Source organism: Mytilus trossulus, chromosome 1, assembly GCF_036588685.1.
Source record: "Mytilus trossulus isolate FHL-02 chromosome 1, PNRI_Mtr1.1.1.hap1, whole genome shotgun sequence".
Classification (NCBI taxonomy): Eukaryota; Metazoa; Mollusca; class Bivalvia; order Mytilida; family Mytilidae; genus Mytilus; species Mytilus trossulus.
Window position 1 is genome coordinate 36252266 of NC_086373.1, and position 72089 is coordinate 36324354.

At 33.1% G+C, this 72089-nt stretch overlaps 3 protein-coding genes and 1 long non-coding RNA gene across 5 annotated transcripts; 1 reads left to right on the forward strand and 3 right to left on the reverse strand.

Annotated features, from left to right (window-relative positions):
* Positions 1 to 3779: 3779 nt before the first annotated feature.
* On the forward strand, positions 3780 to 5408 carry LOC134707651 (uncharacterized). 2 transcript variants are annotated; one of them, XR_010105747.1, is made up of 3 exons: positions 3780 to 3848; positions 4346 to 4464; positions 4982 to 5408. It is a non-coding gene; the product is annotated as an uncharacterized LOC134707651 (long non-coding RNA). The 2 variants fall into 2 exon arrangements; XR_010105746.1 differs by lacking the exon at positions 3780 to 3848 and adding an exon at positions 3859 to 4008.
* Positions 5409 to 7168: 1760 nt separating this feature from the next.
* On the reverse strand, positions 7169 to 34213 carry LOC134723112 (uncharacterized). The gene is made up of 3 exons (XM_063586756.1): positions 33726 to 34213; positions 20174 to 20283; positions 7169 to 9083 (listed from the first exon to the last, which is right to left on the reverse strand). Exons 1-3 carry the CDS (start codon positions 34203 to 34205, stop codon positions 7352 to 7354), a joined length of 2322 nt encoding a protein of 773 aa, XP_063442826.1. The 5' UTR covers positions 34206 to 34213; the 3' UTR covers positions 7169 to 7351.
* Positions 34214 to 48407: 14194 nt separating this feature from the next.
* On the reverse strand, positions 48408 to 53335 carry LOC134714814 (uncharacterized). Its single transcript, XM_063576442.1, has 3 exons — positions 52759 to 53335; positions 51092 to 51201; positions 48408 to 50127 (listed from the first exon to the last, which is right to left on the reverse strand). The coding sequence occupies exons 1-3, from the start codon at positions 53221 to 53223 to the stop codon at positions 48408 to 48410; spliced, it is 2295 nt and encodes a 764-aa protein (XP_063432512.1). The 5' UTR covers positions 53224 to 53335.
* A 4872-nt stretch (positions 53336 to 58207) lies between these two features.
* Positions 58208 to 67845, reverse strand: LOC134714877 (uncharacterized). The gene is made up of 4 exons (XM_063576578.1): positions 67777 to 67845; positions 63612 to 63995; positions 61916 to 62025; positions 58208 to 60009 (listed from the first exon to the last, which is right to left on the reverse strand). Exons 1-4 carry the CDS (start codon positions 67843 to 67845, stop codon positions 58227 to 58229), a joined length of 2346 nt encoding a protein of 781 aa, XP_063432648.1. The 3' UTR covers positions 58208 to 58226.
* Positions 67846 to 72089: the final 4244 nt, after the last annotated feature.

The following is a 72089-nucleotide window of genomic DNA, read 5'->3' on the forward strand; positions in this document are numbered from 1 at the left end:
AAAATAACTAAATTAAACTTACAGCAGAAGAGAGATAATGAACACCTCCTTTATAGTCTACTAAAGATCGAAGTCACTGGTCTTTTTTTTAAAAATGATGTAAACTTATAAAGGAAACAACAAACAAAATAGTTCGAATATTTATATTCATTTGGAAAAAGTAACGATGTGTAAATTATAACAATTATCTTATTTCAATTGAAAATCAAACTGTTGAATTTTTCCGCTGCGAGCAAATTTTTACTTTTGGTCGTATTTGAAATTCAATATTAATCTTGTATTCTTGTTGGAAGTTGCACTGTGTAGTTTATACTCTTGTATTTTTTGATGCCACACAAATCCAACACAGACAAAAAAATGGTAGGTTTAAGAAATAATTGATACAAGCTATACTTTATTGTAGTTTTAACATGGGTAGGCATTATATTCATGGTTATTTTTGCCCGAGCGATATCGAAAAACTATTACATTTTTGTATAAAAAGTGTACTAGTTCAGTGAAAATGTACGCCGTACTTTACTCCTAAACAAATAAATGAACAAAAATTAATAAACATACAAGACTTCCAAAGGCCAGAGGCTCCTTACTTCGGACAGGAGGAACAAATGCGTCCTGTATGATTTTGTAAATAAATTCATCTTTTAAAAATAGTCGAAAACAAAATTGTCTGTCCAAATGAAAGGTGCATTATAGAAACATAGATTAGAAGCTGGTTGCAAAAGTTGACGACAAGATCTATTTACAATTTGAGTATGGCCTTATACTATTAACCTGAAATAAATATATTTATAGCAATTCCCTTGATACGAATACATGTTGTCTTGGACTTGTTTTGCTCTTTGGTTGGGTTGTTGTCTCTATGACAATTCAATTCTCATTCTTATCATAGATTTAACTGCATGTAAAAAAAAAGAATGTGTGGTGTGATAGACAATCATACAAATTCTTTCCAGGGACCAACAGGTGTTAGCAAACTATAGGCCCCCGTATGGCCTTCAACTATTAGCAAAATACACACTTTATAAAATGAAAGCTCCAAGAGGTCTTGGCATGTAAATACGAACACGAAAGTTGAGCGAGAGAAAAACAATAAGGATACCGCATGAAAATTGGAAATGGTCCGCAATATTAATTTAGTCAACTCACTAAGTTGAAATTAAAGACCTGGAAAATTTTAGCCTTTTCAATGGATGTGATGTATGTTTAAAAAAATCATGGTTTGTTTAGACATTTAATTCAAGTCTTGGTTTTAAATTATTTGCAAGTAAGTTTAAAGTATTTAAAACAAATAATAACTCACAGAAAGACGTCAAATCCATCAACAAAAGAAAGAAAAAAATGAATAGACGACCTATAACGCACAGAATATCATGTATGTGTTCGGGCCGTATAAGTATTTGGACCATACGCGAATGGTCGGGAACATATTTTATTTGCGATCACAAAATGAAGAAGTCGTCCATTTCTATGTAAATTGGGTCGATTTGAATACAAATAAGATGAATGCGTTTCTGTTGCCAAGTGTTTTACACAAAGTAGTAGCAGTATAGCAGAACATTCTACCAATACAATACCGTAAATGCATGCAAATTTCACAAGGTTTAATCCAAATAGCTTTCTTACTATCCAATAACTTTCAAGTACGAAAAAGACAGGGCAGAAGTATATTTTGTTTATATGTTATGTATTTGCACAACTTTTGAAAGTGGATTATGCATTCGTTCTAAAATAAATGTTTAGACCAGTTAAAAAAGTTTAAAAGATGACATAATTCGACAATCGCAATTTTTAAATAGATTTGACGTCCGAATAAGATAATCAATCAACACATGCATTGCAATTTTTTAAACCAGTAAGTCATTCTTTTTTTTCAAATCACAAATTCCTGATTAGTAATTCGAATTATTTTATTTAGGCGTTGAGAACCTTTGGTGACCCCACAGTTTAAATGTCTATACTAAGGACGTCGTGAGCAATGGGCGTTGTAGACGAACGTTCACCTAATCTGACCCAGTCAATGGGAAATTAAAGTGCGCCAATCAATGTCCACAACCACACTGTTATTAATTCGATTCTAAAAACTTACAACAGCAAAATTCGGGTGCAGCATGTGAAACAAAAACCGCTTACGCTTCCGGAGCACATGATATGCCCCTAAGTTTTTGGTGTTTTTATTTAACCTTGTCTTTAGTTTTAGTGTTTTGCGTACTACAGTTTGTTTGTTAAGTTATTTTCTTTCTATGCCATGACATTGTCAGTGTTTTTTCGGCTAAAGAGTTTGAATGTCCGTCTGGTATATTTCACCTCCCTTTAATACTTGACCTAATGGAAGAAATATAATACGAAATCATAGATTCAGATGAATATTGTGTAACAAACATCAGACACACGTGTAATACTTTCAAGTCACACCAGCGACTAGTCAGCGTGAAACCTCATCGAGAATCAACTGTTCGTCACACTGTCTTCCCAAAATCCGCCCTTACATACTAGTCAGTATTTATGGAAATGAGTATAGTATTACATTCACCAGTAGTCAAAATCAATTATTCATTGCTTACATGAAGAAAAAAAATAGACACAGGCAAAGACATTACAACTTTTCACAATATACCGAGTACGTTGTTTTTCATTATAAGGACAACATTGGAGAAAAAAACTAAACAAACTCAAAATACGAAAACTAAGCACAAGGACATGTACACTTATCCTTGAATATTCTGCAGCTATATACACGCACCAGCACATTGTTCGAACGTGTCTAAATTAGAAACATGTATGAATATTGTAAATCGGAAAATATGTATTTCAAATGATTTGTGCAATAGCGTATAATTTAGTAATAGTATAAACGAATGTCACTTGATTTGTTTTGCCGCAATTCAAATCACTTAAAGGACGCCATAAAAAAAACTGTGTGCTAGATGCCCATTCAACAGAATATAAACCATGACGAATCGTGCAAAAGGAAAAAGAAACTCCCCTCAGCCGAAATATGCATTCATGCACTTTTTTAAACTGTCTTATGTGATCAGACCACGTATGTAGAGATACATTAGTACTTTATGATGATGGAGCACAGATCTAGAGATCATCACTAACAGCTTTTAGCAAGAAAAATAATTTTACGTCATGTAACTAAACCTGTACAATTTTCGTCATGAATTATCGGAGACAAAACATTCTGGTCGTATCTATGATTGCTATATCATTAGATGACAATATTTGACACACTGCAAATATTGCGGACGCCTGACGCGTCTAGACGCGTTCCATTTTTAAACACAATATGTTCAGTTATTAACATTCGTGTTCCACATTAAACGCTAGCGTTAAAGAATATAACACATTGTGTTCAGTCTTTGAACGCACATGTTCAAGACAAGTGTTCTAAATTGAACACTAGAAATGTTCTAATATTGTAATGGGGAGTGAAAAAATATTTCATCGCTTCAGAGTCAAACAGACGATGAATAAGGGTTATTCGCACTATAGTTTGACGATAAATGTATTTTAGCTGTATCAACATAAGCAAATTATAGTTTGGTAAAAAAAAAAAATGAAAGAGCGTATTTATATAAGCGTGCAAATGATTGATTTTTAGTATAAATCTTCTTTCTAAAGGACTTAAGTTCTTTGGGTATATTTTTTTAAAATGTATAAATGTGTAAATGCTCATGAAAACGTTGCTATTGTAAAAGCGTTCTGGCGTCGAACATGATGCGTTCAAATTTACCATTTCCCCCCGAACGCCATGTGTTCCAAACATGCCCGCGTACAAGTTTGTTTTTTGATCGTGATTGAAGAAGCTTCACTGAAGAAAATTACAGCAAAACTTGATTTAATAGGTATGTTTAATCATCTATATTTATCACACATTTTTTTTTTAGTATTAAATCAACAAATTTCTACTTTCACAGGACACACTGAAGTATAAATGGAAGTAGAACATTTTGTGTCAACACATAACGGTGCTGTTATGCCATAATTCGATTTAAAAAGTAGGAGGTTCGTTGAGAGAATATATTTAGATGATTATGCTATAAAAAAAAATAACCAATGTAAATTTATACGTAAATGTTAAGTGATATCGTTGCTATTGTAAATGTGTTCTAGTCTCGAACATGAAACGTTCCAGCTAATCGTTTTCTCTGAACACCATGTGTTCCAATGTCAAGACAGAAGTTTGTAAAAAGGCATACTGCAACACTAATTTTAAATTTCTTATGTATATGTTATATTAATAGCTTTCTCATTCTTAAATACTTAAATCTTAGTATTTCATTTTAGCAAATGTCCACCGTTCATACATGTATTGTTATGTATTCTTATGTTACTTTTATAGGGTACAAACACAACTACAGTACTGAGGGGTAATTGTTCGTGCATACCTCGCCGAGAATGAAGAGAAAATGTCGCAGTTCAAGAGATGACTACTTATCCTGCACCATAAAAGTACTTTATGTAAGTTTAAGAATTTTAGGAGTGCCCATTGACTTCTTACAAGTTTTGTTATTGCAGATTTATCAATAAAATGTGCACCATTCACTGGAGTACATTATAATCCGAAAACTATTTGAGCTAAATTCGATATAATAACATCAATTTAAATTGGAATTATCGTATACAGATCATAAGTGAAATTACTACATATCTTAAAAAAAAAGAGGCAAAAGGTAGTTAGTTTCTAGAAATGTGAGCAGTTAGTTTAGTGACAAGTCTAACGACAAAGTTTTGCCTAAAACACCTATGAGCATTTGCTGGACACTTCCTACGATCTTTTTTTAAAAGCTATAGAACACGAGAGCCCATATACTTGAAAATGCATGTATACCACTCTTTAACAAATGTATCTTATCTAATAATGCTGAAAAGTATAATGGAATTACAAAAACGAAATAAGAGTTTAATTCTAATTCTTAAGGAATATCGACATGATCCATAATTTGTTTACTCATACACTTTATATGTTATATTTTAGAACTCACAGTTGATGGATAACAAGGTTAAAGAGTAGTTATAACCCAAGGAGACGAATGTTCTAAAAAATGGAAGTTCAAAAGACGAATGTTCTAAAAAATGGCAGCTCAAAATCAGTTGTAGACGACTAAAATCATGTTAAAAAGTACCTTAAGGTAGCAGTGTTACATGAACACCGACTCGACTAGCTAGTAGCAGCATATACACAGGGTATTTTATGTTTGATATTGACTATCTGAGTGCTATGAAAGCTGTGGATCATCGAAAATATTGGTGATAAACGAGTCATTGACATAAGTATTTTGTAATTCAGGACAGTGCTTGACTTGAGAAGTTGCAAACGATGAGTTAAACTGTGTTCATAAGTCACTAAACTTTGTTGTTACATACTAATTTTAAATATGACGAACATTTTGTTTATGGTTAAATGTTTGGACACATTAATTTTTGCAAATTACAAATGTTATATTTTTAACTTGTCTAACTTGTCATTTTAAAGTTGCTTCAATATTTCACATTGTATTGTACTTTTTTTTTTTTTAATTTTGCCTCTTTTAATCAATTAAAGATGTTTTTAATCAATTTAATTATTTGTTTTACAAGACCACAATAATGTTTCAGAGAATAAAACACTTTTTTCTGGAACATGTAAAATTGTGTTCCAGTAATATACACTATGTGTTCTGGATATTAACACATACTTCTGGAACACAGTCCGAGCGTTCCAGAAGTGTTACAAGGCTTGGAACGCGTAACGGCATACAAATTTGCTCACAAGGTCATGTTCCAGATTCAAACAATAGGCGTTCAAGGAGTACACACTATCCGATCAAGAATAACACACATAGCGTTCGAAGGATGCACACATGATGTTAAAAACTGGAACACCAAAGCTAATATTTAGAACACTGTTACGCGTTCCAGATTCAAACACTCGGCGTTCAAGGAGTACACACTATCCGTTCAAGAATAACACACATAGCGTTCGAAAGATGCACACATACTATTAAAAACTGGAACACCAATGTTAATATTTAGAACACTGTTACGCGTTCCAGAAGTGTTACAAAAGGGTGTTCAAAAAGTGTTCAGATTCTTAACACTTTTATTTACAGTGCAATTAATTAGAATACTCAACTATTCAAGGGAACTACATATACCCAATACGGTTACACAGGAAGAGTCGTTTGAAATATCATTAATGCTTGGAACATACTTATTTTGGGATATACTAGTAGTCGAGGATGAAGTACTATAAGGAAATAGTCTATAGTCTGAATAAGGTTTCTTACTGTCCGGTATAATAAGGGAAAGAGAAAAAACGCGATATGTGCTTATATATATATATATTTGATAGTTTAGATTGCACAAATCAGAGGAATACGATATTGAAATGTCTAAAAAATATAAAGACCTAACGCACAGACGTTCTCGACCGACTAGAATAGCAAGTTCCAAGGTCCGGAAGAAGATACGGAAGTAGATTGTCATTGTAGATGAATATGGTAAACAAGATTAATAATTTGAAAAAAGTATTCAAGATAAGTTGAAATTGTTCTTTTATGTTAATAGAAACTTTGTTAATTTTATTCAACTTAGTACATTCCTTGAGAAAGAAATGTTTAAATTGTATTTATTTTAAAAATGGACAGCAAATGTGTAACATGTGAACATTTCCATTTTTTGCGACGCCCAGTATGGCGGGATTATCCCTGGATAACGATATTCTTTAGTTTGTACTTAACCATTGTCGACGTTTTCGACTCAAGTGACTCACAATGGGTGCTTATTTGTTTTTCTTAAAACGGATGTCTGAAACATGTGTTTTATGCGTAAATTACAACATTTTTAATTTCTTCAAACGTTACGGAAAATGTTTCAGTCTGGTTATGAACCATATTTAGTTATTAGTGAAGATACACAGCGTACTTACAGCATAACGTTTTGCAGCTCAGCTATCAACGTCTCAAGGTTGATGATAAAAAAGAAAATGAAGGCATAAGTAGTTTATTTTGGGATGCGAGGAGAGTCACCGAGTCATACAAATTCTGATCCCTTTAGATGAAGACAGATACTTTTTCTAAAACGCTTTATTGATAAGATGAAAAGATACTTCATACTTTGTAAAAGTTGACTAAACGTTTTTATCTGTCATATGTCAAGTTTGCTTTTTTTTAAACAAATACTATAAACTACGAATATTTATTTTATTAACGAACATTCCAAACATTTGCCAAATCTTATCTTTCTTTAGAAGAGAATTCTAATGAGAAGAAGTATAATATTGAGTAAGGAATGAGCTCTCAACAGTGATTAACATGGGAAACAGTTTTAAAAGAGTGACATGAGAAAAGTTTCCATTTCCTTTCTCTCACGACCATGGATTTTTCTTTCTATAGTCACAAACAAAAACAATCGGAATCTGGTTTTCATCTTGTTGAGGAACAGAAAATTTGGCTGAACTCCAGACCAAGGACTCAGCACCTCTATATGTATTACTGTAATATTGTTTACCCTTTGCTGTTATTTCAATAGCTCCTGGACTTTTTCTGTATCGAAAGAAACGACGCTTTTGACGACCTGGAATCAAAATCATCGGTTGGCAAGCAATTCCACATTCATCTACCGCAGTAATAAAAACTTTCGTCGCGTTTTGTTCCGGATTTTTGATACCGATATACGAAATTTCTGTTGAAACTGAGCGTTTGTTGTCCAAAAAGACTGTGTCTTCATATATTCCATAGTAATTTAATCCATATGATGATACTCTAACTTTAAACAAACCAGATTTATCGTATATGCATGACTTCTTTTTGGAACGTGCTTTAGAATGCAAATTTGAAGCAAATGCTAATGGTTGTCCATCAGAAAACAAATCAGAATCATTCAGTGTACGCCCTTCAAGGTTTACTGGATATGACGGGTAAACTGTATCACCATGTCGTAGATTGACAACTTTGACTGGAACAAATACCCACAAACGTTTTCCTACTCCGCAATCTAATCTAAACGTGTTCTGTATTGGATTCCCAGCGCATGGTTTTTGGAATTTTGGTATTTTAAGTTCGTCAATAGAAGGCATTTGTTGAGAACTATGTGGAGTTTTAATACTAGAGGAAATACCAGGACTTCCAGGATTTCCAGGTGCCCCTGGTTGGTTTCTAAAAATTGGTGTATTGGAGATAGAAATAGACTGCTTTTTCAATGTTTTCAATGCAGAGAAAAATTCCTCAGCTGTTATTTTTCGACCAGATACACCTGTAGACACACCTGTAGGTCCTGGCCGACCACTTGCGCCTGATTGAAAATTCAACTTTCTGCCTTGAGGCAATGGCAATTTTCTATTGAATCCGTTATTGACAGAAGAGGTTGGAAACCTTCTGTTGTGTATTTCAAAAACGTCTCCTGGAGTAACGCGAGGTAAGGCAGCTGCTGATCCTTTAGAAACACATTTTCCTTCAAAAATGTCACAATCAAGCCACTTTGATCCACATTTTGATTGCTGGGCGCTACACGATGGTTGAGGTGCACAAGTATAATAAGTCTCCATCCAGAAATTCTTATAACCATCAGCATTCGTAAGATTAACATTGTTAAATGGTGGCAGATTTGCCATTAAGGTTGATGATTGATGCGCCAGACTGTGCAAAATATCGTCTGGGTAGTTTTCCGGATTTTGTCCCTCTTGCTTCTGACGATCTCTATAAATCTCCCACATACAATCAATAAAAGCATGATGCATGTAGAAAATAGGATCGAAAGGAGATATGTCTAAATTGTTCATGTCGCCACCAACCCAACCATGAACACGGTTATGCAAAATTTCAAATCTTTCCAAGAATTTACTGTAGCTTATACGGTCATTAAATAGCGTTGTCAATTCTGTTCTTTTAAATAGAGTAGCCGGACCACTGCCCACTCGTCTCATTATTTTTCTTATCCATCCTTGGAAAGGCACTGATACAGATCCGTGTGGGTTTCCAAGAAACTTTTCGGTAAAAATAACAGTGTCACTCGATTTAACACCCATCGCCTCATCCAATGTCGAATCCCAGTACGGCAGCATGACATTTGGGTTCTTTTCTTGCAATGCAAGTTCATACCTAAATATGGAACAGAAAGAACAATTGATATAATAGATTTCAGAGTATTTGAAGATAAACAGAAAAAAGAAGATGTGGTATGATTGCCAATTAGACAAATCTCAACAAGAGACAAAAATGAAACAGAAATTAACAATTATAGGTTACCGTTCGGCCTTCAACAATGAACAAAGCCCATACCACACAGTCATATTAAAAGGCCCTGACATGACAATGTAAAACCATCTAAACGGGAAAACTAACGGTCTAATTGATGTACAAAAAAATAACGAAAAACAAATATACATCACATTGATTGAACAAACGACAACCACTGAATTACAGACTTCTTCTGGTTTTGCCAAAAAAAAGTAAAATAACAAAAATACTGAACTCCTAGGAAAATTCAAAATGAAAGTCCCTAGTAGCCATGTTCACCATAAGCCGATACCGAAACCGAAACCAAAACCGATACCAACAACAATAAACAGCTGCGCCATGAGCGCATGATACGCCCGACGTCTTATGTGGAAGTTATATGCAATAATCAGAAACAGTTTTTGAGAAAGTTTTAAGCAAAATCATATATAGTTTTTGAGACACGATGGGAAACCCCCCTCCCTGTTTTTTTTTTTTTTTACAAAAAACTAAATATCACTAAAATAAAATTTTGAATCAAAACTAAAAAGTATACAGATCTTTAGAAGTTTAAAGCAATAATCATAGATTATTTTTGAGATACGGCGCGACATGTAAAAAAAAAACTCCCCTGTTTAACAAAATACTCAATAACAAAATTTTGAATCATCATCAAAAAGTATACAGATCTTTAGATTAATATAACAAAAAAGTGTGTAAATTTTTAAGCAATAATCATAAATTGTTATAGAGATACGGCACAACATGTAAAAAAAACCTCCCCCTTTTTTACAAAATACTCAATCACTCAAAAATGAAATTTTGAATCATCATAAAAAAGTATACAGATCTTGAGATTAATATAACAAAGACATATGTATAGTTTGTAGCAATAATCATAAATCGATTTTGAGATATGGCGCGACATGTAAAAAAAACCCTCCCCCTTTTTTACAAAATACTCAATAACTCAAAAATGAAATTTTGAATCATCACCAAAAAATATACAGATATAAAGATTAATATAACTAAGAAGTGTTTAAAGTTTTAAACCATAATCAAAAATCGTTTTTGAGATACAGTGCGACATGTGGAAAAAAAAACACAACCCTGTTTTAGTTACAAAGTGCTGTAAATCAAAAAGTTTAAATCTAATTTTCACCAAAAACTATACAGATCATTTGACCATCAAAAGAAACAACTTTATCAAGTTTCGTGAAATTTGGATAAGTCGTTCTCAAGTTACGGTGCGACATGTTTACGCCGGACAGACGGACAGACGGACAGACAGACGGACATACAGACGGACGGACGGACACCGGAAAATTTTGACGGGCGTATAAAAATAGTAGTGAGGTAAATGTTAAATGTTCATGTTATGTCAATTCGCTCAAATCTTTCACTCCATTATATTGTTTGCAATTGGAATCAAATCACATAAATCAATTGAAAAGCTGAGTTCAAATCAATCATTATAAAATACACTTATGGAAATTATAGACAATTTATGTATCATACAATTGAGAATGGAAATGGGGAATGTGTCAAAGAGACAACAACCCGACCATAGAAAAAAAAACAGCAGAAGGTCACCAACAGGTCTTCAATGTAGCGAGAAATTCCCTCACCCGGAGGCGTCCTTCAGCTGGCCCCTATATATACTAGTTCATTCATAATGAACGCCATAGTAATTTCCAAATTGTACACAAGAAACTAAAATTACAAGACTTTCAAAGGCCAGAGGATAATGTCAATCAATATAATAGAGTAAAAAGGATTAGGTTAATTAAGGTAAATGGAGTGTCTAAATTATAATGTACATTTATCATTTAGCAGGTTTCGTCGTAAGTAAAGGGCTACATATAGTTCTACAATAACTGCAATATCGTTTCGACTATGCAGATGAAAAGAACCTATTATTTCATAAATATTCGTACGTCCTACGGAATGTTCTACATAAACTATTCTTGCACGAATCTTTTCGTGTTGTTTATTCTTTAGTTTTCTATGTTGTGTCATGTGTACTCTTGTTTTTCTGTTTGCCTTTTTCATTTTTAACCATGGCGTTGTCAGTTTGTTTTAGATTTATGAGTTTGACTGTCCCTTTGGTATCTTTCGTCCCTCTTTTCATTAACAATTATGCGTTGATCGCGGTTTATTGCATTTTGATTGCGTAATTGCCTTACAGTATATGGTGTTGCAATATGATGTTCTGATGAGTATATGGTATCACCAATTAAGTAACAATCATGAAAATGGTAATATCTCGTTTGGACCGGTCGCAACTATAATCTGTAAGTCATCGCGTCATTATTATGACATAGGAAGAATTGATTGAACTTATTTTCTTTCCTGTCTATATGAACATATTCACTATAAAGCAATGCCTGGTTTTCGGTTGGGCGAATAATTCTATGGGAGATGCCATCAATATATCCAACTGATTCTTCCAACTCTGGCCAATCACCCTTCATAGATTTCAATTCCTCAGATGAATGCCATGTTAGCATTAATCTGATAGCTTGATGAAGACTTGGCCCAATTTCATGGAAAACTTTGTGAACTAAAGTATTGCTGAAACCAAACATCAAAGCCATTTGTTCAAATGTAGTTTAATAAATCAAAACCATAAAAAGTTTATTTTGTCAGCTTATACATGTAATAATATAGGGTTATTGCATGAATATTAGGGAATATTGTCCCGAGTAGAATTTTATATTGCACGAGCTTGCGAGTGCAATATATGTTCTACGCGGGACAATATTCCCCATTATTCCATATTGCTAAAACTTTAGTTTGCTTTTCTATATGAATGGGATTTTGAATAAATAAGCATATTTACCTGCGGAAAAGGATATTCACCGCTCAAAACGTCGTGTGCTTTTACGTGTATGATTTTGGAAAAAAAGGTTTGATGTACAATTGATTTTAGTAGATATTTTCCATAACATACATTTCTCTCGGAATATGGAATAAAACAATTACTGTCTTTTGTTTCGGTAAATATGTGGTTTTATTGACTTTTGAAAAACTGATATTCACTTCGGCCGTTGGCCTCAGTGAATATCATTTTTTCAAAAGTCAATAAAACCACACATTTACCTCATCAAAAGACAGTAATTGTATAATATTCATGCAATAACCCTTTTATTGAATAGCAATATAATATTTGAAAGTAAAAATTGGTTTAAACTAAGACTTTGTCGTTGATGACGTCATAAATTTTGAGGATTTATTGCACTAGCGCAATACTAGAATTTATTGCAGGCTGACTTCAGGTTACTTTCTGTGGGAAATATTTGATTGCTATGCAATAAGTAGCACTTCTGTATTCCTTTGAACTTTCTGCTTAGCACTCTCATAAATATCAAATATATACTTCATTTAAATTATGTACTGTTGATGGATAAATGGGCTCAAGAAGCAACTGGAATGTTCAGAATTTCGTTTATTTATACTGACATAAAATTGTTTGCCTTTATAACATGTATTAGTATTTGTTTTGGTTCATCTATAAATTTAAGGCTCTCTTTTTGTTTTACATATATTTGGTACGATATGACACATATTGAAGAGCTATGTACAGTTCATTCTATTCGACGAAACTTATTTCATGATTAATGTACATCATGAATAAATGTTTATCCAAATTTTTATTGTAATTATGTAGTTTGCATTAGTGTTTTAATACTTGTTGAATTTAACGAAATTTTTGGCTACATAAATATAAATTTTTAAAATGAAGTTATACTCCATCTATTGTATGCAAATGTCAATCAATAGAGTAAAAAGGGTTAGATAAATTAAGGTTAATGGTGTGTCTAAATTATAATCCATAGATTGTTTTAATTATTTTCCAAAATGTAGTTTATGTCATACTTTTCGAAAAATAATAATAACGGAATAGGCCACGGGGCTTATTTTTACGCTACACAGTGTTCAAAGCTGACAGATTTTGTATAGATTATGCATGGAAAACCCAATAACCTGCAATAAAGCGTAAACTACACCATAGAAAAATATATTAGAAGATAGCTTTAATTTTTTGCTTTCAGCTAAGAAAAAGAAAAATGGGGACACCGGACTCGTTTTCTCGCAACATAATAAAATAGGTAAATTCCTTACACATTCTATTGTAAAATTACATTTATATGAATTATCTGTCCTTGCATTTGAATTGCTTCCCCATATGTGACAAAATTTGAAAAAAAATTAATCAAACAAACGTTTTCTATTTGTTGTAAAATTCAACCATAGATATGATAAATCATGTCATTTTCTATATTGAAATGAAAGTTCTTACATTTGAATTTCCTACTACTCTCAAATTTGCACATTCTATTAAAGATCTAGAACTTGTTTTCTTGTAATTCTAAATCCAAGATGGAGGAAGACACCCTATCTACCTTACACATTTTATATTTTCAACATTTACCCCACTGTGTTGTTTGGTTTCAGTGTCGGTATCGGTATCGGCTTTTGGTGATTATGTCTTATCAAATGATAAAACTCACCAAACAAATGGACAACTGTCATATTCCTGACTTGGTACAGGCATTTTCAAATGAAGTAACTGGTGTATTGAACCTGGTTTTATAGCACCAAACCTCTCACTTGCATGACAGTCGCCTCAAATTCAAATAAAATTACAACGATGCATGAACAGAACAGACTTGATAGGTGAAATTGTCAAAATTGGGATACAAAAATCATCACTGTGTCACAATCTCAATCAGAACAAAAACAAAAAAACATTTAACAAAAAAACACAAAAAGCATCTATCAATTTTAACAAACCAAATTCATTGCTAATTATATATGTATTCAAAATCAACCCATAAAGGATTGCAATATTTGAAGTTTTCTGAATGTATTTATATCAACTCTAGTGAAAAGTCGCGTGGTTGAAATCAGAATACTAACGTCAAACAGAAAAAATATAAAATAGTTTTGTCGTTCAAAGTAGTTTCAAAATATAATTTTACATGGGGAATGGTGGTATACAGGACTAAATATTCAAAAGTTTTGTTCGCACTTATTGCTAAAAGATCAAGATTTGAAATTAAACAGAAGTTCTTTAGAATTTTAATAATCCACATATGGTTTGTACCACTACGCGAGTAAAATAATTTTGTCGTTCAAAAAATTTTTAAATTATTTTTGGATTCTTATAAATTATATATATATAACTTTTGGACTAGTTTAAATCTCGGTCTATTTCTGAAATTTATTCTTACATACTTTTGATTTTTTAACCCTGTATGCTAACATTGCCTATTTAAAATTCTAAAATTGTTTGTATGCACATTAAACGACAAAGTTATGTGACGTATAAATATTTCTGACGTCAGACACTCTAATCAATCAATGTATTCATAGACAGAAGATGTGTTTGTGTTCTGTTAAACTGTTTCTTTTGAAATTGTAATACGATGATGACTGATGCACCCATGTTTTGAATATTTTGTTTAACGCGTCAATTTAAATAAACGGAATTTGATGAGACTGTCATTAAAGTGAGAGGGTTAGCGCTATAGAACCAGGTTTAATCCACCATTTTCTACATTTGAAAATCCCTGTACCAAGTCAGGAATATGACAGTTCTCGTCCATTCGTTTTTGATGCGTTTTGTTATTTTATTTTACCATGTGATTATGGAATCTTCAAATTGATTTTCATTTAAGTTCAGTATTTTTGTAATTTTACTTTTTACATAATGGCGGGATCTTTAAAAGTACAGAGCCACGTCACATGTATCAAAGAAACACCAAAAATCACACGGACATAAAACGAAAGATAATACATGTACGATCAACACATTGACGGAATGTATATGTACTGAGTCACGTCAAACGGATATCACAGAAAATAGACCAAACAGTAAAAGTTATATTAATAATAGAACAAAGACAAATAAAATAATAATATAACACGTTAATAAGATGATAAACAACGTCGAATCTATACATCAAGACTGGCACATCCAAAGAGAATGTGGCGGGGTTAAACATATTCGCGTGGTCCCAACCCTATCCTAATATGGGACAGTTGTGTAACAGTACAACAAATGAACGATTTATAAAAATCAATTGAAAAAAGCTTAACTCATCAGATGAATAAAAATATAAATACTACAAAAACAAGTTGACGTGGACGGGTACTTGTACATTCCAATAACAAAAAGACACTAAGTATATTTCTGAGAGTACTCGCAGTTACTGACAGCTTGAACAAAGCCACTAATAACTGATAAAAAAACCGTGAATCTAAGACTAAATGCACACATTGACAAATTCAGCGGAATAGATGTTCGAACATTGCAATTATCGATACACCTTATATACACATAGCATTATGTTAATTCATGACCATTATCCATTTGCAGTTTACGGTGCGTTAGCAATCTAATGATACAAACTTTTATAGATGATTTGGTACACGATAACTAATTCAAAGTGTTCACCTGCAGTTGATTGGAGATTAGTTAAATCGACGTGTCCTCTTTTGTAGTAAATGGGTTTCAGAACTACTCTCTTTCATAACTTAGTTTTCTTTATGATACAATCTGCCGAAGTAAAAGAAACCGTGAAATGTCTTAACGAGAAATATATATATGCATAACCATTTTTAAATTTTTAAATCATACGATCTCTGTCTCCATGACCTGATTATGTGTATTTTCAAAAGAACGCAGTTCCTCAAGGAAAATAAAATAATTGAAATATTAATCATATGGTTTGCATAGCGGCCATTTTGCCTTATCATGACGGCAGCCATTACAATATGATTATATAAGCACCTTAAATAAAGGTGCCAATATGCCAATACCCATGTCAAATGAACAATTTTTTCGCATATAGGTGAATTGTGCATGTTTGAAGGCCTCTGTCAGTGAACAAATGAACATTGTCTACTCTGAAACTCTTGGCCTTTTTAGTTCAAAAATCGGAAGCATAGTCTTAGTATACTTGCTATATAAGATCATATTAAATGATGGAAATCGTAAAATAGCAAGATTAAAGACAGAAATACATATGCAAAAAGATATTTTTCATAATTTGTTTGCATATAGGGAAACACCTTGTAGGTTGCATTATAAAGTTAAATAACTTCTAACTTACCTGCTTTCTTAAGTTTTCGGCCAAATTCTTTTATAAACATGATGATTTAAACCTTCCCATTTCGTGAAAAATGAAGTTTTAAACATTTTCCCTTATATTTCATAACATTTTTTTGAAAATATCCGCCAAGGAAGTTTTTACAGATACATTCGTCTTAGATACATGAAGGAAAAGGACTGGATTATCCGCAAATGTAAAATATATTATATTTTCAATTCTAAGCTAAGGGAGGTAATTTGATCAAAAGGGACAAAGTCACGTGGTGTAAATCAATTGAATAAAGTATCCTTGAGTTTACCATATATCACCATTCTTTTTTTCTAAAACTACAAATAGAAATTCTGTATTCTACAGATTGTCTGTTACAATCACTGTGAAATAGTCCTATCCTGAGTATTCCCCAAAATACTCAGAATACACCTAAAACATTTGACCTAGTCCCGACCAATTTCAAGGTGTCACAAATGTCTATACACATTTATTGAAATACCACTGAACATCATTTTATGCATTATGTTTTAATCATTCAATCGTATATACTTTTTTAAGTGTCTTCAGTAATGGATTAAATTTCATTGTTCGGTTTTCTGAATATCTTTATATGTATACTTGAACAAAAATTTGATTATTTCATTTGTCAATTTCTGATTAGATACATAATATAATTTGTACATAGAAAAGAACTAAAAATGTGAGAAAATAATTCCGATGAAAAAAAAACAATTGTCCCAAAGTTTATATCTTTAGACCAATTGCCTTAACAATACATAAAAACTTAAAATTGATTTTATCATAACTCATGAATACTAATCCAAACAATTTCTAAAATTCGTCAATTAATAGAAATAAGAGGTTATAATATGTTTCTTCGTTTATACCTACATTATATAGACCGTCATTCTTCTGTTTACATTTACACAATAAGTGTTTTGTTGGTAATATGAATTGTAAAAGTTTCAATCTATATATTTCTAACTTATTCTCTAGTGGTAAAACTAGTGTTTTTATAATAATAAAGTTGAGAAAGGAAATGGGGAATGTGTCAAAGGGACAACAACCCGGCCATAAAGCAGACAACAGCCGCAGGCCACCAATGGGTCTTCAATGTAATAATAAGTATTTTCCCGATAAAAGTTAAATTACGTATCCCCATAAATGAAAAAAAATATTAATTTTCTCTACAATTCTCTTTTCATTATTTCATTTATGGGGGAGCGTTATTTATTCTCCAAGTAATTTCACATTCTTTAATCCCGACTATCGTATCTTTACTATTTTTCAGTTTTCCTATCAATATATCTTTTTTTTCAATTTATTTAAGGAATGACTGTAATATTTTTTTTGTCTATGAAGTAATAACATAAAAAATGTGGTGGACACTGAATAACCCGCGTAGCGTGTTATTTTTAAGTGTGCACAACATTAATTTTATGTTATTTCGAATAAACAGAAAAAATATTGCAGTTATTTCTTATAATTTAATTCCTAATTCTACTTTAAACCGGAGTAAACCATGAAAAAACGTTGATGACGTCACGGTCACATGACATAATTATGTCTATGGGCTGATAATCAAAACGACGTCAGCGAATCAGAAGACGCGTTACATCCAGAAAATGATCCAACAATTTCATTGCAGATTTTTTTCTCTCTTATAACTGAGAGAAAAGTGATTCATTAGCTAATTGATATATGGTCATGCTATGCTTTATATTATCTAGTTTAACTACGAACCCTTTGATATCTCTGTTTTTTCGAAGTCTTAAAGCCATGATCTTCACAGATAAGACAAAAAGAAGAGCAGATAAGGGACACCATTGCCTTATTCCTCTCGAGTTTTTAAATATTTCTTAAATCCATATGCATTTATTCTTAAAAACACAAGTTTGTATCCTAGTATATAATGTTTAACCAAGTTTATGAATGATTCTTTAAATTAAAACTGTTTCAAAGGGATTATCATAAAATCCTACTCCGATGAATCAAAAGCTTTTGTAAAATCTACCAAAAATATTGCTCCTTCAATCGAATATGCGTCCGCATAGTCAATAACATCTTGAATTTATATCTAATTAAAATTAATACATCTGTTTTTAATATACCCTGTGTATGATTTTCTTTAAAAAAATATATTAGTATTTCTTTAAACGTTGTGCTAGAACAAAAGGATGTATTTCTAAATTTACATTTAAGGGCATACGATACAGTTACAGGGAAGGTACTGACGTTGCTAACGTAATTTTTTATTTTAGCGACGTCAAATTGTGACATATCGGGACGAGATGCATTTTTCGACTGATTTTTATCATTCAAACTGATTTAATTTAAAAACGAGTTCATGGACCCCTATTTTTCAAAACGGCTATTTGTTTCATTTTACAGGGAGAGTATGTGACCCAAATTTGATAAAACTGTAAATAGATTTTTTTTTTAAATTTTGATAAACATGCAATAAAAAATTACGTTTTTTCCTCAATTCATGAACATTTGATAAATATGAGTTATTTCTGAATAAAAAAAATGCATATTTTTTTAGGATACTTATAAAATACAGAAATTACCGATTATTTAACAAAAAACAATTTGTGTTTATCTTTTATAACAAAAAAGTTATGTCTTTCTTTCGAAAAAGAAATTACGGCCACAAATCTGAATTTTGAGCAAATATACAAAATTTCGACCTTATTTTACTCAAAAAGTAGCACATGAAGGTATATTTTTTATTGCATATTTGATTTAATCAGGTAAAAAATAGCCTATATGCAAATTTTCATGAACTTGTAAATACAGAATCAAAACTGTATCGTATGCCCTTAATCAAGAAATAGGCCTATAACTATCCAACAATAAATAATCCCGCTTTTGGAACAATAATGTGGAAATACTAGTACGTTGTGAGTGCGATAAACTTCTTTTTTCATTACCAGTATTTAAAATATTTTATTTTTTGTCAGCTAATAAAATTCAACTCCAAGACCATCTAACCCTAGTGCTTTATTTTAGGGAGTTAGCTTGTCAAGCTTTGTAATTTTGTAATATTTTCGAAATTCTCTAGTTTTGTCCATTTGAATGCCTTAAATTGTTTTGCTCATCTTCTTTCTTTTTTTATATAAATCTCTGACATGTATAATTATAAGCCATCCGTCAAGGTTTTTTAAAATCTTTGTTATCTTTTAATAGTTTTGTGAACTTAAACCGGACAACGGTAAAGCTATAAAATTCAAGAGAGAAAAATTTTCCCGCCAAATTTCAATGGCTTATATCTAGAAAACAAGCACATTGACCTACATTTTTTTTCTTTTTTGGTTACCTGATTAATCCTTATCAATATACTAGTGCTATGAGAAGATTGCTGTAATGTTGATAGAAATGAAAACAACAAAACATGAAATTGTTTTTTTATAATCGGTGTCAATTTATTCTAGGATATCAACTATGGAGATGTGGAAAGCTTGACAATGAGACCAATGATGTGTTTATTTGTTTTTCCTCCAGTATGATTTTACAATCTTTAAATTGATTGGTAGTTTTTGGCGAGACAATAATAGAACCTTGATATGAATGGTCTCCTGTCTATGTTAATTGTCGACTCCATTTATGTGTTTGGTTGTCTTATAACGTGAACTCAATACTATTTGTGATTATAGTAGTTATATGCTTTCATGCTGTTTGTCGAATAAAACTGAAGCATTGAATTATTCAGTGACATAATGTTGTTAACTAAAATTTTGATGACTATTTTAAAACGTCCAGGAAGTATCTATGAGTTATCAAAAATCACATTACTACCGTTTAAGCCTATATTTTGTTTTGAGTTTTCAAATTTAATCAATAGCTAGAAAATATACTTACATAACTAGGAAATACCTATGCCAACCAACAAAACCTACTCCATTATGAGCATTATATCTTGTATTTTGGTGATATTCAGCAAAAGCATCATACTTATTTGGCCGAACACTCTGAAAAATTATTTATATACTTTTATCAAAACTTTTCATCAGCAGTCTGTCAGATAAATGTAGAAATATAAAAACGTCTAAAACTAGTCTATATGACTACACATTGTATTTATAATATATATAAGTGAAAACCATAAGGTGATTACTGTATAGCAATTTCTTGAAAGACCCTTAGATATTAACTGAAAACTTCAAAAGAATAATTATAAAAAAACCGGCTTGACCTAGGAAATGTGATTTAATGGACAATGACTATGTCATTATGCAAACATCGACAACCTCTTGATTAACGGCTTCCGGTTATGGATATATTCCTAGATATAGACCGTAGTTAAACAAGATTCTTATATGACGTGCTTCTTTGGCTTTGTGAATAAACTCGTGTCCCATATCCACTAAAAAATGTTTGCACATGCGTATATTGACTACAGTAACTACAGAATAATGAATTCTATCAAATTGTCATGCATTTCATATACTAGTACTTCATTGACTTCCAAACTCGTAAATGATGCACTTGTTATTACAAATTCCTTTATTTTGTCCACAATTTGTTGCAATTTGAAATTGACATATTTGACCTAGATACGACAACCGTTCATGCTGGCTGTTCAAAACTCTTCCCTCGAAATAAGAGCCTATACACAATAGTGCTACACTTATAAACATCGGACTTAGAAATTACCTTAATTGTCCTGATTATAACCGAAATAATTGATGCAAGCTATACTTCATTGTATTTTTAACATGGATAGGTATTATATTCGTGTTATTTTAACCCTTATTATCGATCGGGCAAAAATAATTACGAATGATTACCAATACAGCATTTAAAACTGTAATGTAACCATCGAATTATGCTTAATATTGAGTAATAGTAAAGATCAATGACTTCTAAGACGTAAGAAGAAAGGACGTACTATGACTATTATGACGAAATGCATTGATTTGAAATTTGTGTCCAATACTGATGAAATTCAGGTAAGCTGATATATTGATATAGGAAGATGTGGTGTGAGTGCCAATGAGACAACTCTCCATCCAAATAACAATTTAAAAATTAAACCATTATAGGTTAAAGTACGGCTTTCAACACGGAGCCTTGGCTCGCACCGAACAACAAGCTATAAAGGGCCCCAAAATTACTAGTGTAAAACCATTCAAACGGGAACACCAACGGTCTAATCTATATAAACAAAACGAGAAACGAGAAACACGTATATATTACATAAACAAACGACAACTACTGTACATCAGATTCCTGAATTAGGACAGGTGCAAACATTTGCAGCGGGATTAAACGTTTTAATGGGCCCAAACCTTCTCCCTTTTTCTGAAACAATAGCATAACATCACAACATATAAAAACATACAATAAAATATCAATTGGCAGACGTAACTCAATCAAAAAACGTATGATTACACAATGAACGAATAAATTTGATCTGCGATATCTGAATACAAATGCACAGTTAATTAGATATTAGAGACAAACATTCATGACCAAAAGGCTAACAAACAAATTCAAACACACTGAGAAATATTTAACCAATCAATGTTCACTTTAGAAAAAAAACGGTTTTTTATAATCTTGAAGTTTATACAAATGTTGTAAGAATAAGTGAAAAATTGAAGATATTACAAATAATCAAAGCTGGTATACAGCCAAGATCCATATAAATAAAAAATGTCAAAAAAGCATTATAAACAGTATCAACAGGTCGAATTAACAAGAAAATACGATTTGAGAGTACTCGCAGTTACTGACAGCTAGTTAAAAGCCAAAACTAATTAATAGTAAAAAATCATGCATCAGAGACTAAAATCGACTAAAACACATCACAGGGATTTAGTATTTTAACGTCATTAATAGTCAAAGAAGACATGACTTGTGCAATGCCAAAAATAAATGTATCAACAGGTAGTAGTATAGTGAAGAGCGACTTCTATAGAAATAAAAGTTAACGTAGCTGTGTCCCCTATACATCTCGCCTCAAAAGATAATGAAATTTAGGTATGTTTTAATTTGCTAATGACAAAATCAATATTAGTGCCAATGTGACTTATATTCAGAGATCTAATTACAATATTGGTACGATAACCCTTACTTATAAGTTTGTTTAAAGGTTCGATGAGTTTACAAGGATCACATAGTGATTTCCTCGCTTTAAGTACAATATTACCATAAAATTTAGGATGAGAAATACCATTTTTAATAAGCTTTCTACAGGTATAGCCAAATTTACTAATCAAATCTTTGTATCTATGAAAGAATTTAGTAAAAGTTTTAAGTAATTTATGGTATCGAAATCCCTGACACAACAATTTACCAGTGATGCATTGATTACGTTCGTTAAAATATATGACATCAGAACACACACGGGCAAACCGAACGAGTTGCGATATATAAACACCGTATGATGGAGCCAAAGGCACATCGCCGTCTAAAAAAAGGAAAATTAACAATAGGAAATGAAAAATCGTCTCTTTTGTCGTAAATTTTAGTGTGAAGTTTCCCGTTTGAAATTGAAATGTCTAAATCTAGAAAAGGACAACTGCTGCTGTTTATGTTAGATTTAGTTAAAGTAAGTTCGTTTGGGTAAATTTCTGAGGTATATTTAGAGAAATCTGGATTATTCAACGAAAAAATATCATCCAGATAACGGTAGGTATTTTTGAATGTATCGTATGTTTACAGACGAAAACAATTATTTTTCAATCCGATAATTTTACGGATATCTTCACAAGTTAGTTGACCGTTATTGAAAATAAGTTTCAAATAAAACATATAGTGTATGATCTGCTTCCCCTACTGTACAATCTGAGATCAAACCGGGTATTTTGTGGGATTTCGTTTTGCTGATCCTTTTATTTTCTTTGTAGTGTTTTGTATATTGTTGTTTATGTTTAAGCATTTAGTTTACAGGGAAGCTCATCTTAGATACCAGGGTTACAATTGTGAACTAGACACGCGTTTCCTCAACAAAAATTGTTTCAATGACTATTGAAGTAAAAAATAAAGTTAAAAAGGCGAAATAAGATAAGAAGATGAAGAGCAATGTGGACCAACAATTTTCAAATTGTAAGCCACGCACAGATACAGTTAAAGTAATCTGTTCGTGGGCTAGGCCATCCTTAAAATTTTGAAAAAAAACACGTTTTGATGTTAGTTTAGATCACTCCAGTTTTTGATGGGGTTCATGTTGCTTATTTTTAGTTGTCTATGTTGTGTCATGCTTGCTATTGTTTGTCTGTTTGTCTCTTTTGTTTTCAGCCATGGCGTTGTCAGTTTATTTTCGATATATGAGTTTGACTGTCCCTCTGGTATCTTTTGTTCCTCTTTTATTTATTAATGCAACACAAACGTGCTGATGACTGGACTAATGATACCATCGGGGAGTTAACGTCCCCCAGCAATGACATCAACACAGTGGTTGTAAAAAACGCATCAAGAGATACCTGTTATAGAATTTTGTACGTCAGACGCGCGTTTCATTTACAAAAGACTTATCAGTGACTCTCGAATTCTCGATCCAAAAAGGTAAAAAGGCTAAGTTTAGTACGTACGAAATCGAAGACTATTACAACTCAAAGTTCCAAAAGCTTAAGGCAAGCAAACCATCTAAGGAAATTATTTTCTAAGGTAGTAGACAATCCTTAGAGTTTCGTAAAATGTAAAGTTTTGTTAACAGCTGATGCATAATAATCAATAATCATATCAATGAAAGTTCATGTCAGCAATGACTAATGGATTGGTGATACCTTCCCGGAAGTAATCTCCTTATCAGTGACATCGACCCAGTTGTTGTAAATAAACTCGTCATAGATACCAATTAATAATTCAATTGTATACGCCAGAGGAGAGTTGTCTCTTTAACAATCATACCACATCTTCATTTTATATTATAAAAAAGAACATCTTCAATTAACGACAGCTGAACACATCATCAAACTCATAAAAAATATTTTAACAATACTAGTCCAAAAGATTATCATGAATATATAGTTATCAAAGGTACCAGGATTATAATTTAATACGCCATACGAGCTGTTCGTCTACATAAGATTCATCAGTAATGCTCAGATCAAAATAGTTGTAAAGCCAAACAATTATAAAGTTAAAGATCAATGATGATCCAAAATTCCAAGGAGTTGTGCCAAATACGGCTAAGGAAATCTATTTTCCTTTCATAAGAAAGTCCTAGGTTTTTCGAAATAAAAAAAATGAAGTTTTGTTACAGGAAATTTATAAAATGACAATTTAATTCATGTCAACACCGAAGTGCTGAATACTTGGCTGGTGATTATGACAAAATTGAACAACGGCTATTCGCATTCAAAAAAATGAAAACAACACGTTTAATAATTGCTTGCTTCCGATGCGCTTTTCTGCACCAGAAACGCTCAAAGCCAAACATTTGAAATATGAAGATGGATAAGAAAAGAAACTGTTGAAGAGCTATATGTAAAAATACCTAAAATGAATAGCCATATTAATCTAACGCTAACTTTGCCTGAGGGAGTTAAAACCTTAGTTTCTTAATCATTTCAAAAATTTATAAAAGGACAATTTTAGGAAAGTTTGTTAGATCAAGTCAATACCGAAATGATCACTACTGAGCTGATGATACCCTCGGGGACTGATTAAATGCTGGGACAACGTCATAATGATATGGACTATCACAATACTCTACTAGTGGAAAATAGAACTTAACTTGACTGGATTGACAAGTTATAGATATGATGAATGTACCGATTAGACATAATTCCCACTCGGAAATACAGTCATATTTGGGAATAAGTCAAGTGCAGTACCTACCAGACATACGACACAGATGTTAACCTATAATCTTAGAAGTGGTAATTAGTTATCAAAAGTACCAGGATTATAATTTTATACGCCAGACGCGCAAAAAATGTCATTAGTTCTTTTGGACTCAGACACATCGTAAAGATCACCCAATTCGTGCTGTTGTCCATAAAATCAACGGACGTCATTTTTAACATTTCCTCCTTATTACTCTGTTGGATCAGTTTATTCGTTAACAACGCGTAGCATATTAACATTGTTTGGTTACATGGTTACTTATGTATTCTTGTTCCACATCATCGGACCATTTCATGCTATATTTATTTAATCGTTAATGGTAGTGGGTATGTCAAAGAAACTGAATAATATAAGCTATATACAGCTAGCTTGTTTCCGAATCCTATTTTGTCTATGTATTTTGTATGATGATAGATTTGTAATGATGACGAATAAATATGTTTGAAAAGGATGACCAACTTTACATCAGGGGAAACTATATCAATTGTTTTCTTCTTTTTTTAAATGAAGCATTAATGATGCTTACAATGTCATTGTATTGTCACACTCCGGAAATTTACGGATCTGTTCCGTCATTATGTTGATTTTTATGATGATGTCTGCCAATCGGCAACAGCGGCAAAGCCAAACAAACTTTTTTTATGGTATTCAACCCTCCACAGGGTGAGTTTTCTGATAAACTGTAGTTTATAACCTTTATTTGTATGTCCGATTAACGTATTTAAAGTCTAAGGTCAGTCCTTTTGATTTAAATTGTGATTTCAAACGATTCTCAGGAGTCATATCTCACGTCACACTTATTTTGTATTTTACATGTTAAATTAAGCATTCCGATGTTTATTTGATGGTTATATATATTCCTGCATTTATTAGACACAATTCTCAGTCAATTTAAGCTTCTTAATTTGCGATTTTTGATTTTACTCCGTCGGTTTGTCAAAATATTTTTTGTATGGAACGCCATTAGAGCCATATATTTTGGCGTACGTTTTTCCCTAAAACAGTATGTGTATGGAACGCTTTTCGTGTTATAATTTTGTTATTTAAAATGTAATTTTATGGCATTTTTTAGATCATTTTTTGTTGTTTCATAAGATAAACATATTTTTCAATGTATGGAGAGCATTGTTAATACTAATTGTACTATTATTTTGTGAAAATTGTCCATTGTGAACATTGTGCTTATTAGATTCATTTTTGTATATTTTCAGTTTTTTACCCTCTCTGGAGGTCTGCAATAAAAGATAGTAACAACTCAGGTTCAGCTTATCTTTGACATTACAGTAAAAAACCTCGGTATCGGGAAGAATAACCATGGATTCAGAAAGAACTTTTCGTGAGGCAAGGAGACTTACTCCAGAAGGACAATTGATGTTCGAGGAGAATGTAAGACAGTTTACTTCAAAACTACGAATTCAACACAGATATATAGACATGATTTTTGGAGATATACATGAGCACACCCATATGACTAAACCATTAGCTTGTACTTATAAACAAGAACTAATGAAACATTTTAAGGAATATGAAGAAATTTCTCGCAAATATGACGACTATTTAATTTCTCAACGGTGTGATGAAAGTTCTCGTGAAAGATCTTCGCATAATTTGATTGCTAGTTCGTTACAACAGCAAGTCTCTAAAGCAATAGATAAGCTAGAAGCAATGTTGCAAACCTTTGATATGGAAGAACTAAATAAAATTAAAAGTGAACAATTAACAGAAATCATTCAACCACCCGACGCATTTAGAGAACCATCAAATACTGGTGTAGATAGAAAATCTAATTGTTCAAGAGGAAGTTCTCATCTTTCTCGACAGAGAGCCAAAGTTGAAGTCGCAAAGACCAGAGCAAAATTTGCACAAGAAGAAGTTGAACTTATGCGTAAACAAACAGCCATACAAGCAGACATGAAACTTCTAAGTGTGAAACGCGATATAGAGGAAGCGGAATGTGAACTCAGAGTCTTGAATGAGAATTTTGATGAAGATTGTGCTATTTCAGAGCCAAACAAAGTAGACGTCAAAAGACGTACTGCAGAATTCATACTAAAACAAACTGATCAAAATGCCAATATGCCTTTAACTCAAAATTTAAATGTTGATGCACCTACATTTAAACCAGCAGTAGTAAATCAAATGCCTACTGCCACATTTACTCAGACAGACGCCTGTAGAGAGTTTACACAATTCATTGTTAAAAAGGACTTGTTGTTATCACGGCTCTGTAAATATGATGACACACCTGGTTATTTCTTAGCTTGGAAAGCAAGTTTTACAAATGTAATGCGTGAATTAAACGTTACTCCGTCTGAAGAATTAGACTTATTGGTAAAATGGTTGGGACCCGAAAGTTGCAAACAAGCATTGAGCATTCGAGCAGCTAATGCAGGAAACGCATCTCAAGGTGTAGCCAGAATTTGGGCTAGACTTCAAGACAGATTTGGAAGTCCCGAAATTGTAGAAAGTGCTTTACGTAAGAAACTTAATAACTTTGCCAAAATCGGCAATAAAGACAATAAACGTTTATTTGAGCTTTTTGACATAGTTTCAGAAATAGAAGCAGTTAAAGAGAATGACATGTATAGAAGTATTTTTAGTGTTTATGACTCATCGGCTGGTGTAAACATTATAATAGCAAAACTGCCATATAATATCCAAGAAAAATGGACAACAGAGGCCACCAGATATAAGACTCAAAACCACATGGTATATCCACCATTTACAGTATTTACCCAGTTTTTGCAAAGGATTGCAAAAATGAAAAATGACCCAAGTTTTTTCTTTGAGGATTGTCGAGAAGCCAAAGTACAGAATACTACAAATACAACAAACAATCGTTATGGAAATACAAGAAATCAGATATCTTGTGCACGTACTGAAACCTCATTGTCGAAACCGTTCACTGATAAAGTAAAAAGTTCAGACTCGGTATGTCCTGTGCATGGAACTAATCACTTACTGAATGAATGTAGAGGATTTCGCATGAAACCAATTTCAGAACGAAGGGAGTTCTTAAAAAAGAATGGAATTTGTTTTCGCTGTTGTGGGCCTAAGCGCCATCTTAGAAGAGACTGCAAAGAGTTCTTGAAATGTTCAGTCTGTCAAAGTCGGGAACACCCTTCTGCTTTACATACCGATATCGGAAATATTAGAAAGAACGAACCCCCAGAATCTCACGAGGGGGAGAATGAATCAGGAGAAGTTATAACAGCATGCACACAAATATGTGGTCAAGTATCTGGCACCAGTAAGTCATGTTCAAAACTTATGTTAGTAAAAGTGTATCCAAAAGGACAACCTGAACAATCACACATGATGTATTCTTTAATAGATGATCAAAGTAACAAGTCATTGGCCACTTCCAACTTCTTTTATTTGTTTTCTGATAATGGACCAGAAACTGAATATGTTTTGTCGTCTTGTGCTGGAAAATTTACCACATCTGGACGTTTAGCTAGGGACTACGTGATAGAAGCTTTAGATGGGTCATGTGCGTTCGACTTACCAACTATCATAGAATGTAATGACATTCCGAACAATAGACAGGAAATAGCGTCCCCTAATGTGGCTATTCAATATCCTCATCTTGTAGACATTGCTCCTTACATTCCTGAAATCAATGAGCATGCACAGATTGATGTTTTGATAGGAAGAGATTTGATATCAGTTCACCATGTACTCGATCAACGTCTTGGCAAAGGTAACCTCCCATATGCACAGAAGCTGCCTTTAGGTTGGGCTATAATTGGTGAAGTGTGTCTCGGAAAAACTCATCCGCCTGGCATTCTAGATTTCGTTAATGTAAACAAGACTACCATTTTGAGTAATGGCCGTGCTACTTTTCTTAAACCTTGCCAAAGTGAATTACAAGTAGGTACAAACATTTTCCGTACAACTGACAACGATGAAAAAATTGGAGCATCAATCGAAGACGATACATTCCTGAAGATCATGAATTCAGGTTTTGTTAAAAATTCAGATGGTTGTTGGGTTGCTCCATTGCCCTTCCGTGAGCATCGGCCAATATTAGAAAACAACAAACAAGTAGCTTTGAAGAGAGCAAAATCTTTCGATTACAGCTTGAAAATTAATTCTACAAAACGAGAACATGTCATACAATTCATGCAGAAAATCATTGAAAATGGTCATGCTGAAATAGCGCCACCATTGGCTATATCGTCTGAATGTTGGTACTTACCTATGTTTGGGATATATCACCCCAGAAAACCTGACAATATCCGAGTGGTATTTGATGCGTCCGCAGTGTGTAATGGTCATTCATTAAATAACGTTCTGTTAAAAGGACCAGACCTCACAAACAGCCTGTTAGGGATTTTACTACGTTTTCGAAAAGAGGCTATAGCAGTAACTGCTGACGTCGAACAAATGTTCTATAATTTCAAAGTGAGTGAAGAGCATCGTAATTACCTTCGCTTCATTTGGCATTCTGATAATGACATAGAAAAACCATTGATTGATTACCGTATGACTGTTCACGTATTTGGCAACAGTCCCTCGCCGTCAGTGGCAACTTATGGACTTCGCAAATCTGCTGAGACTGCTGATCAAGATGTGAAGGATTTTGTAAATCGCAACTTTTACGTAGACGATGGTCTGTTGTCGTGTCAAAATGTTGAGACAGCTGTTGATTTAGTTAAGAGAACTCAAAGTGCATTGTCAAGTGGTGGTAATCTGAGGTTACATAAAATAGCCTCAAATAGCAAACATTTGTTAAGCCAGTTTCCAGTTGATGATCTGGCTAAAAATCTCAAAGATCTGAAATTTGAAAATGACTGCTTACCTTTGCAAAGAAGCCTAGGTATGGCTTGGGATATTAACAATGACTGTTTTACCTTTCAAGTAGCGCATGACATCAAGCCATTTAGCAAGCGTGGTGTATTATCAACGATCAACTCACTGTTTGATCCGATTGGCTTCACAGCCCCTGTTTCAGTTCGTGGTAAACTTCTCTTACGTGATATGATGACTTCACTAGGACACACTGAATGGGATGACCCATTACCTGATACTTACCTACATCCATGGAAGCAGTGGATTAATACGTTACCTGATCTTGAACAATGCTGTATTCCGCGTATGTATAGTGACATCTCATATGCAGAAGCTTCGAACAGAGAAGTTCATATCTTTTGTGATGCTTCCAAAGAGGCAATAGGTGCAGTGGCTTATTTGAGATTAATTGACTCACACCATGTAACAGTTAGTTTTTTATTGGGAAAAGCTAAGGTTGCGCCTTCGCATGGGAATACTATTCCTCGATTAGAACTGTGCGCTTCTGTTCTTGCCGCAGAATTATCAGATCTTGTCAAAGAGCATCTAGGTATAGATCAAAGTGAAATGTACTTTTACTCAGACAGCAAAATAGTGTTAGGTTACTTGACAAATGAGTCAAAGAGATTTCATGTATACGTTGGAAACCGAGTGCGACGAATTCGAGTCTCTTGTGATCCAAAACGAAGGAGTCATGTTTCAACTGAAAATAATCCAGCAGATATTGCAACACGTGGAATTAACCCTGCAGAGTTATCAAATAGTTTATGGATAAAGGGACCAGCATTTCTTTATGACATATCCCTTGAAAATTTAGATAACGGTCCACATCAGTTGGTTGATGCTGATAGTGACAAGGAGATTCGCCCAGAGGTGCAAGTAGCTAAAACACAAACTGTAGCTCAAAATAATGTACATAGATTAGGGACACACAGATTCTCAAAGTTTTCAGAATGGAGAACTTTAGTCAGAGCAATTTCCTCATTGAAACAACGTGTTAGAAATCGAGCTCATCATAACGATAAACCTGAACATTTAGATGCATACAAACAACCAGATGCTTTGAAACAAGCTCAACAATTCATAATTCGTGAGGTTCAAATGGAAAATTATAGAGATGAAATAGACAGTATCAAACATGGAAAATCGTTACATAACAACAGTTCTCTCTCGCAACTATCGCCCATACTTGATGTTGATGATACCTTAAGAGTTGGTGGTCGCTTACGAAACTACAAAGATTGTTCAGATCTTTCAAAACATCCTATTATCTTACCAAAACATCACCATATATCATTACTTATTGTTCGACACTTCCATGAAAAAGTGGCTCATCAAGGCAGAAGCCTCACAGATGGTGCTATCCGTACAGCTGGTTTTTGGATTTTAGGCAGTCGTCGTTTAGTTTCTTCAGTGCTGCATAAATGTGTGATATGTCGTAAGCTTCGTGGTTGTTTCGGTTGGCAGCAAATGGCAGATTTGCCTCAGGACAGATTGACACCATCACCGCCATTTACATTCGTCGGTGTTGACACTTTTGGCCCATGGCCTATAGCTTATAGACGCACTCGTGGAATACAAGCTAATCAGAAAAGATGGGCACTTATGTTTACATGCCTTGTCAGTAGAGCAATTCATATAGAGGTCATAGAGGAGCTCAGCAGTGCTTCATTTATAAATGCGTTGCGTCGTTTCATTGCCTTAAGGGGTGAAGTTAAACAATTCCGTTCAGATAGGGGAACAAATTTTGTTGGCAGTTCAAAAGAGTTAAATATGATTACTGAATTTGTTGAAAAAGACTCTGTGAAAAGTTTTCTCTCAAACAACAACGTCTTGTGGCAATTTAATCCTCCACACGCCTCCCACATGGGAGGCGTGTGGGAAAGGATGATTGGTGTTTCACGTAAGATTCTCGATTCAATGTTATTACGAGAAGGTTCGAAAAATCTTACGCATGAAGTTCTAACTACCTTGTTATCGGAGGTAACAGCAATAGTGAATGCAAGACCCTTGGTTCCAGTGTCAACGGACCCAGAATCACCATGCGTTCTTTGTCCGGCAATGCTTTTAACACATAAAACAAATCAGGACAATATTTCTTTTCCAACGTTTGGAAAGAAAGACATGTTGAAATCTCAATGGAAGCACACTCAATTTCTAGCAGAAGAGTTTTGGAACCGCTGGCGTAACGAATATTTAAACCGTCTACAAACTCGACAAAAATGGACTGGTGAAAACAGTAATATGAAGGAAGACGATTTAGTACTTTTAAGAGATAATGAATGTGCTCGCAACTATTGGCCAGTCGCAATCGTTGAAAAGACATTCCCTAGTTCTGATCAGAAAGTCAGAAAGGTTCAAATTCGTGTCGTGCGTGATGGGAAACCGGTTAGTTATGTGAGACCAATCAACGAACTAGTAATGTTGGTAGAGCATGTGGAAATAAAAGAAAGTGAAATAGACTAATGATTATAATTTTAACTTGTTGAATCTTCAAATAGTCAGAACATTTAACAACAGTTATAACATTTTGCATTGATAATTTGTTCATGTTATTTTAAATTTGTTTATAAATTGGTGATTTCAGTTTGAAATCAGAGGGGGAGTGTATTGTCACACTCCGGAAATTTACGGATCTGTTCCGTCATTATGTTGATTTTTATGATGATGTCTGCCAATCGGCAACAGCGGCAAAGCCAAACAAACTTTTTTTATGGTATTCAACCCTCCACAGGGTGAGTTTTCTGATAAACTGTAGTTTATAACCTTTATTTGTATGTCCGATTAACGTATTTAAAGTCTAAGGTCAGTCCTTTTGATTTAAATTGTGATTTCAAACGATTCTCAGGAGTCATATCTCACGTCACACTTATTTTGTATTTTACATGTTAAATTAAGCATTCCGATGTTTATTTGATGGTTATATATATTCCTGCATTTATTAGACACAATTCTCAGTCAATTTAAGCTTCTTAATTTGCGATTTTTGATTTTACTCCGTCGGTTTGTCAAAATATTTTTTGTATGGAACGCCATTAGAGCCATATATTTTGGCGTACGTTTTTCCCTAAAACAGTATGTGTATGGAACGCTTTTCGTGTTATAATTTTGTTATTTAAAATGTAATTTTATGGCATTTTTTAGATCATTTTTTGTTGTTTCATAAGATAAACATATTTTTCAATGTATGGAGAGCATTGTTAATACTAATTGTACTATTATTTTGTGAAAATTGTCCATTGTGAACATTGTGCTTATTAGATTCATTTTTGTATATTTTCAGTTTTTTACCCTCTCTGGAGGTCTGCAATAAAAGATAGTAACAACTCAGGTTCAGCTTATCTTTGACATTACAGTCATTTTGTTTACCTTGTTGCTTTAGATCTATGCAAATTTTAAATTTGATGACATTAGGTTTAAAAGCACAATAAGTTTCATAAATCTTTTCTATTTTTTACCCTTATGAATTGTGTATCATTTACGCGCGTCTGGCGTATATACACAATTTAGTCCTGGTATCTTTGATGAGTTTATTTACAGTATCTAAGATTACATCTATGTTCTTCTTTTTATACATGTATTTTTAATAAAAAAAAAATATGAAAATGAGATAGCCTGAAGGAGGGGAAGATTTCAGGCAAAACATTCAAGACTATTGAGAAGTCTGATATTATTATTATTTTAATTGACCATCTTTAAAAAATGATTTCAGTTGAAAATAAAAGAAGCACGTGACAGTATTATGTTAACGTTCACACAACCATCAAATAATTAGCTATCCAACGGCACCAACATTAACTAAAATGAAATAAAAACTTACAGTGTCTTTTTTTAAGTCATTAATGGCCTTATGATAATCATCCCTTTCCTGGTCAGTAAGCATTCTGTATTCTCTGCGCTGTCGTGGTTGCGACGCTGTCCTTTGTGATTTTGACGTAGTTGTTGACAGTTGTGGTTGAAAGGGTGTCGTTGACGTTTGTTGTTGTAAACCCGCTGGTTTTGACATCAATGTTGTTTGTGGTTTAGGTTTATTCATAAAATTACCACTTCCCTGCAATGGTGCTAAACTTGGTCGCTGTTGTGATTTTTCGACAAGTGACGAAAGCCAATCGAAGGTTTGTTTTGACACCTTGCCACATGGTTTTCGATTCGACCACTGAAATTGTAGCAAACAAGATGTGCTAATTTGCTCGTCCGTCAAAGGCAAGCTTTGATCCCTTTTTCGTAAACATCGCCTTAGACTTGTTGGAATTGGTACTCGTTTAACATCGCAAATTATTAAAGTCAATAATGAGCTCATAATGAAACATATCTAGGAATAAATAAAAGAAAAAATGACTCAGTATATTTTCGAAAAGCGAAACAAACTGTAGACAAAGTTAACAGTAGAAGACTAATGTTCGAAAGTTAAATATCGATTGAGAAAAAAAAAAATCCGGCGAACAAACAAAAACCGATGAAAACGCATCAACTAAAAGAGGAAAACAAAAGAACAACAGTAAAATATAAATGTAAATGAAGGCAACAGTACTATACCGCTGTTCAAAACTCATAAATTGGTAGGAAAAAAAACCAAATCCGGATTACAAACTAAAACTGAGGGAGACGCATTAAATATAAGAGAACAACGACACAACAGTTACAATGTAGCACACACACAGAAACGAAATAAGCATTAGACAAAATCCGATTAAAATAACAAATGTTACATAAAAACTAAATACATGAATTTGGGATAGAAAAGTATCGTAACAAAAACAAACGCAAACACACATAGAAACGACCGATTTATGAGCAATGCAATGTATACACAGTTGATCTGATATAATAAACAAAATTTTATATTATAAAATATATGTGTCATCCTATGACGTGGTATTTGGTCTATTAAATAACGCTTATTTCATCCGTGAGTCTGAAAAAGTTTCTGGATTATCTTTCAACAGGAACACTAAAAAACCTCCAACATGTAAAGTTAAGGATACATGAGACTTGTAAACAATATCATCTATATTCATGTCATCTGCAGGTGCAGAATAAAGACATTCAACACTAAAACTACTCAACTACACAAATAACGACAAAAAACCCCAATCAAAACAAAAGTTATATAAAAAAAAAAGAAACAGCTACAGAGAGACGGATTATCTCACTATTGTTCTGGTAATTTAACTATTAAGCATTATTTGTGACAATAAAGTTGACAGCAACATAACGAATGAAAGAAGTGATAATTGTGTTCTTCAGACAAAGTTGATAAAACCACCTATTATTTTATGTGTTTTGCGATCAAACGTACATTGTGTAATGGATGCACTTTGATATATTGATTTATGCATTTGAGAGTAGGAATGCAATGTGAAACAAACTCGTTGAAATGTTGCAGATTTTATGTTTTATAATAGTCGAAGGTGCTTATAAAATATATCGTTATTTATGCTTGTCGCTGTTTAGCATACTTCTGTTTACCACAAAAGAGTCGTCGCGCATGCAGTAAATAAACATACACTTCCGACGAAGGAGTCTTACATAACGACATTGCTACGAAGGCAAACAAAATTACATTCCCGATCCTTCCTTTACAAAATATTTTAGAAATTTAAAGAAAAAGAGAGCAGAAAAACATTTTTTTTTTACCTTTAAATTCATTTCGGATTCCTTGAAGAAATAGGAGGCAATATTAAGAAATAACACATTTTATATCTAAAGGAGGTAAGTATGTATTATACTTTCAATTAAATTTGTGCATTAAAAGGGCAAATGAATGCATATTTTAGCATTTTATATTATATATTGCATCGTTTCTGTATAGTGAGACTGTAATGTATGCAAAGCTTAGAAACTGTTGATAATGACAAAAGAAAGAATTAGTAATACAGGATTATCATTATTACAAAATTGTATTTACCTGATCACGAGAAGAAAAGAAAAGTATGTTGTAGTCTGTAACAACTGTTAAAAGAAAGCGCACAACCTAAAATGACTATACTTTGTATATCATTAAGGCATAGTACATTTTTATAGAACACAATATGTTAAATACATATATTAAATATTCTCCTTTACTAGAAGTAATAAGTTACTTGCAAATAAAAGCCTTTTGTGAAAAGCATGATCGGATAATTACACTTCTGTTGTTTAAAAAAGTACATACATTACATGAATATATTTGTTACCAGCTACTGATCCTCTAGAGATAATGAAAAATAAAACACAAAATATTAAAATTTACATAAGCAGTTTTTGATATATATTATTGGAATTTTAGGTTCAAAAGATCTTCAACTAAGTATTGATTTAACCTTTTTCACGGGTGTCATTCGGTTTATCGAGAGAAATGATCGTGAAAGAATATCTAACGGCGGTCAAGTATTGAGAGACGACCGTGAAAGTTCTGGTAACGGATCGTGAAAGACATTTAATCGAGAAGACATATGAAAGATCCCTAATTTTTCTAATTTAATCAATTACACAGACACATTCACGACAATATAAAACTGTCTGTCAAAATGGTTCAACATTATGATCAGTATGTCAAAATATCCAATTTCAAAAGTACATAGTTATTACAAAACGACAATAGGCAGATTGTCTCTCGACATTTCAATGACATAAAAAATGTAAACAAACACGATTTTTGCACAAATTCGACTAGATAAACTATGTTTATCAAAATAAGGGCATTGAATTTGAATTAATTAAACGGTTCTCATAGTTATTTTGTATAAATATAATCTAAAACTTTGTAAATAAAGAACTATTTACAAAAAATTGATTTTTTCTATCGTGAAAGATCAAGGACCGCATTTTTGAAGATCGTGAAAAGGATCGTGAAAGATCTGATGCTACGTAGATGTTCAAATTATTCTTCCATTATATGATAATTGATATTTGTCATTGGTATTGAGAAAGGCTAGACATGTCAACATCCTCAATAGGTTTAAGCCAAACAAGCAAAATGTTGAAGAGCATGGAGGGAGGATCCAAAATTCCAAACAGTTGTACCAAATACGACAATGGTAATCCTTAGTTTTTCGAAAAGTTCAAAGTTTTGTAAACAAGAAATTTGTATCAAATGACCACATCATTGATATTCATATCAACACCGAAGTGTTGAATACTGGGCTGTTATACGAAACGTCCACCAGCAATGGCATCGACCCAGTGGTGTAAATAGTTATCAAAGGTACTAGGATTATAATTTAGTACGCCAGACGCGCAAATACATTAAAATTATTATTTGGGCATTTGTTAACATGTTGTTTGTAAAATAGTTGGATAGTTGTAGGATGAAGTTTTGTTATTGTCATGTGAAGTACTAACTTATCATGAGTTATAGAATACTCATATTTTGTATATTGGATCCTATAAACTAAACGTCCGTCAGACAGGATTCACCTGATCCTGAGTTTGCCTCATTTCATGGACGAAGATTGTTTTTAGTGGTCAAGTCCGTATCGAGGATTCGTTAAGCTTTAGGATAACTGTCTGTTGTTATGATTGTAATGTGTATATTTTTGACTTGTGCAAGGTCTCAACTAACATTGAACCCGTTATAATGCATCATTAGGCAATGTTTGTTTTATGTTATTTGACCTTTTGAATATATACCTGTATGCTATAGCGACAAGGTGTTTCGTGTATGGTGTACATGTCTGTCTGTCTTATATGACCATGATGACTTCAATTGTGTTTGATTTATTAAATGATGGTAAGATATCTATGTCTGGCTATCGGTTAGGGATCATATACTTTTGACCTTATGTTCCGAATTAATTGGCCAAGCATAACTTTTACATTTGTCAGTTTCTAAGGCCCTGTAAGGATGGGAAAACATTTATTTGGTGAACGGGATATTTGAAGAGATCTGTATGGCATGGTTCATCTGACCTTGACCTTTTTTATGAAACATTGACAATTTTAAGCGCATTGACACTTCTAGTAAAATCCTTGATATTAAAGACGTTCAACAAATATACTATCATAAGTAAAGCAAACAAGACATTACATCATTTGCGCTATGGTATTCTATAATATGTACTATATAGTTAAATCAATCCGTATAAGCGTTGTTTATAAAGAGCTTTTCACCTCAAAATTTTCTCTGAGTACAGGCAAACATGTGCATCTGGAAAAGTTTTAAGGCATAGCATGCCATAGATAAATAGAATTCAAATGCATTGTATGATGTAGAAAATTCTTAACTTAACTGGATTTTGCCGTACACTTTTTTTCGTCTCTGCAGAAGATGATAAAATTAACAAACAGATGAGTTTACCTTGATATGGTCCACTCAGGTACACAGTTTAAATAACCAATTATTGTCAGGTATCTATTGTCCATCTAATGTCCATGTCAATTGAAAATGCTCACTTTAATTATTATCTGTGGGGAAGTTCTCAAACCTGTTTCCCAACTAAGTTTATTTTGGCACCTTCTGCAGGAAGGAAAAAAGTGCACGGCAAAATCCTGGAAAGTTTTTATTATTCTAAAACATACTTAAAATTCATTTATCTAGGGCATGCTATGCCTGATTTTTTTTACAGATGCGCAGGTTTGTCTGTACTCAGAGTAAATTTTGAGGTGAAAATACGGCCATTTTAGCCATAGGGTCCACATGAACCTTAAAAAAAGAAGGTCTGTTGCATAAAATGTTGGTTATCGTTCAATCCAAAATTACACATGAAATGTGCTGTTTTTGCTATGATTTTTTGTTTGATGGATAACATTTTGGTTTAAACGTTGCATATCCATATTATTGGCTAACTAGTGTCGGTCTGCCTGAAGTGCACCAGGCCGATACATAGAGCTGAATCTTTCACACTTATTTAGACACGTTATTAGTTGGTTTTTTTAACTTTCGAGGGAAAGTGTTGAATAGAAAAAAAGATAATAGCTTTAATGTTCATCCTTATCAAAATAGTTACAGGCTTCAAACACTTGCAGCTTTATCAAATGGTAAAATAAATACTGATTTCTGATTACAAGTATAAAGTCCGGTCACGCATTTTCTTTCACGATCGAAATAATACGTTGCCTTATCTTTCACGATCAAGTTTGATGGAAAATCAACAAATTCAAGGTTTTCATAAACAAATTAACGCTTTTAATGGAAGAACATACTTTAATTTTACTGTACTATCAGATACACCAAAGATTAAATTTCAAATATATCATAATATTCTGAAATATGACCATTATAGGCACAAAAAGCATGTTATTTGTAATTAATTTCATAGACACGCATTGCGCCTTTTGTGTTTTTTCAAAAAGTACTTCATATTTTCTTTATCTTCTTTCACAGTTATTTTGAGGAAGTTTAACCATTTTGACAGACATATTTTTTTGTTCGGATTTGTTCCGCGTTTTGAAAATTAGGCAAATTTTTTCAAAGATTCTGAACTAGAATTTACATTAAATGTCTTTCACGATCCGTTTCCAGAACTTTCACGATCGTCTCTCAATACTTGACCGCCGTTAGATATTCTTTCACGATAATTTATCTCGATAAACCGAATGACACCCGTGTTTTTACTGTTTGAGCGCCACTAATGAGTGTTATGGACAGGAAAATACGTACGTATATATTGACTTTTTTAAACGATAAAGGAAGTTATCCATATTTCAGGATATTTTAAATGGTTTAAATACATATCACCCCTCATAAGTATTACTTATATATGAATATGTGTAACTTAAATATATGCAATATAAACAATATAACGACAATTAAGATAAAATACATTGTAACAGATGTAGTAACCATCAATTATCTCCCTTTATCCGTATTACAGACTTGTGTATGAACGATAATTTTGTAAAAGAGGACCAAAAGATGCCAGAGGGAAATCAAACTTATAGATCTAAAATAAACTGACAAAGCCATGGCTAACAAAAAAAGGATAAACAGACAAATAATTGCACACCGGAAATGAAATAGAAAATTTGAAGACTATGCAACACGAAACCCACCAAAAACTGGGGTGATCTCAGGTGTTCCCAAAGGGTAAGTAGTTTCTGCTCCACATGTGGCACCTGTCGTGTTGGTCATGTTATTACAAATCCGCTAAATAGTCTAATTCGGTAGGTCACATTCGTTTAAAGAGAAGGGGATCGTAGTAACGACTTGAGGAACATTCCGAACAGCATCTGTGAAACGGTTATTCCATAATGGTCAATCAACTAGTGATGGCGCTCGTAAAATTTACGAAGGGATGATTACAACTTCAAAATTTGGAATTCTTGGTTTAATAGTTTTCTATCAAGGAAATCATGATAAGAAATACAACGTAACAAGGAATATCGTATCAATAGGGAGATATATACTCCGTATGCAGGCGCTGTTGAAATGTTGCTACATAGAAATGAAAAGTTCACAAATTGGGAAGCTGAAATCATCTCTTTTGTCATAAAGTTTTCAACCGACCCTCATTGTCAATTTCTACATGTAAGTCAAGATATGAGGCAGTATCATGTATCTCTAGTGCGATGGGATAGATGCCTTCAATATAGTCACCAAACATTGACTGTTTCAGTAAGAGAACATCCTCTATATATGATAGTAATTCATAGGAAATTGCTGTATTTGTTTATTATTCAAATATATATAATGTTTAGAATTTTTTTTTTTTTTTTATTAAAACGTCACTTTACTTTTCATTGTATTGCCAAATATTGATAACTTTTTATCTTTGATAACATTTTACCTTTGATAACTTTTTACCTCTGATAACTATTTACACCACTGGGTTGGTGCTACTGTTGGTGGACGTTTCGTCCCCGAGGGTCTCACCAGCCCAGAAGTCAGCAGTTCGGAGTTCGGTTATCCAGTTGACCTCCTTGGAAAGCGTCATTATCCATTTCAAAAAACCAACTATTTTAACTTACATTCGAGCGCAATTCACATGTCTTTTGTAGACGAAACGTAAGGGTGCTATCATGGTTTGGAGATGGTCCCTCAAAATATGACGTCATAGAAAAAAACTGTTGATTGCACTCTTAAAGGGACAAGCATATAATATAGTGAGGTTTTCGCATAGAAATGTGTTAGTGAATGGACTAAAACAATTCTGAAAAATATTGTATGGCATGTGTACATTAATTTTAAAGCATCAGTTTGGTATATTTAATGCAAATATTACAGATTTGTACATAGCAACCAGATATAAGAACACCAGACTCTGTTCAAATTTTGAAGTTTTTCAGCTTATTGCGACGTCATGATACTTTTATTAATTCTCTCCTATATATGGAACCAAAAGTTGCACATGCAAAGTGTTGATTTTTTCTTCTTTGGCCTGTACTACTGATTAGTGTAACATGGATTTTTTTTCATTTATTTATATTTTTTGTACTTTTTATAGTTAAAAGGCTCCAAGTATCATATATAAGAAATACACTATTTCAATATTTTTCTCAACTCAGCTACAACTTAGTTCATACAATAATAGGAACAAAATATGTTTAAAGTACCTTTATTTATGCTTATTTTACAGTTTTTATTCTATTTATTCAAAAGAAACCCAATTTTATGTTTTTTCTTTTTAAATAAACTGATGACAATAGGATACAGGAAATGTTTGGAATTTGCCAGTTAAACTATTTGCCACTGGCCAAAATACCACAACTATGTGACATATAAAATAAGCTGTAGTTTCACCATTCGGGGTCACAATCCTTAAAGTAAAACATAATTTTAATCGGTATTGTGTACAGATTCATAAAAGCTGAGAAGTTTTTATATATCGCATACATGGTTTTGCTTAAGGGTGCTATAAACAGTTTCGTATAAAAAAAACTAGGGGTTATTCCTCGACTAAAAATAGACTTGGAGGGAAGTCCCTTTTTATCAACATAATTGGTAAAAAAGTATCATGTTTTTTATATTTGATTGTAAAAATAAGTTAATTAGCTTCATTTAAAACAGGTTGAATGATTAAAATAATTTTAAAAATTAGATTAAATACACATGTTTTAAAGGGAGACAAAATGTAAACATCCTGTTTTTTTGGCAGTGAAAAGTGCAAAACTTAGTTGCACCCACTGTAGCTCTTTTCGGAGCAGGCGAACGTAGCCTGAAGCATAAATTTTTAGAAAGACCAGGTAAAAACCTATGAAATTCATACAGTTTTGAATATGAAAAATGTGCATGTATCATGTCTGCATGGGTGTGCACATGGCCTGATTTCATGTTTTTTATGCATAGATTAGGCAATGTTTTTCCCATTTTCTCTGGATAAAACTTTTTGGTACTATTAAAAGTACAATCTATTTTTATTTCATTATAAACTAGAGAAAATTCTGATTCTAATGATATCTAGTTTTATACAAGTATCTTCATCAACATTAACACCACTAAGGGTCAATTATAGATGGTCCCTCAAAATATGACGTCATAGAAAAAAACTGTTGATTGCACCCTAAGTATGATTTACATGAGCTTGGTATCTTATTTGAGTTTACTTGATATTTTATTTATATTTGGTTTTAACGGGAAAAATGAATACTGAGGGTATTACGTGATATTGTAGAAATGACTGTAAATGAGGTCAGGTATTTCTGTATGCACGTGTATCAATGTTATTTCGAAATAAAAGTTAATACAGCCATCGTAATCATTGTGTTATTAGACAGTTAAAAAAAAACGCTGCTACAAGCGGAGAAGAATTTGGTTTTTTTTTCCATTTAATGAAGTTTATGCAATTTTTATTTTTACAATTATTAAAATTTGTTGATTTAGCTGAATGTTAGTTGAATGATTAAAATAATTTTAAAAATTAGATTAAATACACATGTTTTAAAGGGAGACAAAATGTAAACATCTAGCTGTTTTTTTGGCAGTGAAAAGTGCAAAACTTAGTTGCACCCACTGTAGCTCTTTTCGGAGCAGGCGAACGTAGCCTGAAGCATAAATTTTTAGAAAGACCAGGTAAAAACCTATGAAATTCATACAGTTTTGAATATGAAAAATGTGCATGTATCATGTCTGCATGGGTGTGCACATGGCCTGATTTCATGTTTTTTATGCATAGATTAGGCAATGTTTTTCCCATTTTCTCTGGATAAAACTTTTTGGTACTATTAAAAGTACAATCTATTTTTATTTCATTATAAACTAGAGAAAATTCTGATTCTAATGATATCTAGTTTTATACAAGTATCTTCATCAACATTAACACCACTAAGGGTCAATTATAGATGGTCCCTCAAAATATGACGTCATAGAAAAAAACTGTTGATTGCACCCTAAGTATGATTTACATGAGCTTGGTATCTTATTTGAGTTTACTTGATATTTTATTTATATTTGGTTTTAACGGGAAAAATGAATACTGAGGGTATTACGTGATATTGTAGAAATGACTGTAAATGAGGTCAGGTATTTCTGTATGCACGTGTATCAATGTTATTTCGAAATAAAAGTTAATACAGCCATCGTAATCATTGTGTTATTAGACAGTTAAAAAAAAACGCTGCTACAAGCGGAGAAGAATTTGCTTTTTTTTTCCATTTAATGAAGTTTATGCAATTTTTATTTTTACAATTATTAAAATTTGTTGATTTAGCTGATAATAAATAATTTTTTGCAAAAGAATGTCATAAATAGCAGGAAAACTGAGACTGAAGCTATAGTAAATGAAATGCAAAGAAGACGACACTCAAATCTAATCATTATATGTCACAGGTATCAACTCGCTTATCATTTTCTGTTCATTTACCATATCAGTGATATTTACAAAAAGGTGCTCATCATTTGTATACAAGCTTTAAAAAAGAAACAACGCTAGGATTGTAAATTATAAAAAATATTAAACATTGCCTTGATGATTTCGCAAGTTTTCAGATTGTTGTTTTTCATTCGTTTGATGTGTATGAGCTTTTGATTTTGATACATGAGCATGGTATCAAGTAATATCTCCATAAGAAACATTATAATTTGCATTTTCTTTGGAGTTCGTTTTTTGTTTATTGATTATTTTAATTTTTTTTATATATTGTCTAAACCTTAAAAGTTAACCTTGACATGATCCATGAACACACGCTAGCGAGTCGCCATAGTTCAACTGGAGGAAGGTTCAGGAGCATTTGATTCTCCAACCATTGTTATGATTTTGGAAAATAATTCATTGAATTTATGCGGTATCATTTTCGGTCTGACTAATCAACGAAAGCCCTCATATTTTGATATCTAAATAATATCATGTCACTAAAAGTACGTCATTACATGGAAATAATATGCATACATAATTGTTTTACACTATATATTTGCGAACCTTTTGAAGCATACTAAACTATATTTTACAATTTAAGACAAAAAAGTCGATTGTTCGTTCCCTAATTTTTACATTTGAACGGGAATGCTCTTGTGTACCTTCTCTCTTCGGTATATCCATGTTTATAGTCGTGTTCTGGATTCAATGAAAGTAATTTTTCACACCGGTAGAGCAGGATCTGTTTACTCTTCCGGAGCACCTGCGATCACTTTTTTTGTGGGGTTTGTGTTGCACAATCTTTAATTTTCTATGTTTTATTTTTGTTTTATTTGTGTTCTGTAACACTTATTATGTCTTTTTTTTTTATTTTCACACGTCGTTGTCAATATATTGGAGTTGTATGCGACTGAAAAACAAGTAAGATGTTTAGCTAGCTACAAAACCAGTTTAATCCGTCATTTTCTACAGAAGAAAATGCCTGTATCAATTCAGGAATTTGCAATTGTTATCCTTTCGTTTGATGTGTTTGTGAGATTTTGATTTTGACATTTGATTAGGGACTTTCCGTCTTGAAGTTTCCTCGGAGTTTGGTAATATTGTTGTTTCACCTTTTGGTCTTAACAAAAACACAATATGGTATTTACACGTTTTAGTTGATGCTGTTTGTATATATTGTCAATTTAGATGATATCTATGCAAACAATTAATCTTTTGAATTGACTTATCCATACAAGTCATCGTATTTCAACCAGCAATCCATTCGGGAAAGACTACAACAGTTTGAAATTATGCGTACAAATATTATAATCGATCCATCAGGAATTTGAAGAACTCTGATTCTTTTATCATAAACTAAAATGATAATAATATAAAAGTTCTATGTAAGTTTCACAGCTTTTATGAATGTTAATAGTTAAATATTTAACTCATGCTGTTGCAGCACTTTGCTAGAAAAATAATTGTTTTGAAAATTAAAAAAAAACATCTATACCATCGAACTGCACTCTTAATTGACTTTTATTGTCAGTACTTTATCAGAGCAGGTTGTTCTGTCTGGGCAGTTCATACATCGTCTACCATGAAACTGGCCGCAATAACATAAATAACTGTGCTGAAAGTGGGGTCAAACACCAAATAATAAAAAATCTAATCATCGATGCACCAAAAAGTTCATTGTTTGAAAGTATATACGGTTAAATAGGATTGTCCCGTAACTGCATTAAGATAAGCTATGTTTGTGTTTGAGCCTTTGATTTTGCTGTTGTTAGTTGAAATAAGAAATGTGGTTTGAGTGCCAATGTGACAACTATCAATCCAAGTCCCTATGTGTATGAAGTAAACAATTATAGGTCAGAATAAGGTCTTTAACACGTAGCCTAGGTTCACACCTAACACCTGACATCAAACTATTAAGGACCCAAAATTGTTAAAGGCGACAGACCTCTTTATAAAATAGGATTATGGTGCAACAGTACAACATAGGAATTATTTGAAAAAAAGGCTTCATTCATCAGATCGATTCAGTGCAGAAAAACAACAAACAAAAACATAGATCGGGCATGGCAGGATTCGCATTTCTGCTTCACCCTTCGTGTTGTTCATTTAAATACACATTTAATGATAAGTCTAACTTAGTATGTCAAAAATTCAGAGATTAATTATTGTATGTAATTATCTCCTCAGCCAAAATAATAGATAGTGCTATTGGACGTAATACTTAACTCCGAAATATATAAATAAACTAAAATTAAAATATCCTCTCCTTAACCTCTATCCAATGTAGAAAAAACAAACACAGATGTCAGAATAGATAGCAAAAGGAACAAAACATAATGACAATGATACATAAATTAACAAAGGACTACTAGCAGTTAGTTCCAGCTTAGGACATCAATTAAACTGATTGAAAGAGTATGTCTTTATCATACGAATATTAAGCACTGACCCTCCTGTTAGGGGTTGACTATCAAATCATCATAAAATATCTGAAATGAATATAACCCGTATCATGCAAACAACTGATTTAGAATACATGTGTTTTTTTCGATGCAAAGACCTTATAAATGTATCAATATTAAAGTCAAAATATGTCATATTTAATGACCTGACAACAGTATAGTAACTATGAACATTCCAAATAAGTCTGATTAAAGGTTCTGTTAGCTTTTGAGGTGAATGTCGATATGTGTGTGCTTTGTAAAAAATATTACCATAAACAATTTGATGTGAAATACCTGACCGTATTAGATGTTTACTTTTTTTGTCTTGAAAGACAGAAAATATTTTGGGACTTTTGTTGGGTTGCTCTTTTTGACACTTTCCCGTTTAGATTCTCAATTTATATACTTGTTTAAATGTATCAAACAGACAACAACCCAGCAAGAGTGAAGTGAAAGTACTTTTATTCGCGGGGAACCAATTTTCGTGGTTTTCGTGGATGATTTTATCCACGATTTTAAGTGTCCAACGAAATAAAAGAACCGTTATCCAAATCAAGACATGGAAAGATCCCCAAAATGAAAAACAAGAGTATGAAAAATGCAAACCAAAGAGTGAGAAATACGACCCTTACCAAATATTAGAGATGATCTCAGCAGGAGTTCTGGATAATAAATAAAACTGTTTCAGCGTTTGATGTCAAACTAGATTTGCAATTTTATATTCATTAAATCTTTGACCCTGTTAAAAGTTATCAAAATGTCCGTATTTGCCAAGGTATATATTCTCGATCAGCTTATGATACTCGAATCTATAGTGTAAAAAACTTAGACATGGGAGAACATCTAAATCGTTTACAATAACATTCTGATAAATTTAAAATATCTACAGAGGTTTTTGGGGCACCTGATAGTGTTATTTGTATCGTATGGTGCTGACGTTATACTATATTATATTTCTAGTTTCTATGTAGTGATACTTATGCTTATGGGACCGTAATATCAAACCTTTTTAAAATGTCCGTGTGTAAACCTATGAATTATGTAGAAAATAAGGGTTTACTTCCTTAAGACAGCGAACCTTCAAAATGATTTGGCTATTTTTAAGGGTTATTTCAAGTCATAATAGTTATCAAAAGTACCAGGATTATAATTTTAAACGCCAGACGCGCGTTTCGTCTACATAAGACTCATGAGTGACGCTCAGATCAAAATAGTTAAAAAGCCAAATAAATACAAAGTTGAAGAGCATTGAGGACCCAAAATTCCAAAAAGTTGTGCCAAATACGGCTAAGGTAATCTACTCCTGGGGTAAGAAAATCCTTAGTTTTTCGAAAAATTTAAAGTTTTGTAAGCAGAAAATTTATAAAAATGACCATATAATTGATATTCATGTCAACACCGAAGTGCTGACTACTGGGCTGGTGATACCCTCGGGGACGAAACGTCCACCAGCAGTGGCATCGACCCAGTGGTGTAAATAGTTATCAAAAGTACCAGGATTATAATTTTAAAGCTCTATAAACTCTTTGTTCTTAAGCATCGTTGGCCTCAATATATTCGGCGTAAAGCGTTCTTGGTGAAAAGTTCATGGACGCATGAATTTTTTGATTGTTGTTTTCATTTTAAGCACTGGTTTATCTTAATTAAGATTAACATTATTTAACCTCGCCACATTATTTATGTATGTGCCTGTCACAAGGCAGGAGCCTGTAATTCATTGGTTGTCGTTTGTTTATTTGTAACATATTTGTTTTTCGTTCATTTTTTTTTAAATTAAATAAGGCCGTTAGTTTTTTCGCTTGAATTGTTTTACATTTTCATTTCGGGGCCTTTTAAAGCTGACTATGCGGTATGGGCTTTGCTCATTGATGAAGGCCGTACGGTGATCTATAGTTGTTAATGTCTGTGTTATTTTGGTCTCTTGTGCACAGTTGTCTCAATGGCAATCATACCACATATTCTATTTTTTTATATATTATATTTAACGTTTGACGTGGTATAAGCAACAATCTACCAGAGACCAAATATAGTTGAAATCAAAAAGATCAAAAGATACAATAATTAATGAATAGTAAACACAGAAAACGTCAGCACTGACTATATATTTCATGTCATTAAAGAGGTGCTGACTAGTGAACATTTATAATAAATATGAGTTGTGTATAGGACATCCTGATCGTACTCACTATACAAAATATAATTTCTGGAAAGGTTTTACGGTGACCATTAATTTCTGTGTCTTTTTTGTGTCTTGTGGAGAGTTGTGTCATTGGCAATCATACCACATCTTCTATTTTTATATTTAAAGGAATGTGCGAAAAAGTTCCCTATCAACACAAAAATCTTTTTTCAAGACCATGGATTTTTACTTCTATAATCACAAACAAATACAATCGGAATCTTGCTTTCATCTGATTGAGGAACAGAAAATTTGTCTGCTTTCCAAACCAAGGACTCCGCACCTCTATATGTATTACTGTGATACTGATGGCCCTTTGTTGTTATTTCAATAGCTCCTATATTTTTCCTATATCGCAAATGATGAGTTCGATAACCCCGTACTAAAATCATCGGTTGACAAGCAATTCCACATTCATCAACAGCAGTGACGAAGACCTTTGTTTCCCTTTGTTCAGAATTTTTTATGCCAATATATGAAATTTCAGTTGAAACTGTTCGTCTATTATCCAAAAAGACTGTGTCTTCGTAAATACCATAGTAATTCAAGCCGTAAGATGATACTTTAACTTTGAACATTCCAGATTTGTCGTAGCTGCATGGCTTATGTTTGGAACGTGTTTTGGATTGTAAATTAGATGCAAATGATAGTTGTTGTCCGACAGAATACACGTCGCTATTATTCAGTCTACGACCTTCTGAATTAACTGGATATGACGGATACACTATGTCCCCATGTCGTAGATTGACAACTTTGATTGGAACAAATACCCATAAATCTGTTCCTTCTTTGCAATCTATTCTAAAAGTGTTCTGTCTTGGATGTCCACAACATGGTTTCTTAAATTTTGGTACTTTCAATCCGACAATAGGAAGCATTCTATGTTGTTGCTGTTGAGTAACTAGGATAGAGGGAGAACTAAGTCTTCCAGGCATTCCTGTGCCGCCATTTTGTCCAGTTTTCCCTTTCATCAAACTACGTCTGATTCGAGGACTTGGAGTTTTTGGAACATTGATATGTTGCTTATTTACTGATTTTAGTGTAGAGAAAAAGTCCTCAGCTGTGATTTTGTTATTTTTACTTGTTGGCTGACTTGATGTAGGACCAAACTGTGTGGCTGGTGGAGTTGTAGTTAAACTTTGAGTGGTTGGAGATGTTTGATCTCTAGCGTTCTTTACCCGGAAAACATCTGAAGGGGTAACGCGGGGTAAGGCAGCTTCTGAGCCTTTAGAAACACATCTTTCTGTAAATATGTCACATTCAAGCCACTCCGATCCACATTCTGGTGAATGGACGCTACACGATGGTTGAGGTGCACAAGAATAATAAGTTTCTGTCCAAAAGTTTTTGTATCCATCAGCATTCGTAAAATTAACACCATTGAAAGGTGGTAGATTTATCATAACGGTAGAGGGTTGATGCGCTGGACTATCAGATTTTAAGCTTGGGTAGATTTCAGGGTTTTGGCCCCTTTGTTTCTCAAGAACTCTATAACGCTCCCATATACAATCAATAAATGCATGATGCATGTAAAAAACGGGATCAAAAGGAGCACTGTCTACATCTACCATAGTACCACCTATCCATACATGTGGGCCGTTATGGTGCATTTCTAAAGTACTCATGAACTCTCGGTGGTCCTTACTCTTATGGATTAACAAACTCAATTCATTGTTTGTGATTAACAACGATGTATCCTTGTGAAGGGATCGTTGTATTTTTCGTTCCCAATGTCCAAATGGTCCTGATGTTACATTTCCATTTGGATTTCCAAGAAACTTATCGGTAAAAATAACCGTATCAGTCGGCGTGTCCATCGCACTATCTAAGGTGGAATCCCAGTATGGTAACATGACATTTGGGTTCTTTTCTTGCAATGCGAGTTCATACCTAAATTTGTTATGAAAAAAAAAGAAGATAATTGAGTATATGATGATCTCTTTGAAGGAGCTTTTTTTTAATGATGACATACAATCTTTAAACAAAATTAAAACTAAGTATATCTGTTCGGATCCTTATGAAGATATGAAGATGACAAAATACTGATGTGATAGCGATACGTATAAAAAAATAATTAAATAACAAAACATAACACCAAGCTCCAAGGAAAATTCAAAACAAAAAGTCCCTTATCAAACTAGTGATATGCTTTAGCGTTCAAGATACAAATGTAAGTTATCGTACATATAATATACTTAAGAATTTAATTGAACAACGCAAAAGACTACTTCGAAACCAACATTTGCCGTAGAGGTTACATCCCATCATATTTGTCTGATTACTTTTCTTATCAAAGACTTGAAACTAATCTTTACCTTCAACCTTTAAATTTGATCAAATATCAACAGATACCAGATAACGGCCTTTTCAAACGATAGTCAAAGTAGCCATCAACTCGCGTTTTGGAGATCGTTTGATTTAAACCTCGGCAAGGTTAAACCAAAGACTTGAAAGAAAGTATGTGTTGCTTTTCCGCTAAGCATGCGCCAATAACAAGGGAGGCACAGAAAGGTCTACATTTAGTCATTATATGATGACATTTTTAGCACGTTAAATCATCTGGCTCAGCGTGTCGGTCTATTAAAAAGTAGGTCTATATTCATATTTCATAACCATGTTCTTGTTCAGAATACATGCATTAAATTTGCCATTGAACAACCATCCATCATTATCTTCACAAAAACTGATTTGCTGATCAATACTTTCACTGTCCAGCATCTTTCAGCCGTTTTACAAAATATATAATTTTTCACGCAATGAAAAAAAGGTTAAATTTAAAACTACATATGTTACATATTTAACTAATAGTATAAGGGATTTTTTTTTTTAATTTTGTATATTAATTAATACTTACAGAAGAAGGTAATATCTGTGCCAACCACCAAAAGCTACTCCGCCATGAGCCGTCTCTGATGTTTTTTGGTGGTGTTCAGCGAGAGCATCATATTTATTTGGCAACACGCTCTGAAAAATCATCAAGATCATCTGTTCATATCCGTATAATAGATATCAGCTTGACTTGAAGATGTTGTTATTATGAAAATGCTGACAAACTATGCGAGGCAAATATAATATATATCTATTTCATTGTTTTTCGAAATGAAAACTTAGGTTTTGAAGCTCAAACTTTAGTTTTCTTAATTCTTTTAACTGTCGAATGTCTGGTTTGTTTTAAATAAGGCAATACACGTTTTATTTACAACCACTGGATTGATGACAAGGCCCAATATTCAGCCCTTCTGTGTTTCAAATTTTCCAAATACTAAAGTGTTTTTTTTTCAATCCATGTTATTTACCTTAGATGTTAATTGCATAAAAACGTACGAAATTTTGATCCTCAATGCTCCTCCGCTTCGAATATTTTTTAACCTTTTTACTGTTTTTGCTCGAGTGTAACTGATACGGCTTTTTTATGCTTCATATTCTTATGGCGTTAACCTTTTGATGCCTTATATATCTATTAGCATATTTGTATTGTCTGTCTCTCGTCAACATGCTTTTGTATGTTGTTTCCTTATTTCATATTTACAATTTCGGGTATTGAGCTATATTTTCCTGGGATAAACATGGATCTTCAAGGATAACATAAAAACTGTTAAAGATACAAAACTGTAAAAATTGCCGGAAATCAGAATGAATTATAACGTCATGTCGATCCATGATAAATAATGTTTGCAATATTAGAAAGAATTATGTTTTGACTATTCTATTGTAAAGATTTGAAATTTTGATTTAAAGAAATTTTATATGACTTTATGTGGAACTGGCTATTTGCTAACGAATATTTCGCTTCCAAATAATGTTTGATGCGTTCTTGGCATTCAATTGTTTGGGTTTAGCGAGGGTAAATTCATAAAAAATATTTCAAACCCCCCATAAAGTAAAACTTTCATTTTTTGGATGTGGTACAATACATTTACGAAAAATAGACTACCTATCTATATTAATTTCTATGTGAAGCTTTGATAATGACAGGATTTCTTAGGGTTTTGTCTCAAAAATAGTGAATATGTAAATTCTTTTTTTTGTGTATTTGTTTATTGGTCCTTTCGAGCTGTTTTTTAAAGCATTTTTTCAATCTTAACTAGAATATAATAGATAAAATGGATGCGTTATTCTATAACAAAGGTAATCCACAGAAAAATGAAAAGACATGGAAATACACATAGAAAAGTCTTTGTTGTTTTAACATTGAAATGTTATATGATTATAATTAAGCAGTCTGATTAGAGACTTATTTTGCCTTACAAGGAAATATATCTAAAATAATCATCTCTGATTTTCATTGTCTAACGTTGAAATATGTATATCCTTATACACATTTTTAGAAATTATATAGAGTACTATCGTTACCCAAAGTATATAACGATAGACATAGACATATAGGAGCAGTATGAAAAATCAGGTGGTAAAAAGACAGACATAAATACAAAACTTGACTTTTTACATATAGAAATTATCAAAGTAAAAGAATAAGGAATTATACTTCTATTTACTATCAATCTTGAATTTGATACTTACAGTATCTTGCTTTAAGTCGTTAATGGCCTTATGGTAATCATCCCTTTCCTGGTCAGTAAGCATTCTATACTCTTTACGCTGTCCTAGTTGCGATCTTGTTGTTTGTTGTCGTGACGTTGTTGTTGATAGTTGTGGCTGAGTGGTTGTGGTTGATAATCTTGGTTGAGTTGATAAATGTGGTAGAGATGTGGTCATTGATATTTGTCTTTTTTTCCTGTGTCTTAAATATCTTTTAATTGGCGAAGGTGTTGAAGTACCTGGTTGTGACATAATTGTCGTTTGTGGTTTAGATCTTGTAATTGAATTAACACTTGCATGTAAAGGTGTCAAGTTATATCGCTGCTGTGATCTTTCAACAAGTGACGCTAGCCAATCATAGGTTTGTTTAGATATAGTGTCACAAATTTGACGATTCAACCACAGAAATTCTAACAAGCAAGTCGTGCTTATTTGTTCATCTGTCATAGAAGAGTATTGATCCCTTGTATGTAAACATCGTCTTAGACTTGTTGGGATTGGTGTTCGCTTAATATCACATATAACACAAACCAATAGCGAGAACAGAATGAAATATATCTGAGAAAAAAATGAAAACATAACATAAGCTTTGATCTATTATCATAGCTGTGTCCGTTACATCGAGTAAAACTATTGATGATTTCTTTGTTACATATCATTGATGTAGGAGGAAACTGAAAATTGTGTGTGTTAAGACGATGGTTATATATTTATCAGTCTGAAACGAAAAGCTTTTTTTGCTTGTTGTGTGTATCTTTTCATTTTCTGTTTAAATGTAGGTGAAGTGGTATAGTTCAATGCATGGTAACTAAAAGAAACAACCGAGGTCAAGGTTTTAAAAGAAATCAATTATACACGTCATCATAACACCTACAAGCAAGTTGATTTATTTGGATGTCTACGGATGATTCTTCGGAGAGACGTATCCCCATATTTAACCGTTGTGCAAGTGTGTTTGTGATGCAAGTTTCTATACTTATATTTACAGGTAGCGGTTTCTATATGCCACCATTGCTACGAAGGTAAACAATAATACATCAAATACCCATACATTTGAATGTAATGTAATATTTTAAATACTAAAAGAAAAAGAAAATTATTATTCTGTTACCTTAAAATTCATAGCTGATTCCCCGGTGTAAAGTAAAGAAATAAGAGGAAAATTACATTCATATCTTAATATTGTAAGTATAATTCTCTTAATTTAACATTTTATAGGAAAGGTCCAAATGAATGCATGTTTACCATTTATGTATTGATGTATTGTATTTTTTCTATTTAGTTAGGATGTTATGTATGCAAAGTCGCTTGGGAAGAGATGTTAATATTAAATATGAGTTACAGGAAAAAAAAGTAACAAAAGAAAAAGCTGGTAACAACCGCTGCCGTAAAGTTGTTTCTGCACGAGTAGTCAGGTCAAGGTACAATGCGATAGCCGAGGACATTAACCTGACAGCTAGTGCAGAAAAGCAATACGGAAGTTGTAACTAGCCCTTTGATATAGTGTGTAAATTTACGTTAACGCTAGTGTTTCCATATGGTTTAATGTGTGTCCGAGTAAACTTGTAACTGATTACTATTATATACACCAATGACATAGGAGTTGACTGCAAACTGAGTGTGTGTGCGGAGAATAGGGTCGTTTATATGCCAGCATATCGTGAAAAGTATGCACGACAAGATGTTATGGTTTGTTTCTGAAATAAAAGTGGATTATTTGGTATTGTATAGTGAATTATAAATAAAAGAAACAAAAGAGATTATTGTTTGAAATAAGAAATAAGTTATGCACAACGTCGTACCACATACAAGTTGATAGTCTTTGGTTGCCTTGGAATGACTCTAAGGAGAGAGGTGCACCCAATATTAACCGTTATGCATGTTTTTGCTTGTGTAAGTGTCTTTATTATATAGTTGGAGGTAGTTATTTTTTTTATGGCTTATCAGAAATAACGGATGATCACTCTTACGACATTTGACAGTTGAAGGAAAGTTTTGCGCTGAGTAGACAATGTCACAAAGCCGACACTATTACATTACCTATCTAAAATATATATATATACGTACATTTAACATTATGTTTGAAATATTAAAAGAGAAAAGTATAATATTGTTACCTTTTTATTCATAGCTGATTTCCCGTAGTATTAATAAGAAATATGCAAAACTTTCAATTTATATCTAGCATGTGTTAGCATTACACTGAGAACTGAACTTATGTATCAAAAGGCTAAGTGAATGCATACTTTAATATTTATTTATCTTTTTTATATAGTAAAAATGTTATATATGCAAAGTCGCGTGACAAATATTGAGAGTGCATTTGCAAATTTATATAGTTTACAATATTCAGTTAATACGTTCACAAGTCTAAACAAAATATCTTGATATTTTCTGAATTATTCATGATATACAATGAAGTGTCTGGCTTTCTACACACGATCGACAAGGTACACGCGGTACACAAGGTATACAAGGTGCATAGCGCATTTTTAGACTTATAGTTATGTGTGAATATATCTTATTACTGCTGATATTGAGGTCAGTAAATGCATTGTCTTCATAAATGTATAATACTTTAATCCTTAGAGATTGTTTTGTACATCTTCTCAAAATGTACCTGCATTTATTTGTTATCAACGCCTATATCATTTTTTTGTTCAACACTACACCGTTCTGCAATCACTCAAAAAGAAAATCGGCTAGTAAAAATGTTCATCGGTAGAGCTGTTGAGTAAATTTGGTATTTTTATATAGACGATAAACTTGTAAATCACCGGCAAATTTAAACTTTATTTGGATTTTATTTTATTTTTTGACACATCTGTTCTGAACTATATTACAAATCTGAAGCTCGGAATTTGTATTATTAACAATGCCTTAGCCATATTTGGCAAAACCTTTTAGGAATTTGGTCCTCAGTTGTCTTCAACTTCGTACTTTAATTAGCTTTTGTAGACAAAACTCACGTCTGGCGTTAATACAAAATGTTATCCTGGTATCTGTGATGATTTTATTTAATGAGATTTAAAATATTTTTATATCATAACATACATTCTAAGAAGACATGAATAATTCAATTATGTATTACCTATTTCCTAAAACAGCATGTCATATTACTGAGCACCAATAATGATTATGACCGACTTGTCGTGCAATTATGACAAGTTCCTGTTCTCAAAACATTAATAAACATTAATAAATATAAAAATCATTCAAAAGTCAAGACCTTTTAAATGGTTTAAATACGTATCAGCATTATTAAATCTTCAGCATATTTCACTTAAATGAATGCAATATAAACAATATTACGACAATTTAGATTAAATTCATTGTCACAGGTGTAGTAATCACGCATTTACCTCCCTTTATCCGTATCAAAAACTTGTGCACTAACGATAGAATGAAATTCAAAACAGTGTGGCTGTGGCCATTGATTGACACATTAAATTCATCCATTGACTATGACAATTTAGGTGAACGTTTGTATGTAACGACAACTGCTCACTATGCACTTTTAAAAGACTCTTAAACTATGGGGTCACCAAAGGTTCTCAACACCTAAATAAAGTAATTCGAAAAATTAATCAGAAATAACACGATGTTTGATTAATATCCATTATATAAATCAAAACATAAAGATTATTCCTGATTAATTTTTCGAATTATTTTATAATTAAAGGCGTTTAAAAACCTTTGGTGACTCCAGAGTTTAAATGTCTATCGTAGGTATGTCGTGAACAGTGGTCGTTACAGACAAACGTTCACGTTCATTGTCCCAGTCAATGGATGAATTTAATTGCATTGGACAATAATCAAACCAAATACCGGTTTAGAAATAAAAAGATGTCGTATAGGTGCCAATGAGACAACTATATATTCAAGTCAAAATGTATAAAAAGTAAACAATGATCTTGAACCATATCAAACTAGAAAATTACATGTGACGTCACTTTTGTTGCGTCCTTTCAATTATGTGACTGACAAAGCGTGGTTCTGTTGTGCTGTACTAGGTTGTTTTGTGTATTCGTTTTTATTTTATTTTCTTATCCCAGGCATAGATAACCTAAGCTGTATTTTGTAACACTTTTCGGAATTTTGGGTCATCAATGCTCTTTTAAAAGTTTGTACTTGTTTGGCTTTCTTTATTATTTTGATATGAGCGTCACTGATGTTTCTTTTGAAGACGAAACGCGCGTTTTGCGTACTAAATTATGAGTCTGGTACCTTTCATAACTGTTACCATGTCGAAATGTTCTATTGTTTTGTTTATTTGTGTTTTTCTTTGTCCTGAATGTTCTTCCATTTATTTGTACTGTAGTCCTGTCATGTAATATTTTCATTTTAGTGTTATATTTAACATTGCCATAACACCAGGTTCAACCCACCATTTTTTTTAAATGTCCTGTACCAAGTCAGGCAAATGGCAATATAATAATAATACTTTTTTTAAACAATATTTTTTTTTTTTAATACGCTGTCATTTTTCTGTTGTTGTCCTATACATATAATTAGAATTTTCTGATTGCATATCAAAATTATTTACTTTGTGTTTAATCAATCATGTATTTCAGTTATGGAAAAAAGTAAAATAACAAAAATACATTACTCCAAGGAAAGCTTTCATTGGTATACCAGTTGTGTAGAATTCCATCATATTGACATCTATGTCACAACAGAAAAACAAGATAATTCAAAGACTAAGCGCAAATAGACAATGAAAGATACGAATACAAAAAATAACCATAGCACAATACCACAATGGCGAGATGTAAATATACCGAGTCACATCAAAAAGGATATTAATAAAAATGTACTAATAGTAAAGGTAAAAAATATACAAATTAAAAGAATACTATAACACATAATTCAGAAAAAACAACGTCATTACCTACAACCTATGAATTATTTTGAGAAGTTAATACTGAATATTTATTTATGTCGTGATTTGCGTACTACTGTGTATTTCTGTTTTTTTTTATTAGCTAAAGCGTTTGTCAGATAGTCCACTTGTGAGTGTGAATGTCCCTCTGGAATCGTTCGCATCTCTTTAATAAATATGGTCTTGGTACCTTTCACATGAACTGTACATGTTTTTGAAAAAGGACGAGACGTTCTTTGTCATAATCCTGGTTTATAAATTAGCTGCACAGTTGAAGTTTAGAAGTGATGGTTTTTTCTTATAAATGATTGTGTGGGTGTGATGTTTTATTGTCGTTGTTGTAGTTATGAGTGTTAACAAATTACAATGTTTACCATTAACCCATAACTCAAAATTAACTTTTGAAAAGAATTATGGATATGTCAAGGGAGGCAACCTCAATTTGTCAATGCAATTCAAAATAAATAAAAATATGTAGCGTATCAACAGATGTCTGATTTGAAATTGTCTTGATATAAATGTTGACAATCTTTTAAATCATTCAGTATATCAAGTAACCATCTTTTTATTAATACCATGGTTTTCCATTTGCATGAGTACAGTAAAATACAATAGGAATTTGGTTGTCGTTTTGATAAGGTATTCTCTTGTTGTTCCAAACCAAAGCTTCTGCTCCACGGTATGAATCACTGTGATACACTGGCGTTTTTAACGTTACCATGGCAGCACCTGTAAACTTCCGGTATGACGGATACCTATGTTTATGTTGCTTAGCAATAATCATCGGCTGACATACTTTCCCACATTCGTCTGACGCTATAATAAAAGTGTTTGAAGCGGTGTAGCCAGGTCTTTTGACTGCTATATAAGTTACTGCTTTCGATACTGATGGTCTGTTATCAAGGAATACATGGTCTTCATACATTCCGTTATAATTAATCCCAAAAGCTGCAACTTTTACTTTCGTTAGTCCTGATTTATCTTGATAGCACGGGTTTTCTGTTGAATTATACTTTTTATGTAAACCTGCTGAAAAATGAAGTTTTTTACCGTAAGAAAATATGTCTTCATCTTCAACTAAATTTCCTTGCGCATTTACCGGATGTGAATCATAGATTATGTCCCCTTGTCGCAAATGTATAACCTGTATTGGTATGAATACCCACGATTCTGTATTTGCTCTACAGCCACATAGAAATGTATTTTGTGTTGGTAATCCCGTGCATGGTTTCTGCTCTTCACGTATGTAAAAATCATCCATGGTCATATTTGCCACAGATACTGGCTTTGTTTCAATTATTTCAAATGAGGCTTGCTTTACAGGGTGTCGCTTTTGTGAGGGTCTAAATTTGCTTGGACTGTTATTTAAAATTCCGCTCTGGAATGAATCACTGCTGTCTGATAGCGATATCCTTTCAAGTACACGATAAAATGAATCCTTTGTTACACTTTTAGCCCATTTCGTTACATCTTCTGATGATGTTGTAAGGTTTGTAGTACCTACTGGTTCAGATGATTTAGAGGATACTGAAGCATCATGGGATAATCTTACAGAGCGCTGTAAGTTTATTCTAGATGCTGATTGAGCTGGTTCAGGTGCTACAATTTCTGCTACTCGTAAAAATCTTGCTGGTGTTATTTGTGGTTCTATAGCAATCGATCCTCTTGATACACATGTTTTGGATATGAGATCACATCGCAACCATTTAGACCCACAGTCAGGTTTTATATTACCACACCATGGAAGTGGGGCATATGTGTAGTATTCCTCAGTCCAGAAGTTTAAATATCCATCTCCATTAGTTAGAGATTGATTTCTAAGGAGTGGTAATTGCATTATTGTTTCCCGATTGTGATGAGGTCTTTCAAACCCTCTAACTAAAGGGTATTCTTCTGGATCCTGAAAGCTGTTTCCTTGTCGATGTCGTCTTTTCTGCAAATTCCGATATAATTCCCATACACAATCAATAAAAGCATGATGCATGTAAAACATTGGATCACTTGGAGACCGTTCCACACTAACCATGTTCCCGCCAACCCAGACATGAACACGGTTATGAGGTTGTTCAAGTTGTATAACAAAGTACCTGTAACTTCTTCTGGTTCTTATAAGTCTGTTTGTCGGTCGCCTATCCATCAATCTGCCGACGTCACCTACTGACCGCGTTAGGGGATTATTATTGTACCGCCAACCAGCAAAAGGTCCAGTTACAACATTGCCTCTGCCATTGCCTGCGAATTCCCGTGTCCACAAAACTGAATCAGTTGGATCCGACATTGCTGAGTCTAAAGTTGAATCCCAATATGGTAACATTACATTTGGATTCTTTTCTTGCAAGGCCAACTCGTACCTGAAAAGTTCATATATATTGTGAATATACAGTATAGCGGGTTATTTTCGCGGGTGTAAAATTTCGCGATTTTCATTGAATAAGGTATACGAAAAATTTTGGCGGTTATTATTTTGGCGGATTCAACACTTTTAACATTACCTTTGCATGTACACTTTTAAATTGGCGGAATTTATTTTGGCGATTTTGTTCTATCCGCGAAAATAAGCGAAAATTTACACCCCGCGAAAATAACCCGCTATACGGTAACAGACAACCATTAACAATACAGTATTTTCAATTACTTAGTTATAAGATTTTAACTGTAAGATCTAACAATCTAGCTACATGAGTTTGTTCCTGAAAATTTATGTCTTTATAATAACCTTAAAAACCATTTGTAGCTAATTACATATAAACAAATAATTAGTATTATTTAGGATTGCATTTGTTTAAATTTTTTTATGTTGCAAAGCTATATTCCCATTGGTTTATTTTTTGGCGGGAAAACGCTATTTTTTTATTTTTTATTTTTACTTACAACTTTATGTTAATAAAATGTCATTGAGTTATTTTAATAAATGTCTGCATCTACCAGGATGTCTCCATCACCTTTAATTTAATTCTTACATCATACAACACAAATCCCTACATTTCGCATGAAAATTCAAGTTTGACATTATGTCATTGCATGCAGTGTACTGGTCCTGGATGCGCAGGAATAAGACATTAAAGTCCCATAAAAGCCTTGATTAATGTGTATAAAATAGAATGTCGCACATGTATATCTCCCTCATTTTTATTTGATCGCTTTGACACTGTTGGTTCCTGAAGCCAAACGGAACATTTTTAAAATGAAATTATTTGAAGTACGAAACAAAATAAGAACAGATGGCAATAATGTCAGGAACATTTTTAACTTAATCAGAAATGGCTAAGAACAGTTTATGTGAAACCAACATTTTTACAGCATTGAATTCCTTTGAGACCTTAAAACCTTTTACAACAATTTTCTTATACAATGAGTGTTGAACAATTTCAAACCACCGTCACATAGAAAGTAGCTACATAACAGATGTAAAAAATCATACTTGCTACAAATCATCATTATCTAGCTTCAAAGCAAATATTAAATCATATCCTTATATAGGAGAGGAGAACTTTTGACGGACATCCCCTTTAAACAATGAGTGCTGAAATTTTTAACTATCGGCAAACAGGAAGTGATATAAAGCAGATCCTTTTTTTTTTAATCGGAAACAACTGAACATCATGAAACTGCAGTTCAGATATTTAATTATTCCATTATATTGGAGAAACGAAAACTTGACGAAATTATTTTTGTACGATGAGTATTGGAAATTTTAACCTATCGGCAAACATGAAATAGATACACAGCAGATGTCAAATTTTTATAATGTCCTCGCTATGACTCAACATGACCAAACTGCAGACTTAAATGTTTAACATTCCCTTCAAAAGGAGCAATGGAAACTTTAGTTCCATGTACACTAAGTTTTGTAAAATTTAAAATTTCAAACTTTGGCAAACAGGAAGTGGATATACCGCAGTTGTGAAAAATGCTTAATCACTACATCTTAACCTTATAAAGCTTCAGGCCGAGTAATTAAGCATTTGCTTTTTAGAAGCCAACACAATGTCAACGAAAAATTTCTTTCTAACGGATGGAAAGACAGACGAACAGATGAATGGACGGATTTGAGCAGTTACTAGACCCGCTTCCGTTTTAAGTTACGTAGGTAAAAAGATGATGTCATCGAGAATAATTACTAGTATATATGGATTTTTGTCCCTTTTTATCTCGGATTAAGGCACACAAACTGAACACAATCGTTTTAGCTATTAGAATGTACACTACAAATAGAGTTGTATTTATACGCAACATTAAATTATGTACAATACCTACAGAACTAAAAAGTAACGATGCCATGCCAGGAACGCTGGTCCACCGTGAGCTCCTCTACTTGCAACTTGATGATATCGTACTAAGGCATCATATCTATTTGGAATCAAAGACTGAAAGGATAATAAATTATACTACAACTCTCACAAATTCAGTTTGCACAATTCGTGTTGAAATAAACAATGATCAGCTAATCTGGAAACCATAAGCAAAATATATGAAAAATAAAAATGGACAGAAATAGCATTGATGTTAAGTGATTCTCTTCTTTTAAAATACAACCAAAACATTCAAAGCAAATCATGACATAAAAATGAATACAACACTTTACAGAGCTTCCTAACCGCTTTTCTGGTCTAAATCTATTAGGAACGCTCACCGCCGAAATGTGATAGCCAAGAATGTATAAGAACATAAAAGTTAAAAAGCTATAGGACTATGGCTAAAGTCGAATGTGCTGTATTTTTCTTCTGACACAGATTTTAGTTGTACTTATTGGGCCAAAAGAAATTCTATTTGGATTACTTTGATACTTTAAATCAAACACCAATTAAATAATGTACAGTATAAAAATTCGCGACATCCAACATGAGAGTATTTCTGAAAGAAGACTTCGATTTACTTGGGACATTGATAAATTTCATTACTTGATCATAGGAGTTTACCTCAAATTGGTTTTTTATTCTTTCAAAATGAGAGAAAATAAATGAATTTGGAATGACAGTCGATGAATACATGCTAGTTGTTACAAGGAAGACACACTCAATCCTTGATATGTTTCCTCTTATCATCAATAAAATTGTTGTTTCCTCTAGAAAAGTAAAACATTGTTTGACCAATGGGTAAGTTGATTAGAATTAATCTGAGGTCTACCCTGCATAATGCCAATAATAAGCTTTTGATTCTGATCTAAAAAGCAAGATGGCCTTTACCATGGAACACAATTTAACTTAGAACCTAATTAGAATACAACAAGGCACAATCAATACATTAACGCAATGATGATAACAGTTTCAAATGCACTGACACAAATTTAAAAATTGCTATTCACATTGATCTGTGTCCACACTTGTTAAAATTGCTATCCACATTGATGTGTGTCCACACTTTAGGTCAAAATAAAAAGAAATTTGTTATTAAACTTTTACATCGTATCATTCATTGCAGTAAATGATAATGTCTATGAGCAATATTTTTCAAAATGTACATTTACTGTTTGACCAAGTAACATGAATAAAAAGAAAGACAACTAGAAGTCAACGAGACAGTAAACCACAAGAGATATTTTCAGGATAATGTTTATTTGCAACAGTTGAAAATCTTTTAATATCTCCTTGTGTTTATTTGTCATCGACATCCAATAATTTGAAGGTGTTATTTTTTTCTAATGATTCCACTTTTTATTATTACTTATTTTATTTTAGTTTACTTCACTAGTTTAATGAAGATTGTTTCATTGTGACATTCAATCAAAAAGATTTCAAAATGAAACGGATACGCTTTGAAAATCTAAACAAAAATTTCGGATTTAGCTGACTTTTTGTTAACAGATGTTTACCCTGTTGCTTATGCTGCATTAAAACAAAAAAGGTCTTCACAGAAATGAATACGTTTTGAATTCGAAACAATAAACAACGTATTATTAAAAGCGACTATCTGGACGGATATTTAGCCTGTCGTTAAACTAACGGATATTTACCCTGTCATTCTTAAGTTGGTTTATAGCATCATGATATTCCCGTCGTTCGTTGTCAGTTAACATCCTGTATTCTTTTCTTCTTCTAGGAGTTCCACCAGAAGCTTGTCTCTTGTGTCTAGTAGATCCGTTTCTTATTGAGCTCGGAGCAATTTTTCTAACCAAAGATGAAAGCCACTCTACTGTTCCTGGTGAAGCGACCTCACAATAATCCTTGTTTAACCACATGAACTCTAACATGCACGATGTGCTTACATCCTCTTCTCTTGCTGAAGGATCACTAGCGAATCTGTCATTGAGACATAATTTCAGTTGTTTTGGAAGTGGTTGTGGTTTAACATCACACTCTATAGTCTTTAGAAATGACAGGAAAATCAGAATTATTATCTGTGAAAATAAAACAAAATGTAAATACACGATAGCAAATATTAATTTTCAAACTCGTTAGTAATATATGCGCGGAATTTGAAAGTTACAACAAAATTGTTATATATACCTGAAGAGTTGTATTTTGATGCTAGATAAGTTCGTAACTATATTAGTCAACAAAAGAACGATAAAAAATTAAATTGGTAAAAATTATCATATTTTTCAATTAAAGTTTCTGTATAAGTTTATTTCTTTATTTATCTTCAAAAAGCAACTGTTAATCTTGTTTTGCAACTTACAAAAATCCGAATCAATTACGACAAAAATCGTGAATACTCTTTTCCGTCCGTGAATAAATTAAGCATTTAAATTGTTTGATGTCCATAATGAGTCTACTGCATCGGTAAACAATTTCTATTTGACATCTTAAAGAATTGGAAACAAATCCAGAAATTGTTGCCACAGTTACTTCAATATGAGCGTGAACAAGCTGTTTGCATGGTCAGATCTAGGATGGCGGACGCTGACGTCGCAAATCATTTTCATGTGGCAAGAATAACAATATCAAGACTGATGATTTGTATGATGCAAACTGGCTCAACAAATGAAATTCATTTACACAGCAATATTTTAAAGATACCATTCTTCTCAATGCTCCAATAGCCTCCTGTTATCGTCGTTTGCTACTTTTGTCCAGTCAAAATAATTTAAGTTTAACCTCAAACTTAGTGCGACAGAAAATGTTGTAGTTCTAATCTATAGCATTTAGCCTCATATATTCACACAGAAAAAAGTCCCATAAAATATTGCTTGAGGAAAAATGAAATCAGCATTTTTAATTTCCTATGGAAATTAACATTAGAAAGGGAAGATAACTCTGTAAATAGTTATCAAAGGTACCAGGATTATAATTTATTATGACAGACGCGCGTTTCGTCAGTGACGCTAATCAGTGACGCTCAAATCAAAATATTTATAAAACCAAACAAGAACAAAATTGAAGAGCATTGAGGATCCAAAATTTCAAAAAGTTGTGCCAAATACGGCTAAGGAAATCTATGCCTGGGATAAGAAAATCCTCCGTTTTTCAAAAAATTCAAGGTTTTGTAAATTAGTCTTTTTTTGACAATTTTTTGTTGATTTTCTTAAAATTCAGGTTAAGCATGATACTTTGATGGGGTTATAAGTTAGTATTCAACTAAATTACACACATGGAAAAAAGTATTGCAACACCTTGATTTTTTAAAACTTGAAAAATTAGCCTTTTATTTTGGATGGAATATGATAAAAAAAAATATTTATCTAACCACAATTTTAAAACAAAATGAAGTGTTTTTTGTACAAAAAACAGCATTTTACAACTTTTACTGTAGTCGAACTTTATAATGTCAGACATTTCAATTTTTTTCTTAAGATGATTCAGATTGTTCACATCATGGTTGATCATTAGGGGACGACCATTTGATATTCTGGGGGGGGGGGGGGGGGGGGGGCGGAGGATTTGTTTTTGATCGGTTATTTATTTTTGTAAACTGGGAGGACAGATTATTCATTTTCTGCACTATTGAAGCAAGATTTTTCATTTTCATTAAAGCAAGGGACTGATTATTCATTTTCACAACTATATTTATGATAGTCGAAAACATACATTTTTTTTAATATTTGTTAACTATGAATAATACATGTATAGTCAAGTCATTATGTACCATTTAATCAGAAAAGATCAGTATTCCCTGCAGAAATTTTAAGATTCAAGATTTATTTCATAACCTCAGACACATACTTGCATGACTTGTGTACAAGAGGACAATATATATACAAATATACTAAGATAATACATAGCGAGACAGGACTAACGAAACACAAATACATAGTAATAAGTATATTATAAAAGACAATTGGTATAATTAAATTAAGTATTTTATAATTTTCTTCACGAAATTAATCATTTATATTCCCAAGCAATATACATGTACTCGGGTACATGTATTGCATAATACATACATAGTATTAAAGTTAATTTTGTTTGGTTTTATCTAGCCTTTTTCAAAAGTATTGTTAAACATATTTTGCCAATTCAAACGGTTAACCGCCACTTAACGTCTTCTAATTACTGCAATAAATCGACTCATTTGTCGCTAAGGTAGCAGCAACCATTTCTGATGAAGGGCATTGTTTATTTCATCACGTGTTTGGACTTTAATGTTCTTTCGCGCACATTACGCCCAATAGTGTCACATATATGCTCGGTATGGTTCAAATCCGGGCTACGATCAGTCCAAGGAAGATAAACCGAATTCCATTGGAACAATGGATCTTCCTCCACGATGCTAATTTCTAACTTTAGCGAGCTCTGCACTACATTGCATACATGTACAGACAACTGTGTGTCTGTTCGTAAGCAAAGATCCCCGAAATGGTCTTATCGCACGATAACCAGTAGCGATGAGTTGATCTCGAACAATTTTTGTTGAAAGTCTCCTGAATGCCCACCACTCTCTTTTTAGGATTGTATTTTATGCAATGGGTTTCTTTCTGACCAAACTTCATTTTGCTTGATTTTCCCTAGCAGATAGCATTGTAGGTATCTTTGATCTCAGATAGTCATTAAAATCCTTTATTGCCTGATTTGTATTCTCAAAACGACTTATAGTGGAATGGTGATGACCAACAATACGTGCGGTTGTAAAAGAAGAACATATGCTCAATAGCTTCTATTGAATCTGAGATTCTTTACCTTGAGAATTTGAAAAAACAACTAATGAATTACAAAATCTAGGTTAAAGCTTGATAAAAGGTATGAAGCCACTATTAGAGTAGTTTGTTACACTATAAAGACGGCTAAAATATCACGAATCAATATCTTATGCTGAATAGAAGAGGTAAATTATAATTTTGTATTAATTTTTATTAGTGATTCTGCCCTTTTTCTCCATAGAAATTTTAAAATCGTGATTTTCTGGTCTCCCTCAAGTTATATTTTGTTGGACTTTTTCTGTGTATATTTGGGGTATAATGCTATAGAGTAAAACTTAAAAATCTTCTGTTGCTATTAGTTTAAGATTAGGGTCAAATTGATGCTAGATTGGCTGGACTACTTCAGGGGGTAAATTGTAACAGATTTGTTTTTCATTAACATTTTATTGTTACTATTTACAAGAGAGACGTCTTTGATTCACTTTATCATTTTATTCAGATACTTGCGGATATCTTCTCAAAGTTCAACGGAAACATTAGAAAAGAATCCGGATAGAACCAATACTTGGGTTGCTATAACCCAACAACCCGGATGTTGAACCAGTTACCATGGTTTCGAACCAAAGAACCCCAAAAGAACCAAGGTTCAGAACCAAAAGACCTGGATAGAACCAAGGTTTTGAACCAGAGTACCCGGATATAACCTAATTGCATTCGGAAATCTCATGATTTGTTTTATGCCTTTAACGTATTTCCCAAATCATTTATTTATTTAGTAAATCTATATATAAAGCACACACGCTGTCTCCACTCAAAGCCTTTCACGCTATCGCTCTTCTCTCTCCTACCAAACCACACACTCTCTCTCAAGTCTCACACACATTTTTATCTCTCTCCTAAACACACCCACATTTATTCAGTCATCTCACTCACACATAATTTGCCCCCTCACATATATTTCCTTCGCTCATTCTGTCTCTTTCACTCTCTCTCACATATATTTCCTTCGCTCATTCTGTCTCTTTCACTCTCTCTCACATGTATTTCCTTCGCTTATTCTGTCTATTTTACTATCTCTTACATATTATTTGTCCCCTCACACTCTCTTCTCACCTCCATCTCTCTCACATTTTCTCTTCCTCTTCCTCTCACAAACATAGCCTTCTCTCATCTCTCACAAACATACCCTCCTCTTTTCACACACTTCTCTCACCTCTCACACACACTCTGCTCTACTCTTCTCTCACAAACACACTCCCCGCGCACTCACTCTTTTCGCACTCACACACTCCCCTCACACTCACTCTTCTCTCAAACACCCTCTCCCGCACACATACTCTCCTCACTCCTCTCCCACACATACATACACTATCTCCTCACTCCACTCCCACAAATTCTCCTCACACACACACACACACACACACACACACACACACTCTTCTCACCTCCTTATCTCTCACATTTTCTCTTCCTCTCACAAACATAACCTCCTCCTTTCACACACTTTCCTCTTCTCTCACCTCTTTCCTCTCTCACACACACACACTGTCTTCTCTCAGATACTCTCCTCACTCCTCTCTCACACATACATACATACACTAACTCCTCAATCCACTTCCACACTCTCCTCACAAACACACAGTCTCCTCTCTCAATCACTCTTTCTACTCTCACACATACATTCAGCTCACACTGACTCTGCTCTCACACACACTGTCTTCTCTCAAATACTCTCTCCCGCACACATACTCTCCTGGCTCCTTTCCCACGTATACATACACTATCTCCTCACTCCACTCCCAAACACACACACAGTCTCCTCTCGCAAACACTCTCCGCTCGCACACACTCTCTCATCAGTCTTCTCACACACACACAATCTCCTCTCTCACACACTGTCTCCTCACTCCGCTCGCACACACTCTCTCATCAATATCCTTCCACACACACATTTTCTCCTCTCTCAAGCTGTCTTCTCTCGCACTCTCACACTCTCTCCTCACGCATTCACACACACTCTCCTCACGCACTCACACACTCTCTCCTCACGCACACACTCTTTCCTCACGCACACTCTTTCTTCATTCCTCTCCAACACTCTCTCCTCGCGCACTCAGTCCTCACTCACACACTCTCTCCTCAAGCACACACAGTCTCCTCACGCAAGCACACACAGTCTCCAGTCTCCTCACGCAAGCACACACAGTCTCTTCACGCAAGCACACACAGTCTCCTCACGCAAGCACATACAGTCTCCTCACGCACACACAGTCTCTTCACGCAAGCACACACAGTCTCCTCACGCAAGCACATACAGTCTCCTCACGCAAGCACACACAGTCTCCTCACGCAAGCACACCCAGTCTCCTCACGCAAGCACACACAGTCTCCTCACGCAAGCACATACAGTCTCCTCAAGCACACACAGTCTCCTCACGCAAGCGCACACAGTCTCCTCACGCACTCACACCTCTCCCATACACCTACCCGTAAATGCCCCTAACTTAACCATAAAAATGCGTTTCCCTAAATAAACCTACAGATAACCACCTCACCCATGGAACATTTCCCATTACCCTTTCAACCCCTCCCACCAAAAAATATACCCCGTCTTTCTCCTACCCTATACAACACTTCACCCTTACTCTTACACACAGCCTCAACTTCTCTCCCAGTGAATGCTCTGTATACGACCGTTTCCCATTCACATGAGAAATATCAATATGACAGAGTTTCAAAATGGCTATGACAGTACAGGTGTTCTACTCCTTCAGGGCTGTGGACACCACAGTCCATCGGGGAGGACGCCACTGTCTTCCATTATCTGGGAAAGGTTGGTACTCGTTCCTTCAGTTGACCTTCATTAGATAAGAGTACAACACTATAAAAGAAAATCTATGCTTTTTATTGCGATGAAAATGTCATACTTCACCGGTCTTTTAACATTTTACAATTTGCAATATATACATGTATGAAGAACCGTCTTTTTTGTTCTCATTTGTATATCACTTTTTTAATATTCTTGACCCATTTACTGTTCAGTTATCTATAAAATTTCTTACATTTTGTATGCGCAAAAAATATTAAATGAGATGAAATAAAGGGTGCTTACTGCGAAAATCTTCAAGTCATTGTTAATATATAAGGTGACAAATATGTGATTAATTAACAGATTGAACAATGTATGTCCAAATCAGTTCACTCGTTATCATTGTAATCACTGGACTGTAGGAATATCAACTGAACATTAATATCTTAAATTTTGATTTATGTTATCTTTGATTGGCCAATTTGTTCATCATACTTGTGATGCTTCAGTCATCTCTTACATTATACTTTTTTGGAATTCAAATGCACTTGGTTGTAATGTCTTTTTTCGATAGCCTTTTAATTCAGCATTATTTGTTCGATACCAACTTTCGTTGCGTTCTTGATTTCATGTGAACCTCAAATTTGATGTTCAACACATTGTCTATAATTAATCATTCACGAAAATAATTAAATTCACAGTTATCAGGTTTGTGGTTTTATCTGGTAGATCGATGATTTCCGCTTAATGTATTTCGCACATAGGTTTTTTTCAACAAAATATTTCAATCTTTAATAAAAAATCATTAGGATTACTTTATTAATAATTGACTAATTGATAGTTTTGGTTCTAACATTATTACGATTTAAAGATATACTTTTTTCGGGCCTAGACAGAAACCCCGCAAACGTTAATGTTTGAGAATGTCAATTTTATAGGGAAATTAGCTACAAGATAAAACGAAAATTCAAAACATGGTACTTTTCGTTTGTTCCATTATTAATGAAAGTCAAATAGTAAAATAATAATTCTTTTTTTTTGCAACCAGTTTGGTTCAGTTTTATTATGTTTATCTAACTAAAATAATAATAAAAAAAAAATTTAAAAAAAATAATAATTGAAACGTCGTTGATGAATTGTTCACTTCCAAGTGAATAATTCGACCTGCTTGAAACAATCATGTGATCAGCTATTTAATTCCTTATGCTATGGATGGGTTACGCATACATTTGACGTTTTCATAACTAGGGGGTAAACATTGAATGATTCCAACTTGCCTCCCTCTCTTTTTGGTGAACCATAAATTATCCTTTTTTTTTTTACTTCCCTCGCGACCTGGTTCCCACTCCCTCTCAAGTCCCTCCAACCTAACTTCCACTCATTTCCAGGCTTCGATTCCAGAAAAGTGTCCATCTGGTGGTCTCTTTGAGGGAAGGTGGGTTCGGGTTTGGACACCCACTTTTTTGGACGATCAATGTATTTAAATGGGACATATGGTATGAACCCCCACCTTCCCCCACTACAATGTATCTCCTGGGTTGGGAACGATTGTCTCATTATATACAGACATGTCTAATCCATGGTAAAGGGATATTTCATAATTTTAATAAATTAAATGATATGTTTATTGAACTTGAGAGAAACATAGTGCGATATTTGAAACCTTTCCATCATTATTTAAATATAAAAAAGAAGATGTGGTATGATTGCCAATGAGACAACTGTCTACAAGAGACATGTTCTCAATATAGTTTTCAATATGTTTTCGAATTGAGGGGTGTAATGTGCGCGAATCAGCTGCATCGGTCAAAGGAATATTTCGAAGTTGTTTACAGAACTGGAGGGAAACCCTATTGCTACTGATATTCTAAACCTTCCCATCATTATTTAAAGCTTTTTTTTAAAACATGATTAAATTGTTTAGAAATAAAATCAGTTACGGATATCAATACTTCCAGTTACGTATCTTATTGACCATTGATTGACTCCAGTTACCTACTAGTATAACATCACGATGTTTTAGATGGCTGCTTTCTCCATTTTGCGGTTGAATTATGAAAAAAACCCTTAGTATTTCAGTTTTAAATTAAGTAATACATTAAAAAAAGACACGAAATACCGAAGAATAATTACCATTATTATAACAAAATTGACAAAAGAAATATTGCCAGAAACATCGTCCGCCATCTTTGGATATACGTTACTGCAGTTACGGATATCACATAATTTTACCCTTGTGCTATTGAAAGTATGATAGGGAGAATATGCAGATCACATATTAACATTGAAAAGTATATATACTTCGTGTGTTGAAAAACACTATTGCAGATGTCGAACGTATTACTTTAGTATGTATTTAATTGGTATATCGGCTACAATACGCACCCTTAAAACTATTCTGATCGATTAAAATAAATAAATTTTTCGTTGACAATAAAATAGAAAAATCAAGCGACAAGTTCAGCATTAAAATGACTGCAAACTTTGACCTTGAAAGTATAAGTTCATTCGTGACATAACAATGTTGGAGACTATCGTCGATTGTATCTGCCTTGTGGGTGCCTTTGGAACCGTGTCTGAGTGACATTTATTCATGTAGCATAGTT

What these genes read in the sequence shown, in the direction of transcription:
- LOC134714877 (XM_063576578.1), bottom strand. Translation starts at nt 67,845, where the DNA reads ATGAGAGAAGGCTATGTTTGTGAGAGGAAGAGGAAGAGAAAATGTGAG. An exon ending in ACCAACTTAAGAATGACAGG is followed by an intron (nt 62,026 to 63,611) that starts GTAAATATCCGT and finishes TTATCCTTTCAG; the next exon opens with TCTTTGATTCCAAATAGATA. An exon ending in CATCGTTACTTTTTAGTTCT is followed by an intron (nt 60,010 to 61,915) that starts GTAGGTATTGTA and finishes TGAACTTTTCAG; the next exon opens with GTACGAGTTGGCCTTGCAAG.
- LOC134723112 (XM_063586756.1), bottom strand. Translation starts at nt 34,205, where the DNA reads ATGAGCTCATTATTGACTTTAATAATTTGCGATGTTAAACGAGTACCA. An exon ending in ATGACTTAAAAAAAGACACT is followed by an intron (nt 20,284 to 33,725) that starts GTAAGTTTTTAT and finishes ATAATTTTTCAG; the next exon opens with AGTGTTCGGCCAAATAAGTA. An exon ending in CATAGGTATTTCCTAGTTAT is followed by an intron (nt 9,084 to 20,173) that starts GTAAGTATATTT and finishes TTCCATATTTAG; the next exon opens with GTATGAACTTGCATTGCAAG.
- LOC134714814 (XM_063576442.1), bottom strand. Translation starts at nt 53,223, where the DNA reads ATGACAGATGAACAAATAAGCACGACTTGCTTGTTAGAATTTCTGTGG. An exon ending in ACGACTTAAAGCAAGATACT is followed by an intron (nt 51,202 to 52,758) that starts GTAAGTATCAAA and finishes ATGATTTTTCAG; the next exon opens with AGCGTGTTGCCAAATAAATA. An exon ending in CACAGATATTACCTTCTTCT is followed by an intron (nt 50,128 to 51,091) that starts GTAAGTATTAAT and finishes TAACAAATTTAG; the next exon opens with GTATGAACTCGCATTGCAAG.